This window comes from Scyliorhinus torazame, chromosome 5 (genome assembly GCF_047496885.1).
Source record: "Scyliorhinus torazame isolate Kashiwa2021f chromosome 5, sScyTor2.1, whole genome shotgun sequence".
Lineage (NCBI taxonomy): Eukaryota > Metazoa > Chordata > Chondrichthyes > Carcharhiniformes > Scyliorhinidae > Scyliorhinus > Scyliorhinus torazame.
The window spans coordinates 12,917,499-12,982,765 of NC_092711.1; the positions used below are offsets into that span (position 1 = coordinate 12,917,499).

The window sequence follows — 65,267 nt, forward strand, 5'->3', positions numbered from 1 at the left end:
CGTTTCTGTGGTCCAAAACGGGACTCCCGAATGGTATGTTGCCTCCCGGGTGCACGGGTCAGGGATGTCTCAGATCGGCTGCAGGACATACTGAAGGGGGAGGGTGAACAGCCAGTTGTCGTGGTGCATATAGGCACCAACGATACAGGTAAAAAACGGGATGAGGTCCTACAATCAGAATTTAGGTAGTTAGGCGATAAGTTAAAAGGTAGGACCTCAAAGGTAGTAATCTCAGGATTGCTACCAGTGCCACGAGACAGTCAGAGTAGAAATTCAAGAACAGTCAGAATGAATACGTGGCTTGAGAGATGGTGCAGGAGGGAGGGGTTCAGATTTTTGGGACATTGGAACCGGTTCTGGGGGCGGTGGGACCATTACAAATCGGATGGTCTACACCTGGGCAGGACTGGAACCAATGTCCTAGGGGGTGCTTTTGCTAACACTGTTGGGATAGGTTTTAAACTAATGTGGCAGGGGGATGGGAACCAGATTAGGAAGTTAGAGGTCAGTAAAGAGGCAGCAACTAAAGTAAGGCAGCAACTCAATGTGACTAAGGGGAAGAGTAGACAGGGAAGAGATGAAGAACGCAAAGGGACAGGTGGTCTGAGGTGCATATGTTTCAATGCGAGAAGTGTAGCAGGTAAGGCAGATGAATTTAGGGCTTGGATTAGTAACTGGGAATATGATGTTATTGGTATTACGGAGACTTGGTTGAGGGAAGGGCAAGACTGGCAACTAAATATCCCAGGGTATAGATGCTTCAGGAGGGATAGAGAGGGAGGTAAAAGGGGTGGAGGAGTTGCATCACTGGTCAGAGATGATATCACAGCTATGATTAAGGATTCGAGCACTGAGGCAATATGGGTAGAGCTAAGAAATAGGAAGGGTGCACTAACATTGTTGGGACTTTACTACAGGCCTCCCAAAAGCGAGCATGAAGTAGAGGTACAAATACGTAGACAGATTATAGAAAAATGTAGGAGCAATAGTGTGGTCGTGACGAGAGATTTTAACTTCCCCAACATTGAATGGGACTCATGTAGTGTTGGAGGCGTAGATGGAGCAGAATTTGTAAGGAGCATCCAGGAGAGTTTTTTAGAGCAGTATGCAAATAGTCCAACTCGGGAAGGGGTCATACTGGACCTGGTATTGGGGAATGATCCCGGCCAGGTGGTTGAGGTTTCAGTCGGTGATTACTTTGGGAATAGCGATCGCAATTTCGTAAGTTTTAGAATACTCATGGACAAAGACGAGAGTGGTCCTAAAGGAAGAGTGCTAAATTGGGGAAAGGCCAATTATAACAAAATTCGGCAGGAGCTAGGGAATGTGGATTGGGAGCAGCTCTTTAAGGGTAAATCCACATTTGAAATGTGGGAGTCTTTTAAGGAAAGGTTGATTAGAGTGCAGGACAGACATGTCCCTGTGAAAATGAGGGATAGAAATGGCAAGATTAGGGAACCATGGATGACGGGTGGAATTGTGAGACTAGCTAAGAGGAAAAAGGAAGCATACATAAGATCTAGGCGACTTAAATCTGATGAAGCTTTGGAGGAATATCGGGAAAGTAGGACAAATCTCAAACGCGCAATAAAGAGGGCTAAAAGGGTTCTGAAATATCTTTGGCTAACAGGGTTAAGGAAAATCCCAAAGCCTTTTATTCGTATATAAGGAGCAAGAGGGTAACTAGAGAAAGGATTGGCCCACTCAAAGACAAAAGAGGGAATTTATGCATGGAGTCAGAGGAAATGGGTGAGATTCTTAATGAGCACTTTGCATCGGTATTCACCAAGGAGAGGGACATGACGGATGTTGAGGCTACGGATGGATGTTTGAATACTCTAGGTCAAGTTGGCATAAGGAAGGGGGAAGTTTTGGGTATTCTAAAAGGCATTAAGGTGGACAAGTCCCCAGGTCCGGATGGGATCTATCCCAGGTTTCTGAGGGAAGCGAGGGCCGAAATAGCTGGGGCCTTAACAGATAACTTTGCAGCATCCTTGAGCACGGGTGAGGTCCCGGAGGACTGGAGAATTGCTAATGTTGTCCCTTTGTTTAAGAAGGGTAGCAGGGATAATCCAGGGAATTATAGACCTGTGAGCTTGACGTCAGTGGTAGGCAAACTGCTGGAGAAGATACTGAGGGATAGGATCTATTCACATTTGGAAGAAAATAGACTTATCAGTGATAGGCAGCATGGTTTTGTGCAGGGAAGGTCATGTCTTACAAACCTCATAGAATTCTTTGAGGAAGTGACAAAGTTAATTGATGAGGGAAGGGCTGTAGATGTCATATACATGGACTTCAGTAAGGCGTTTGATAAAGTTTCCCATGGCAGGTTGATGGAAAAAGTGAAGTTGTATAGGGTTCAGGGTGTACTAGCTAAATGGATAAGGAACTGGCTGGGCAACAGGAGACAGAGAGTAGTGGTGGAAGGGAGTGTCTCAAAATGGAGAAAGGTGACTAGTGGTGTTCCACAGGGATCCGTGCTGGGACCACTGTTGTTTGTGATATACAGGAATGATCTGGAGGAAGGCATAGGTGGTCTGATTAGCAAGTTTGCAGATGATACTAAGATTGGTGGAGTTGCAGATAGTGAGGAGGACTGTCAGAGAATACAGCAAAATATAGATAGATTGGAGAGCTGGACAGAGAAATGGCAGATGGAGTTCAATCCAGGCAAATGCGAGGTGATGCATTTTGGAAGATCTAATTCAAGAGCGGACTCTACGGTCAATGGAAGAGTCCTGAGGAAAATTGATGTACAGAGAAATCTGGGAGTTCAGGTCCATTGTACCCTGAAGGTGGCAACGCAGGTCGATAGAGTGGTCAAGAAGGCATACAGCATGCTTGCCTTCATCAGACGGGGTATTGAGTACAAGAGTCGGCAGGTCATGTTACAGTTGTATAGGACTTTAGTTAGGCCACATTTGGAATACTGCGTGCAGTTCTGGTCGCCACATTACCAGAAGGATGTGGATGCTTTAGAGAGGATGCAGAGGAGGTTCACCAGGGTGTTGCCTGGTATGGAGGGCGCTAGCTATGAAGAAAGGTTGAGTAGATTAGGATTGTTTTCATTTGAAAGACGGAGGTTGAGGGAGGGACCTGATTGAGGTCTACAAAATTATGAGAGGTATGGACAGGATGGATAGCAACAAGCTTTTTCCAAGAGTGGGGGTGTCAATTACAAGGGGGTCACAATTTCAAGGTGAGAGGGGGAAAGTTTAAGGGAGATGTGCGTGGAAAGTTTTTTACGCAGAGGGTGGTGGGTGCCTGGAACGCTTTGCCAGCGGAGGTGGTAGAGGCGGGCACAGTAGCATCATTTGAGATGCATCTAGGCAGATATATGAACGGGCGGGGAACAGAGGGAAGTAGATCCTTGGTAAATAGGCGACATGTTTAGATAAAGGATCTGGATCGGCGCAGGCTGGGAGGGCCGAAGGGCCTGTTCCTGGGCTGTAACTTTTTTTGTTCTTTGTATAGAACCTTAGTTAGGCCACACTTGGAGTATAGTGTTCAATTCTGGTCGCCACACTACCAGAAGGATGTGGAGGCTTTAGAGAGGGTGCAGAGGAGATTTGCCAGGATGTTGCCTGGTGTGGAGGGCATTAGCTATGAGGAGCAGTTGAATAAACTCGGTTTGTTCTCACTGGAACGACGGAGGTTGAGGGGCGACCTGATAGAGGTCTACAAAATTATGAGGGGCTTAGACAGAGTGGATAGTCAGAGGCTTTTCCCCGGGGTAGAGGGGTCAATTACTAGGGGGCATAGGTTTAAGGTGCGAGGGGCAAGGTTTAGAGGAGATGTACGAGGCAAGTTTTGTACACAGAGGGTAGTAAGATGTACGAGGCAAGTTTTGTACACAGAGGGTAGTGGGTGCCTGGAACTCGCTACCGGAGGAGGTGGTGGAAGCAGGGACGATAGGGACGTTTAAGGGGCATCTTGACAAATACATGAATAGGATGGGAATAGAGGGATATGGACCCAGGAAGTGTGGAAGATTGTACTTTAGTCGGGCAGCATGGTCGGCACGGGCTTGGAGGGCCGAAGGGCCTGTTCCTGTGCTGTACATTTCTTTGTTCTTTGTTCAGACCATCAAGTCCTGGTCGCATCCTCGTAAATCTCGTCTGCATTCTTTCTAGTTTAACAATATTCAGAAAGTTAGGGGGCATGGGATACAGGGAAACCTGGCTGCCTGGATACAGAATTGGCTGGCCGAAAGAAGACAGCGAGTGGAAAGTATTCCGCCTGGAGGTCGGTGACCAGTGGTGTCCCGCAGGGATATGTTCTGGGACCTCTGCTCTTTGTGGTTTTTATAAATGACTTGGATGAGGAAGTGGAAGGGTGGGTTAGTAAGTTTCCCGATGACACAAAGGTTGGGGGAGTTGTAGATAGTGTTGAGGGTTGTCGCAGGTTACAGGATGTGTGGAGTCTGCACATCCTCCCCGTATGTGCGTGGGTTTCCTCCGGGCACTCCGGTTTCCTCCCACAGTCCAAGACCGAGTTAGGGAACTGGAGCTGGAGTTGGAAGAACTTCGGATCATTCGGGAGGCAGAGGGGGTCATAGATAGCAGCTTCAGGGAATTAGTTACACCAAAGATTGGAGATAGATGGGTAACTGTAAGAGGGACTGGGAAGAAGCAGTCAGTGCAGGGATCCCCTGCGGTCGTTCCCCTGAGAAACAAGTATACCGCTTTGGATACTTGTGGGGGGGGGGACTTCCCAGGGGTAAGCCATGGGGTACGGGCCTCTGGCACGGAGTCTGTCCCTGTTGCTCAGAAGGGAAGGGGGGAGAGGAGCAGAGCATTAGTAATTGGGGACTCTATAGTCAGGGGCACAGATAGGAGATTTTGTGGGAGCGAGAGAGACTCACGTTTGGTATGTTGCCCCCCAGGTGCAAGGGTACGTGATGTCTCGGATCGTGTTTTCCGGGTCCTTAGGGGGAGGGGGAGCAGCCCCAAGTCGTGGTCCACATTGGCACTAATGACATAGGTAGGAAAGGGGATAAGGATGTCAGGCAGGCTTTCAGGGAGCTAGGATGGAAGCTCAGAACGAGAACAAACAGAGTTGTTATCTCTGGGTTGTTGCCCGTGCCACGTGATAATGAGATGAGGAATAGGGAGAGAGAGCAATTAAACACGTGGCTACAGGGATGGTGCAGACGGGAGGGATTCAGATTTCTGGATAACTGGGGCTCTTTCTGGGGAAGGTGGGACCTCTACAGACAGGATGGTCTACATCTGAACCTGAGGGGCACAAATATCCTGGGGGGGAGATTTGTTAGTGCTCTTTGGGGGGGTTTAAACTAATACAGCAGGGGCATGGGAAACTGGATTGTAGTTTTAGGGTACGAGAGATTGAGAGTATAGAGGTCAGGAGCACAGAATTGACTTCGCAGGAGGGGGCCAGTGTTCAGGTAGGTGGTTTGAAGTGTGTCTACTTCAATGCCAGGAGTATACAAAATAAGGTAGGGGAACTGGCAGCATGGGTTGGTACCTGGGACTTCGATGTTGTGGCCATTTCGGAGACATGGATAGAGCAGGGACAGGAATGGTTGTTGCAGGTTCCGGGGTTTAGGTGTTTTAGTAAGCTCAGAGAAGGAGGCAAAAGAGGGGGAGGTGTGGCGCTGCTAGTCAAAAACAGTATTACGGTGGCGGAGAGGATGCTAGATGGGGACTCTTCTTCCGAGGTAGTATGGGCTGAGGTTAGAAACAGGAAAGAAGAGGTCACCCTGTTGGGAGTTTTCTATAGGCCTCCAAATAGTTCTAGGGATGTAGAGGAAAGGATGGCGAGGATGATCCTGGATAAGAGCGAAAGTAACAGGGTAGTTATTATGGGAGACTTTAACTTTCCAAATATTGACTGGAAAAGATATAGTTCGAGTACATTAGATGGGTCTTTTTTGTACAATGTGTGCAGGAGGGTTTCCTGACACAATATATGTTGACAGGACAAGAGGCGAGGCCACGTTGGATTTGGTTTTGGGTAATGAACCTGGCCAGGTGTAAGATTTGGAGGTAGGAGAGCACTTTGGGGACAGTGACCACAATTCGGTGACGTTTACGTTAGTGATGGAAAGGGATAAGTATACCCCGCAGGGCAAGAGTTATAGCTGGGGGAAGGGCAATTATGATGCCATTAGACATGACTTGGGGGGGATAGGTTGGAGAAGTAGGCTGCAAGTGTTGGGCACACTGGGTATGTGGAGCTTGTTTAAGGAACAGCTACTGCGTGTTCTTGATAAGTACGTACCGGTCAGGCAGGGAGGAAGGCGTCGAACGAGGGAACCGTGGTTTACCAAAGAAGTGGACTCTCTTGTTAAGAGGAAGAAGGAGGCCTATGTGAAGATGAGGTGTGAAGTTTCGGTTGGGGCGATGGATAGTTACAAGGTAGCGAGGAAGGATCTAAAGAGAGAGCTAAGACGAGCAACGAGGGGACATGAGAAGTATTTGGCAGGTAGGATCAAGGAAAACCCAAAAGCTTTCTATAGGTATGTCAGGGATAAAAGAATGACTAGGGTAAGAGTAGGACCAGTCAAGGACAGGGATGGGAAGTTGTGTGTGGAGTCTGAAGAGATAGGCGAGATACTAAATGAATATTTTTCGTCAGTATTCACTCAGGAAAAAGAGAATGTTGTGGAGGAGAATGCTGAGACCCAGGCTATTAGAATAGATGGCATTGAGGTACGTAGGGAAGAGGTGTTGGCAATTCTGGACAGGCTGAAAATAGATAAGTCCCCAGGACCTGATGGGATTTATCCTAGGATTCTCTGGGAAGCCAGGGAAGAGATTGCTGGGCCTTTGGCTTTGATTTTTATGTCATCATTGGCTACAGGAATAGTGCCAGAGGACTGGAGGATAGCAAATGTGGTCCCTTTGTTCAAGAAGGGGAGTAGAGATAACCCCGGCAACTATAGACCAGTGAGCCTCACGTCTGTTGTGGGTAAAGTCTTGGAGGGGATTATAAGAGACAAGATTTATAATCATCTAGATAGGAATAATATGATTAGGGATAGTCAGCATGGCTTTGTGAAGGGTAGGTCAGGCCTCACAAACCTTATCGAGTTCTTTGAGAAGGTGACTGAGCAGGAAGACGAGGGTAGAGCAGTTGATGTGGTGTATATAGATTTCAGTAAAGCGTTTGATAAGGTTCCCCACGGTAGGCTATTGCAGAAAATACGGAGGCTGGGGATTGAGGGTGATTTAGAGATGTGGATCAGAAATTGGCTAGCTGAAAGAAGACAGAGGGTGGTGGTTGATGGGAAATGTTCAGAATGGAGTTCAGTTACAAGTGGAGTACCACAAGGATCTGTTCTGGGGTCGTTGCTGTTTGTCATTTTTATCAATGACCTAGAGGAGGGCGCAGAAGGGTGGGTGAGTAAATTTGCAGACGATACTAAAGTCGGTGGTGTTGTCGATAGTGTGGAAGGATGTAGCAGGTTACAGAGGGACATAGATAAGCTGCAGAGCTGGGCTGAGAGGTGGCAAATGGAGTTTAATGTAGAGAAGTGTGAGGTGATTCACTTTGGAAGGAATAACAGGAATGCGGAATATTTGGCTAATGGTAAAGTTCTTGGAAGTGTGGATGAGCAGAGGGATCTAGGTGTCCATGTACATAGACCCCTGAAAGTTGCCACCCAGGTTGATAGGGTGGTGAAGAAGGCCTATGGAGTGTTGGCCTTTATTGGTAGAGGGATTGAGTTCCGGAGTCATGAGGTCATGTTGCAGCTGTACAAAACTCTGGTACGGCCGCATTTGGAGTATTGCGTACAGTTCTGGTCACCGCATTATAGGAAGGACGTGGAAGCTTTGGAGCGGGTGCAGAGGAGATTTACCAGGATGTTGCCTGGTATGGAGGGAAAATCTTATGAGGAAAGGCTGATGGACTTGAGGTTGTTTTCGTTAGAGAGAAGAGGGTTAAGAGGAGACTTAATAGAGGCATACAAAATGATCAGGGGGTTGGATAGGGTGGACAGTGAGAGCCTTCTCCCGCGGATGGAAATGGCTGGCACGAGGGGACATAGCCTTAAACTGAGGGGTAATAGATATAGGACAGAGGTCAGGGGTAGGTTCTTTACGCAAAGAGTAGTTAGGCCGTGGAATGCCCTACCTGCTACAGTAGTGAACTCGCCAACATTGAGGGCATTTAAAAGTTTATTGGATAAGCATATGGATGATAATGGCATAGTGTAGGTTAGATGGCTTTTGTTTTTTGACTTCCCATGTCGGTGCAACATCGTGGGCCGAAGGGCCTGTACTGCGCTGTATCGTTCTAGGTTCTATGTTCTATATGCAGGTTAGGTGGATTGGCCATGATAAACTGCCCTTAGTGTCCAAAATTGCCCTTGGTGTTGGGTGGGGTTACTGGGTTATGGGGATAGGGTGGAGGTGTTGACCTTGGGTAGGGTGCTCTTTCCAAGAGCCGGTGCAGACTCGATGGGTCGAATGGCCTCCTTCTGCACTGTAAATTCTATGATAATCTATGACAACAGGACATTGACAGGATGCAGAGCTGGGCTGAGAAGTGGCGGATGGAGTTCAACCTGGATAAATGTGAAGCGATTCATTTTGGAAGGTCGAATTTGAACGCTGAATACAGGGTTAAAGGCAGGATTCTGGGACGTGTGGGGGAACAGAGGGATCTTGGGGTCCCCGTATATAGATCCCTCAAAGTTGCCACCCAGGTTGATAGGGTTGTGAAGAAGGCGTATGGTGTGTTGCCTTTCATTAACAGGGGGATTGAGTTTAAGAGCCGCGAGGTTTTGCTGCAGCTTTATAAAACCCTAGTTAGACCACACTTGGGATAGTGTGTCCAGTTGTGGTCGCCTCATTCTAGGAAGGATGTGGATGCTTTGGAGAGGGTACAGAGGAGATTTACCAGGATGCTGCCTGGACTGGAGGGCATGTCTTCTGAAGAAAGGTTGAGGGAGCTAGGGCTTTTCTCACTGGAGCGAAGAAGGCAGAGAGGTGACTTGGTAGAGGTGTACAAGGTGATGAGAAGCATGGACAGAGTGGATAGCCAGAGACTTTTCCCCAACTCCCTACCATTAACTCAGGAGGTCCTGCCCTGATTTGATCTACCGAAATGTATCACCTCACATTTATCCAAATTCCACTCCATCTGCCATCCCATTGGCCCACTGGTCCAATTGGTCAAGGTGCCGTTGCAAGCTTATATAACCTTCTTCACTATCCACGATGCCACCAATCCTGGTGTCATCTGCAAACTTACTAACCGTGCCTCCTACATTCACATCCAAGTCATTAATATATATCACAAATAACAGTGGACCCAGCACCGATCCCGGAGGCACACCACTGGTCCCAGGCCTCCAGTTTGGAAATCAACCTTCGACAACCACCCTTTGTCTTCTGTCGCCAAGCCAATTTTGTACCCAAGAATCCTTCCAATGCAGAAGGAGGCCATTCGGGCCATCGAGTGCTGACCGACCCTCTGAAAGAGCACCCTACCTAGGCTCACTTCCCCGCCCTATAACCGTAACCCCAGTTAAGCTGCACATCTTTGGACACTAAGGGACAATTGATCTTGGTCAACCCACCGAACCTTAATAACAATCTTTACAATTGTCGCAGGTTGGCTTACATTAACGCTGCAATGAGGTTACTGTGAAAAGCCCCTGGTGGCCCACTCCGACGCCTGCTCCGGTACATGGAGGGAGGGTTCGGTCTGTCCGATTCACCTGATGAGCACGTCTTTCGGGACTTGTGGGAGGAAACGGGAGCACCCGGAGGAAACCCGCTCAGAGAGAACGTGCAGACTCCGCGCAGACAGTGACCCCAAGCCGGGAATCGAAGCGGGTGCTAACCACTGTGTGTAGGGGTTTCTTTCTCTTTACTCCACTTACAGGCCGGTGTTTGGGGGTCTGCCGATAGCTGCGAGTGTCTCTCTCCTACAAGCCTCGGAATTTTGAAGGCCGGGGAATGCCGCACTGGGACAACCCCGCAGGAGAGAGAGCGCTGAACCACGCTCACCGTTTGTATCTAACCGGTACCCTGATACTTATATCACACAGCTATCCCAGAACCACCACCAATGCCTGGGTGATTCTCTCACTTGCCCCACCCAACTAGAAACCCCGCCCCTCCTCTAGAGACCCCGCCCCCTCTCTACAGGCCCTGCCCCCTCTCTAGAGACCCCACCCCCTCTCTACAGGACCTATCTCTTATCTAGAGGCTCCACCCACTCCCCAGAGGCCCCGCCCCTTCTCTAGAGGCCCCACCTCCTCTCTAGAGGCACCACCCCTTCTCTGGAGGCCCTGTCCCCCTCGAGAGACCCCGCCCCATCTCTAGAGGCCCCGCCCCTCTAGGAACAGTGCCCCTCCTCTAGAGACCACACCCCTTCTTTAGAGACCCTGCCCCCTCTAGAGACCCCGCCGCCTCTCCAGAGCCCACCCACCTCGTCAGACACCACGCCCCTTCTCTAGAGACCCCGCCTCTTCTCTAGGGTCCCCGCCTCTTCTCTAGGGTCCCCGCCCCTCTCTAGAGGCCCCACCCCCTCCACAGACATCGTGCCCCATCTCTGGAGTCCCTGCCCCTTCCTAGTGACCCCTCCCCTTCTTGAGGCTCTGCCCCTTTTCTAGAGACCCCACCCCCTCGCTACAGGCCCCGCCCCCTCTCTAGAGACCCCACCCCTTCCCTAGAGACCCTGCCCCCTCTACAGAGGCCCCACCCCTTCTCTAGACACCCCGCCCCCTTACCAGAGACCCGCCCCTCTCTAGAGACCACACCCAACTCTCGAGACCCCGCCCCTCTGCAGAGGCCCCGCTCCTTCTCTTGAGGCCCCGCCCCCTCTCTGGAGACCTCACCTCTTATCTAGAGGCTCTGCCCCCTCCTCCCTGACCACGCCCCTAAACCTAGACCCCGCCCACTCACAAGAGACCACGCCCCTAAATAGACCCCACCCGCTCTTTGGAGACCACGCTCCTAAAGAGACCCCACCTCCTCTCTGGAGGCCACGGCACCTCCCTAGAGGCCCCGCCCACTCTACATCAGCCCCGCCCCCTTCTCTGCGACCATGCCCCTACCCTAAAACTCCGCCCCCTCTCTGCAGGCCCCGCCCCTTCTCTAGAACCCCGCCCCTTTCCAGAGACTGCGCCCCCTCTCCTTGACCGTGCCCCTGTAGAGACCCCACCCACTCTTTACAGTCCACGCCCCCTCTGCCCTGGCACCGGCCCAATTGCCGAAACCCCGCCCCAAATCTTAAACCCCGCCTCCTGGCGAGACAACGCCCCTTTCAAGAGACCATGCCCACTCCTCCGAGACCAGGTCGCTACGCTTAAGCCCCGCCCACTCTCAAGAGACCCCGTCCCATCTTTGGAGACAACGCCCCTCCTCTGAGACCACACCCCTATTACTAGACCACGTCCCCTGACAAAACCACGCCCCTAGCAAGAGGCCACACCCCCTCTCAAGAAACCACACCCCCTCTGAGACTACGCCCATACTCCTAAACCCCGCCCACTCAAGAGACCACACCCCCAAAGAGACACCGCCCCATCATTGGAGACCACGCCCCCTCCTTCGAGACCACGCGCCCATTCCTAAACCCGCACCCTGGCGAGACCACGCCCCTAGCAAGAGACTACGCCCACTCTCTGGAGAACCCGCCCCCTCTACTATGCCACACCCCTGTCCCTAGACCACACCCCTTAGCGAGACCACGCCCCTTTCAAGAAACCACGCCCCTCCTCCGAGACAACATACCTAACCCTAAACACCGCCCACTCAACAGACCATGCCCCTAAAGAGACCCCGTCCACTCCTCCGAGACCACGTCACTACCACTAAGCCATGCCCCTTCGCTAGAGACCACGCCCCCTCTCCTTGGCCACGCCCGTATAAAGACCCCATCCTCTCTTTTGAGGCCCCTCCCCCTCTCTAGAGGCCTGCCCCCTCGTTGGAGATCACGCCCCTACCACTAAACCCTGCCCACTCCCGAGACCACGCCTCCAGAGACCCCGCCTCCTCTTTAGAACCCACGCCCCCTCCTCCGAGAGCACGCCCTTATCCCTAAGCCCCACCCACCCCCAACAGACCACGCCACTAAAGAGACCCCGCCCTCTCTTTGGAGACCACGCCCCTTCCCCGGGATCACGCCTCTAACCCTAGACCCCGCCCCCTGGAGAGACCGCACTCCTTTTAAGAGACCACGCCCCCTCCTCCGAGACCCAGCCCATTCCTAGATCTCGCCCCTAATGCTAGATCCCGCCCCATGCTGAGACCCCGCCCCCTATGACAAAAACACACCCTCTCCCCTTGACCACGCCCCTATAGACCCCGCCTCCTCTCCTAGACCCCGTCCCTGCCCCTGGACCCCGCCCCCTGGCCCCTCCACCGAGACCACGCGCCAAATCCTAAACCCCGCCACTGCCTCTGAACCCCACCCCCTGGAGAGACCACGCCCACTTAAGAAACCCCGCCTCCTCCGCCGAGACCACGCCCCTCTCAGGAGTCCACGCCCCCTCTGCCGAGACCACGCCCCTCTCAGGAGTCCACTCCCCCTCCGCCGGGACCACGCCCCTACCGCGAAACCCCGCCCTCCCTTCTCTAGACCCCGCCCCTTCTCTAGACCCCGCCCCCTTCTAGAGACCATGCCCCTGTAGAGACCCCGCCCACTCTTTACAGTCCCCGCCCCCTCTGCCCTGGCCCTGCCCCAAATCCTAAACCCCGCCTCCTGGCGAGACCACGCTCCTTTCATGAGACCACGCCCACTCCGAGACCTGGCCCCTACAATTAAGCCCCGCCCACTCAATAGACCCCGCCCCGAATGAGACCCTGCCCCATCATTGGAGACCGCGACCCCTCCTCCGAAACCACGCCCCCGCTCCTGGAGCCCGCCCCCTGGCTAGACCACGCCCCATCTCTGAAGACCACGCCCCCTCCTCTGTGACCCCCCTCCTAGACTACACCCCTTAGCGAGACCACGCCCCCTCCTCCGAGACCACACCCCCTCCTCCGAGACCACGCCCCTACCCCTAAACCTCGGCCACTCAAGAGACCACGCCCCATCATTGGAGACCATGCCCCCTCCTCCGAGACCAAGCACATTCCTAGACCCCGCCCCCACCCCTCCGTGACTCTGCCCCTGCCCCTAGACCCCGCCCCTGCCTCTAGACCCTGCCCCTGCCCCTAAACCCCGCCCCTTAGCGAGACCACGCCCCTACTGTGACCCAGCCCAGTCCTCCGGGACCACGTCCCTACCACTAAGCCCCGCCCCTCCGCTAGAAACCACGCCTCCTCTCCTTTGCCCCGCCCGTATAGAGACCCCGCCCGCTCTTTAGACTCCCCGCTCCCCTCTCCTAGACCCCGCCCTCTCTCTCCTGGCCCCGCCCCTTCTGCAAAACCCCGCCGTCTGTCCGGAGACCACGCCCACCCTCAAGAGACCACGCCCTACCTCAGAGACCACGCCCCTAAAGAGACCACGCCCCATCCTCGGAGACCACGCCCCTAAAGAGACCATGCCCCATCCTCAGAGACCACGCCCCTAAAGAGACCATGCCCCATCCTCAGAGACCACACCCCTAAAGAGACCATGACCCCATCCTCGGAGACCACACCCCGAAAGAGACCACGCCCTACTTTGGAGACCACACCCCCAAAGAGACCACGCCCTACCTCGGAGACCACACCCCGAAAGAGACCACGCCCTACTTCGGAGACCACACCCCCAAAGAGACCACGCCCTACCTCGGAGACCACACCCCCAAAGAGACCATGCCCTACCTCGGAGACCACACCCCTAAAGAGACCACGCCCTACATCGGAGACCACGCCCCCAAAGAGACCACGCCCTACCTCGGAGACCACACCCCCAAAGAGACCACACCCTACCTCGGAGACCACACCCCCAAAGAGACCACGCCCTACCTCGGAGACCACACCCCTAAAGAGACCACGTCCTACCTCAGAGACCACACCCCCAAAGAGACCACGCCCTACCTCGGAGACCACACCCCCAAAGAGACCACGCCCTACCTCGGATACCACATCCCCAAAGAGACCACGCCCCACCTCGGATCCACACCCCCAAAGAGACCACGCCCTACCTCGGAGACCACACCCCCAAAGAGACCACGCCCTACCTCAGAGACCACACCCCCAAAGAGACCACGCCCTACCTCGGAGACCACACCCCTAAAGAGACCACGCCCTACCTCGGAGACCACACCCCCAAAGAGACCACGCCCTACCTCGGAGACCACACCCCCAAAGAGACCACACCCTACCTCGGAGACCACACCCCCAAAGAGACCACGCCCTACCTCGGAGACCACACCCCCAAAGAGACCACGCCCTACCTCGGAGACCACACCCCCAAAGAGACCACGCCCTACCTCGGAGACCACACCCCCAGAGACCACGCCCTACCTCGGAGACCACACCCCTAAAGAGACCACGCCCTACATCGGAGACCACGCCCCCAAAGAGACCACACCCTACCTCGGAGACCACACCCCCAAAGAGACCACACCCTACCTCGGAGACCACACCCCCAAAGAGACCACGCCCTACCTCGGAGACCACACCCCTAAAGAGACCACGCCCTACCTCAGAGACCACACCCCCAAAGAGACCACGCCCTACCTCCGAGACCACACCCCTAAAGAGACCACGCCCTACATCGGAGACCACGCCCCCAAAGAGACCACACCCTACCTCGGAGACCACACCCCCAAAGAGACCACACCCTACCTCGGAGACCACACCCCCAAAGAGACCACGCCCTACCTCGGAGACCACACCCCCAAAGAGACCACGCCCTACCTCAGAGACCACACCCCCAAAGAGACCACGCCCTACCTCCGAGACCACACCCCCAAAGAGACCACGCCCTACCTCGGAGACCACACCCCCAAAGAGACCACGCCCTACCTCGGAGACCACACCCCCAAAGAGACCACGCCCTACCTCGGAGACCACACCCCTAAAGAGACCACGCCCTACCTCGGAGACCACACCCCCAAAGAGACCACGCCCTACCTCGGAGACCACACCCATAAAGATACCACGCCCTACCTCGGAGACCACACCCCAAAAGAGACCACGCCCTACCTCGGAGACCACACCCCCAAAGAGACCACGCCCTACCTCGGAGACCACACCCCAAAAGAGACCACACCCTACCTCGGAGACCACACCCCCAAAGAGACCACGCCCTACCTCGGAGACCACACCCCCAAAGAGACCACGCCCTACCTCGGAGACCACACCCCCAAAGAGACCATGCCCTACCTCGGAGACCACACCCCCAGAGACCACGCCCTACCTCGGAGACCACACCCCCAAAGAGACCACGCCCTACCTCCGAGACCACACCCCCAAAGAGACCACGCCCTACCTCGGAGACCACACCCCCAAAGAGACCACGCCCTACCTCGGAGACCACACCCCCAAAGAGACCACGCCCTACCTCGGAGACCACACCCCTAAAGAGATCACGCCCTACCTCGGAGACCACACCCCCAAAGAGACCACGCCCTACCTCGGAGACCACACCCATAAAGAGACCACGCCCTACCTCGGAGACCACACCCCAAAAGAGACCACGCCCTACCTCGGAGACCACACCCCCAAAGAGACCACGCCCTACCTCGGAGACCACACCCCAAAAGAGACCACGCCCTACCTCGGAGACCACACCCCCAAAGAGACCACGCCCTACCTCGGAGACCACACCCCCAAAGAGACCACGCCCTACCTCGGAGACCACACCCCCAAAGAGACCATGCCCTACCTCGGAGACCACACCCCCAGAGACCACGCCCTACCTCGGAGACCACACCCCCAAAGAGACCACGCCCTACCTCGGAGACCACACCCCCAAAGAGACCACGCCCTACCTCGGAGACCACACCCCCAAAGAGACCACGCCCTACCTCGGAGACCACACCCCTAAAGAGACCACGCCCTACCTCGGAGACCACACCCCTAAAGAGACCACGCCCTACCTCGGAGACCACACCCCCAAAGAGACCACGCCCTACCTCGGAGACCACACCCCTAAAGAGACCACGTCCTACCTCAGAGACCACACCCCCAAAGAGACCACGCCCTACCTCGGAGACCACACCCCCAAAGAGACCACGCCCTACCTCGGAGACCACACCCCCAAAGAGACCACGCCCTACCTCGGAGACCACACCCCCAAAGAGACCACGCCCTACCTCGGAGACCACACCCCTAAAGAGACCACGCCCTACCTCGGAGACCACACCCCCAAAGAGACCACGCCCTACCTCGGAGACCACACCCCTAAAGAGACCACGCCCTACCTCGGAGACCACACCCCTAAAGAGACCACGCCCTACCTCAGACCACGCCCCTAAAGAGACCACACCCCATCCTCGGAGACCACGCCCCTAAAGAGACCACGCCCCCAAAGAGACCACGCCCCCATCCTCGGAGACCACGCCCCTAAAGAGACCACGCCCTACCTCAGAGACCACGCCCCCATCCTCGGAGACCACGCCCCCTCCTCGGAGACCACGCCCCCTCCTCGGCCACTCCCCCTAGCCCCAAGCCCCGCCCGCTCTCCGGAGACCACGCCCCTAAAGAGACCCCGCCTCCTCCCTGAAACCCCGCCCCCTCTCCAGAGACTCCGCCCACCACCGGCGACGGGGACCGAGTTGCTGTCCCACCCCATCCAGGAAGCTCCCAGAGGCGGCCTGCCTGTCAGATCGGCCCGGGGGGCGGATATTAAGCCCGCCCACACTCATTCTAGCCCAGCGCAGCCGCCAAGTGCGAGTGACAAGTCATGAACCAGTTTGAAAGTGCGACTGGTTAATGACTTGCCGCGCTCACAGCGCCACTGGTTCATGACTTGCCACTGCCGCTGCGGCGCGTGTGTGCTGTTCCCTGCTCTGCCTGTCTGCCTGTCCTTGTGTCTCTCGCGAGGGGGGGCGTGGTCTCTTGAGAGGGCGTGGTCTCGAGGGGGGCATGGTTTCTTGAGGGGGCGTGGTCTCTTGAGGGGGGCGTGGACTCTTGAGGGGGCGTGGTCTCTTGGGGGGCATGGTTTCTTGAGGGGGCGTGGTCTCTTGAGGGGGCGTCGTCTCTTGGGGGGCGTGGTCTCTTGGGGGGCGTGGTCTCTTGGGGGCGTGGTTTCTTGAGGGGGCGTGGTCTCTTGAGAGGGCGTGGTCTCTTGAGGGGGGGTGGTCTCTTTAGAGGACGTGGTCTCTTGAGGGGGACGTGGTCTCTTGAGGGGGCGTGGTCTCTTGAGGGGGGCGTGGTCTCTTGAGGGGGGCGTGGTCTCTTTAGAGGACGTGGTCTCTTGAGGGGGCGTGGTCTCTTGAGGGGGATGTGGTCTCTTGAGGGGGCGTGGTCTCTTGAGGGGGTGTGGTCTCATGAGGGGGGCGTGGTCTCTTGAGAGGGCGTGGTCTTTTGAGGGGGCGTGGTCTCTTGAGGGGGGTGTGGTCTCTTGAGGGGGACGTGGTCTCTTGAGGGGGCGTGGTCTCTTGGGGGACGTGGCCTCTTGAGGGGGCGTGGCCTCTTGAGGGGGCGTGGTCTCTTGAGGGGGGCGTGGTCTCTTTAGAGGACGTGGTCTCTTGAGGGGGCGTGATCTCTTGAGGGGGGCGTGGCCTCTTGAGGGGGCGTGGTCTCTTGAGGGGGCGTGGTCTCTTGAGGGGGATGTGGTCTCTTGAGAGGGCGTGGTCTCTTGAGGGGGGCGTGGTCTCTTTAGAGGACGTGGTCTCTTGAGGGGGCGTGGTCTCTTGAGGGGGGCGTGGTCTCTTGAGGGGGGCGTGGTCTCTTTAGAGGACGTGGTCTCTTGAGGGGGCGTGGTCTCTTGAGGGGGATGTGGTCTCTTGAGGGGGCGTGGTCTCTTGAGGGGGTGTGGTCTCATGTGGGGGGCGTGGTCTCTTGAGAGGGCATGGTCTTTTGAGGGGGCGTGGTCTCTTGAGGGGGCGTGGTCTCTTGAGGGGGACGTGGTTTCTTGAGGGGGCGTGGTCTCTTGAGAGGGGCCCTGTGGTCCCTTGAGGGGGGCCCTGTGGTCCCTTGAGGGGGGCCTGTGGTCCCTTGAGGGGGGCCCTGTGGTCCCTTGAGGGGGGGTTCCTGTGGTCCCTTGAGGGGGGGCCCTGTGGTCCCTTGAGGGGGGTTCCTGTGGTCCCTTGAGGGGGGGCCCTGTGGTCCCTTGAGGGGGGTTCCTGTGGTCCCTTGAGGGGGGGTTCCTGTGGTCCCTTGAGGGGGGGTTCCTGTGGTCCCTTGAGGGGGGGCCCTGTGGTCCCTTGAGGGGGGTTCCTGTGGTCCCTTGAGGGGGGGTTCCTGTGGTCCCTTGAGGGGGGTTCCTGTGGTCCCTTGAGGGGGGTTCCTGTGGTCCCTTGAGGGGGGTTCCTGTGGTCCCTTGAGGGGGGGCCTGTGGTCCCTTGGGGGGGGGGGCCCTGTGGTCCCTTGAGGGGGGCCCTGTGGTCCCTTGAGGGGGGTTCCTGTGGTCCCTTGAGGGGGGGTTCCTGTGGTCCCTTGAGGGGGGGCCCTGTGGTCCCTTGAGGGGGGTTCCTGTGGTCCCTTGAGGGGGGGTTCCTGTGGTCCCTTGAGGGGGGGCCCTGTGGTCCCTTGAGGGGGGTTCCTGTGGTCCCTTGAGGGGGGTTCCTGTGGTCCCTTGAGGGGGGGCCTGTGGTCCCTTGGGGGGGGGGCCCTGTGGTCCCTTGAGGGGGGCCCTGTGGTCCCTTGAGGGGGGTTCCTGTGGTCCCTTGAGGGGGGGCCCTGTGGTCCCTTGAGGGGGGTTCCTGTGGTCCCTTGAGGGGGGGTTCCTGTGGTCCCTTGAGGGGGGGCCCTGTGGTCCCTTGAGGGGGGTTCCTGTGGTCCCTTGAGGGGGGTTCCTGTGGTCCCTTGAGGGGGGGCCTGTGGTCCCTTGGGGGGGGGGGCCCTGTGGTCCCTTGAGGGGGGCCCTGTGGTCCCTTGAGGGGGGGCCCTGTGGTCCCTTGAGGGGGGCCCTGTGGTCCCTTGAGGGGGGGCCTGTGGTCCCTTGAGGGGGGGCCTGTGGTCCCTTGAGGGGGGGCCTGTGGTCCCTTGAGGGGGGGCCTGTGGTCCCTTGAGGGGGGGCCCTGTGGTCCCTTGAGGGGGGCCTGTGGTCCCTTGAGGGGGGGCCCTGTGGTCCCTTGAGGGGGGGCCTGTGGCCCCTTGAGGGGGGGCCTGTGGTCCCTTGAGGGGGGCCTGTGGTCCCTTGAGGGGGGGCCTGTGGTCCCTTGAGGGGGGGCCCTGTGGTCCCTTGAGGGGGGCCTGTGGTCCCTTGAGGGGGGGTTCCTGTGGTCCCTTGAGGGGGGCGTGGTCTCTTGAGGGGGGCGGTGGTCTCTTGAGGGGGCCTGTGGTCCCTTGAAGGATCCTGTGGTCTCTTCAGGGGGCCTGTGGTCTCTTCAGGGGGCCTGTGGTCTCTTCAGGGGGGCTGTGGTCCCTTGAGGGGGGCGTGTTCTCTTGAGGGGGGGCATGGTCTCCTAAGGGGGTGTGTGGTCTCCCGAGGGGGGCGGTCTCCCGAGGGGGGCGGTCTCCCGAGGGGGGGGTCTCCTGAGGGGGCGTGGTCTCTAGAGGGGGGGCTCTCCAAGGGGGGGGTGGTCTCCAAGGGGGGGGTGTGGTCGCCAAGGGGGGGCGTGGTCTCCAAGGGGGGGTGATCTCCAAGGGGGGAGGTGGTCTCCAGGGGGGGGTTCTCCTAGGGGGGGGAGGTGGTCTCCAAGGGGGGGTGGTCTCCAAGGGGGGTGGCGAGAGTGGGTAGGGCTTAGGGGTAGAGGCATGGTCTCGGAGGAGGGGGCGGGATTTCTTGGGCGGGGCGTGGTCTCGCTAAGGGGCAGGGTCAAGGGGCAGGGACGTGGTCTAGGAGAGGGGGGTGTCACAGACGAGGTGGCAGGTCTCCAGAGAGTGGGCATGGTCCCTTGCTAGGGGCGTGGTCTCAACAGGGGGCGGGGTCTAGGAATGGACGTGGTCTCGGAGGAGGGTGTGTGGTCTCCAATGATGGGGCGGCGTCTCTTTAGCGGCGTGGTCGTTTGAGTGGGTGGGGTTTAGGGGTAGGGGCATGGTCTCAGAGGAGGGGATGTGGTTTCTGGAGGGGGCGTGGTGTCACTAAGGGGTGTGGTCTAGTAGAGGGGGCGTGGTCTCCAGAGAGGGGCATGGTCACGCCAGGAGGTGGTGTCTAGGATTAGGGGCGTGGTCTAGGAGGAGGGGGCATGGTCTTATTGGAGGGGGCGTCGCCTCCAAAGATGGGGCAGGGTCTGTTGAGAGTGGGCAGGGCTTAAGCGTAGGGGCATGGTCCCGGAGTGGGCATGGTCTCTTGAAAGGGGCGTGGTCTCAGCAGAGGGGGCGGGCTCCTCAGGGGACTGGTCTCTCGAGAGTGGGCAGTGTTTAGTGGTAGGGGTGTGGTCTCCGAGGAGGGGGCCTGGTCTCCAATGAGTGGGCGGGGCCTCTTTAGGGGCGTGGTCTCCAGAGTGTGCGGGGCTTAGGGCTAGGGGTGTTGTCTTGGAGGAATGGGTGTGGTTTCCAGAGGGGCGGGGCCTCTAGAGAGGGGGGTGGGGTCTCCAGAGAGGTGGTGGGGTCTCTTTTGGGGTGTGGTCTCTAGCGAGTGGGTGGAGCTTAAACAGAGGGGTGGGGCCTCTAGAGTGGATGGGGTCTCTGGGCCCAACTACAACAACAACTGGGGCAACTACAACAATGACTGGGGCAACTACAACAACAGCTGGATCAACAACATAGGGAGGGATGGGATTTGAACACCCGCGCTCCCCTGCACCACTCTCCCTCGCCCCCTCCCTCCCTTCCTCTCTCTCTCTTTAACCTCCCTCCCTCCCTGTCTCTTTAACCTCCTCCAGTCCCCTACAATTCTCATCCTCCTCTTCAAATCCCTCCCTCCCTATCTCTGTAACCTCCTACAACCCTCCCAGATCTCTGCTCTCCTCCGATTCCGGCCTCTCGGGCATCCCCCGAACTGATTGGCGCGGTTCTCTAACCTCGGGAATCCCCTCTCTAAATGTCATCACCTCTATTTCTTTCTGTCTCTCTCCCCCCACCCGTATGTCGCTCTCTCTCTCGCCCCCCACCCGTGTGTCCCTCTCTCCCCCACGTGTGTCTGTCTCTCTCCCCGTCTCTCTCACTCTTTCCCCCCCTCCACAACAATCGATCCGTTTGAATGGGACCCATTTTCTGCCCAGACTTGGCCCCGAGTCTCCGTCCCTTTCCGACGGGTTCCAACTCCCCTTTTCCAAATCCCCAGCGGGCCCTGCCCGTCGTTAAAGTCAAAATGCACAACTCTAAATGGAAAGTGTCCCATTTTATCGGGCCTAAAATTCAGGCTCCTGTCCATTTTGCAGCATTCAGGATTTGCCTGCCTTTGGCAAACAAGCAGGCAGGAGGCATATGAAACAAAAGTGTGTGTGGCAGGCACTGTTTCCAATGCTGCCAGCAGGTATCTTCAAGCTCATTAAAGCCACGCTTTCACTCTCAAATCGTCTTCTGTCATTATTGATGGTACATCAATCCCTCCATCTCCCCGTGTCTCTCTCTCTCCCCCCCCCCTCTTGTGTCTGTCGCTCTCCCCGTCTTTCTCTCCCTGTCTCTCTCTGTCTCTCTCTCCCTGTGTCTCTCTGTCTCTCTCTCTCCCTGTGTCTCTCTCTCCCTGTCTCTGTCTGTCTCTCTCTCTCCCTGTGTCTCTCCCTCTCACTCTCTGTTTCTCTCTCTCCCTGTGTCTCCCTCTCCCTGTCTCTCTCTGTCTCTCTCTCTCCCTGTGTCTCTCTCTCCCTGTCTCTCTCTGTCTCTCTCTCTCCCTGTGTCTCTCTCTCCCTGTCTCTCTCTCTCCCTGTGGCTCTCTCCCTGTTTTTCTCTACCTGTCTCTCTCTCTCCCTGTGTCTCTCTCTCTCCCTGTCTCTCTCTCCCTGTCTCTCTCTCTCCCTGTCTCCCTCTCCCTCTCTCCCTGTGTCTCTGTCTCCCTGTCTCTCTCTCTCCCTGTCTCTCTCTCTCTCCCTCTCCCTCTCTCCCTGTGTCTCTCTCTCCCTGTCTCTCTCTCTCTCCCTGTCTCTCTCTCTCCCTCTCCCTCTCTCCCTGTGTCTCTCTCTCCCTGTCTCTCTCTCTCCCTGTCTCACTCTCTTCCTGTCTCTCTCTCCCTCTCCCTGTCACTCTCTCTCTCCCTCCCTGTCTCTCTCTCCCTCTCCCTGTCTCTCTCTCTCTCCCGCTCCCTGTCTCTCTCTCCCTCTCCCTGTCTCTCTCTCCCTCCCTGTCTGTGTCTGTCTCTCTCTCCCTCCCTGTCTGTGTCTGTCTCTCTCTCCCTGTCTCTCTCTCTCTCTCCCTTACTCTCTCTCCCTCTGCCTGTCTCTCTCTCCCTGTCTCTCTCTCCCTCCCTGTCTGTCTGTCTCTCTCTCCCTGTCTCTCTCTCTCCATGTCTCTCTCCCTGTCTCTCTCTCTCCCTCCCTGTCTGTGTCTGTCTCTCTCTCCCTGTCTGTGTCTGTCTCTCTCTCCCTGTCTGTCTCTGTCTCTCTCCCTGTCTGTGTCTGTCTCTCTCTCCTTGTCTGTGTCTGTCTCTCTCCCTGTCTGTGTCTGTCTCTCTCTCCCTGTCTGTGTCTGTCTCTCTCTCCCTGTCTGTGTCTGTCTCTGTCTCCCTGTCTGTGTCTGTCTCTCTCTCCCTGTCTGTGTCTGTCTCTCTCTCCCTGTCTGTGTCTGTCTCTCTCCCTGTCTCTGTGTCTCTCTCTATCCCTGTCTGTGTCTCTCTCTCTCCCAGCCTGTGTCTGTCTCTCTGTCCCTGTCTGTGTCTGTCTCTCTCTCCCTGTCTGTCTCTCTCCCTGTCTGTGTCTCTCTCTCTCTCCCTGTCTGTGTCTGTCTCTCTCTCCCTGTCTGTGTCTGTCTCTCTCCCTGTCTGTGTCTGTCTCTCTCCCTGTCTGTGTCTCTCTCTCTCTCCCTGTTTGTGTCTGTCTCTCTCTCTGTCTGTGTCTGTCTCTCTCTCCCTGTCTGTGTCTGTCTCTCTCTCCCTGTCTGTGTCTGTCTCTCTCTCCCTGTCTGTGTCTGTCTCTCTCCCTGTCTGTGTCTGTCTCTCTCTCCCTGTCTGTGTCTGTCTCTCTCTCTGTCTGTGTCTGTCTCTTTCTCCCTGTCTGTGTCTGTCTCTCTCTCCCTGTCTGTGTCTGTCTCTCTCTCCCTGTCTGTGTCTGTCTCTCTCTCCCTGTCTGTCTCTCTCTCCCTGTCTGTGTCTCTCTCTCCCTGTCTCTGTGTCTCTCTCTATCCCTGTCTGTGTCTCTCTCTCTCCCTGCCTGTGTCTGTCTCTCTGTCCCTGTCTGTGTCTGTCTCTCTCTCCCTGTCTGTCTCTCTCCCTGTCTGTGTCTCTCTCTCTCTCCCTGTCTGTGTCTGTCTCTCTCTCCCTGTCTGTGTCTGTCTCTCTCCCTGTCTGTGTCTGTCTCTCTCCCTGTCTGTGTCTCTCACTCTCTCCCTGTCTGTGTCTGTCTCTCTCTCTGTCTGTGTCTGTCTCTCTCTCTGTCTGTGTCTCTCTCTCTCCCTGTCTGTGTCTGTCTCTCTCTCCCTGTCTGTGTCTGTCTCTCTCTCCCTGTCTGTGTCTGTCTCTCTCCCTGTCTGTGTCTGTCTCTCTCCCTGTCTGTCTCTGTCTCTCTCTCCCTGTCTGTGTCTGTCTCTCTCTCCCTGTCTGTGTCTGTCTCTCTCTCTCCCTGTCTGTGTCTGTCTCTCTCTCTGTCTGTGTCTCTCTCTCTCCCTGTCTGTGTCTGTCACTCTCTCCCTGTCTGTGTCTGTCTCTCTCTCTCCCTGTCTGTGTCTGTCTCTCTCCCTGTCTCTGTGTCTCTCTCTATCCCTGTCTGTGTCTCTCTCTCTCCCTGCCTGTGTCTGTCTCTCTGTCCCTGTCTGTGTCTGTCTCTCTCTCCCTGTCTGTCTCTCTCCCTGTCTGTGTCTCTCACTCTCTCCCTGTCTGTGTCTGTCTCTCTCTCTGTCTGTGTCTGTCTCTCTCTCTGTCTGTGTCTCTCTCTCTCCCTGTCTGTGTCTGTCTCTCTCTCCCTGTCTGTGTCTGTCTCTCTCTCCCTGTCTGTGTCTGTCTCTCTCCCTGTCTGTGTCTGTCTCTCTCCCTGTCTGTCTCTGTCTCTCTCTCCCTGTCTGTGTCTGTCTCTCTCCCTGTCTGTCTCTCTCTCCCTGTCTGTGTCTGTCTCTCTCTCCCTGTCTGTGTCTGTCTCTCTCTCCCTGTCTGTGTCTGTCTCTCTCTCCCTGTCTGTGTCTGTCTCTCTCTCCCTGTCTGTCTCTCTCTCCCTGTCTGTGTCTCTCTCTCCCTGTCTCTGTGTCTCTCTCTATCCCTGTCTGTGTCTCTCTCTCTCCCTGCCTGTGTCTGTCTCTCTGTCCCTGTCTGTGTCTGTCTCTCTCTCCCTGTCTGTCTCTCTCCCTGTCTGTGTCTCTCTCTCTCTCCCTGTCTGTGTCTGTCTCTCTCTCCCTGTCTGTGTCTGTCTCTCTCCCTGTCTGTGTCTGTCTCTCTCCCTGTCTGTGTCTCTCTCTCTCTGTCTGTGTCTCTCTCTCTCCCTGTCTGTGTCTGTCTCTCTCTCCCTGTCTGTGTCTGTCTCTCTCCCTGTCTGTGTCTCTCTCTCTCTGTCTGTGTCTCTCTCTCTCCCTGTCTGTGTCTGTCTCTCTCTCCCTGTCTGTGTCTGTCTCTCTCTCCCTGTCTGTGTCTCTCTCTCTCTCCCTGTCTGTGTCTGTCTCTCTCTCCCTGTCTGTGTCTGTCTCTCTCCCTGTCTGTGTCTGTCTCTCTCTCCCTGTCTGTGTCTGTCTCTCTCTCCCTGTCTGTGTCTGTCTCTCTCCCTGTCTGTGTCTGTCTCTCTCCCTGTCTGTGTCTCTCTCTCTCTCCCTGTCTGTGTCTGTCTCTCTCTCCCTGTCTGTGTCTGTCTCTCTCCCTGTCTGTGTCTGTCTCTCTCTCCCTGTCTGTGTCTCTCTCTCTCTCCCTGTCTGTGTCTGTCTCTCTCTCCCTGTCTGTGTCTCTCTCTCTCCCTGTCTGTGTCTGTCTCTCTCCCTGTCTGTGTCTCTCTCTCTCTCCCTGTCTGTGTCTCTCTCTCTCCCTGTCTGTGTCTGTCTCTCTCCCTGTCTGTGTCTGTCTCTCTCCCTGTCTGTGTCTCTCTCTCCCTGTCTGTGTCTCTCTCTATCCCTGCCTGTGTGTCTCTCTCCCTGTCTGTGTCTGTCTCTCTCCCTGTCTGTCTCTGTCTCTCTCTCCCTGTCTGTGTCTGTCTCTCTCTCCCTGTCTGTGTCTGTCTCTCTCTCTGTCTGTGTCTCTCTCTCTCCCTGTCTGTGTCTGTCTCTCTCTCCCTGTCTGTGTCTGTCTCTCTCTCCCTGTCTGTGTCTGTCTCTCTCCCTGTCTGTGTCTCTCTCTCTCCCTGTCTGTGTCTGTCTCTCTCTCCCTGTCTGTGTCTCTCTCTCCCTGTCTGTGTCTGTCTCTCTCCCTGTCTGTGTCTGTCTCTCTCTCCCTGTCTGTGTCTGTCTCTCTCTCCCTGTCTGTGTCTGTCTCTCTCTCTGTCTGTGTCTGTCTCTCTCTCTGTCTGTGTCTCTCTCTCTCCCTGTCTGTGTCTGTCTCTCTCTCCCTGTCTGTGTCTGTCTCTCTCTCCCTGTCTGTGTCTGTCTCTCTCCCTGTCTGTGTCTGTCTCTCTCCCTGTCTGTGTCTGTCTCTCTCTCCCTGTCTGTCTCTCTCTCCCTGTCTGTGTCTGTCTCTCTCCCTGTCTGTGTCTGTCTCTCTCTCCCTGTCTGTGTCTGTGTCTCTCTCCCTGTCTGTGTCTGTCTCTCTCTCCCTGTCTGTGTCTCTCTCCCTGTCTGTGTCTCTCTCTCCCTGTCTGTGTCTGTCTCTCTCTCCCTGTCTGTGTCTGTCTCTCTCTCCCTGTCTGTGTCTTTCTCTCTCTCCCTGTCTGTGTCTTTCTCTCTCTCCCTGTCTGTGTCTCTCTCTCCCTGTCTGTGTCTCTCTCTCCCTGTCTGTGTCTGTCTCTCTCTCCCTGTCTGTGTCTGTCTCTCTCCCTGTCTGTGTCTCTCTCTCCCTGTCTGTGTCTGTCTCTCTCTCCCTGTCTGTGTCTCTCTCTCTCCCTGTCTGTGTCTCTCTCTCTCCCTGTCTGTGTCTGTCTCTCTCTCCCTGTCTGTGTCTCTCTCTCCCTGTCTGTGTCTGTCTCTCTCTCCCTGTCTGTGTCTGTCTCTCTCCCTGTCTGTGTCTGTCTCTCTCCCTGTCTGTGTCTGTCTCTCTCCCTGTCTGTGTCTCTCTCTCTCCCTGTCTGTGTCTCTCTCTCTCCCTGTCTGTGTCTGTCTCTCTCTCCCTGTCTGTGTCTCTCTCTCCCTGTCTGTGTCTGTCTCTCTCTCCCTGTCTGTGTCTGTCTCTCTCTCCCTGTCTGTGTCTGTCTCTCTCTCCCTGTCTGTGTCTGTCTCTCTCCCTGTCTGTGTCTGTCTCTCTCTCCCTGTCTGTGTCTGTCTCTCTCTCCCTGTCTGTGTCTCTCTCTCCCTGTCTGTGTCTCTCTCTCCCTGTCTGTGTCTCTCTCTCCCTGTCTGTGTCTGTCTCTCTCTCCCTGTCTGTGTCTGTCTCTCTCTCCCTGTCTGTGTCTCTCTCTCCCTGTCTGTGTCTCTCTCTCTCTCCCTGTCTGTGTCTGTCTCTCTCCCTGTCTGTGTCTGTCTCTCTCTCCCTGTCTGTGTCTGTCTCTCTCTCTCCCTGTCTGTGTCTGTCGCTCTCTCCCTGTCTGTGTCTCTCTCTCCCTGTCTGTGTCTGTCTCTCTCTCCCTGTCTGTGTCTGTCTCTCTCCCTGTCTGTGTCTGTCTCTCTCTCCCTGTCTGTGTCTGTCTCTCTCTCTCCCTGTCTGTGTCTCTCTCTCTCCCTGTCTGTGTCTGTCTCTCTCTCCCTGTCTGTGTCTCTCTCTCCCTGTCTGTGTCTGTCTCTCTCTCCCTGTCTGTGTCTGTCTCTCTCTCTCCCTGTCTGTGTCTGTCTCTCTCCCTGTCTGTGTCTGTCTCTCTCCCTGTCTGTGTCTGTCTCTCTCTCCCTGTCTGTGTCTCTCTCTCCCTGTCTGTGTCTGTCTCTCTCTCCCTGTCTGTGTCTCTCTCTCCCTGTCTGTGTCTGTGTCTCTCTCCCTGTCTGTGTCTGTCTCTCTCTCCATGTCTGTGTCTGTGTGTCTCTCTCCCTGTCTGTGTCTGTGTCTCTCTCCCTGTCTGTGTCTCTCTCTCCCTGTCTGTGTCTGTCTCTCTCTCCCTGTCTGTGTCTGTCTCTCTCTCTCCCTGTCTGTGTCTCTCTCTCCCTGTCTGTGTCTGTGTCTCTCTCTCCCTGTCTGTGTCTGTCTCTCTCTCCCTGTCTGTGTCTGTCTCTCCCTGTCTGTGTCTGTCTCTCTCTCTCCCTGTCTGTGTCTGTCTCTCTCTCCCTGTCTGTGTCTCTCTCTCCCTGTCTGTGTCTGTCTCTCTCTCCCTGTCTGTGTCTCTCTCTCCCTGTCTGTGTCTGTCTCTCTCTCCCTGTCTGTGTCTCTCTCTCCCTGTCTGTGTCTGTCTCTCTCCCTGTCTGTGTCTGTCTCTCTCTCCCTGTCTGTGTCTGTGTCTGTCTCTCCCTGTCTGTGTCTGTCTCTCTCCCTGTCTGTGTCTGTCTCTCTCTGTCTGTGTCTGTCTCTCTCTCTCCCTGTCTGTGTCTGTCTCTCTCCCTGTCTGTGTCTGTCTCTCTCTCCCTTTCTGTGTCTCTCTCCCTGTCTGTGTCTCTCTCTCCCTGTCTGTGTCTGTCTCTCTCTCTCCCTGTCTGTGTCTGTGTCTCTCTCCCTGTCTGTGTCTGTCTCTCTCTCCCTGTCTGTGTCTGTCTCTCTCTCCCTGTCTGTGTCTGTGTCTGTCTCTCCCTGTCTGTGTCTGTCTCTCTCCCTGTCTGTGTCTGTCTCTCTCTCCCTGTCTGTGTCTGTCTCTCCCTGTCTGTGTCTGTCTCTCCCTGTCTGTGTCTGTCTCTCTCCCTGTCTGTGTCTGTCTCTCTCTCCCTGTCTGTGTCTGTCTCTCCCTGTCGGTGTCTGTCTCTCTCCCTGTCTGTGTCTCTCTCTCCCTGTCTGTGTCTGTGTCTCTCTCCCTGTCTGTGTCTGTCTCTCCCTGTCTGTGTCTGTCTCTCTCCCTGTCTGTGTCTGTCTCTCTCTCCCTGTCTGTGTCTGTCTCTGTCTCCCTGTCTGTGTCTGTCTCTCTCTCTCTCCCTGTCTGTGTCTCTCTCTCTCCCTGTCTGTGTCTGTCTCTCTCTCCCTGTCTGTGTCTGTCTCTCTCTCCCTGTCTGTGTCTGTCTCTCTCCCTGTCTGTGTCTCTCTCTCCCTGTCTGTGTCTGTCTCTCTCCCTGTCTGTGTCTGTCTCTCCCTGTCTGTGTCTGTCTCTCTCTCTCCCTGTCTGTGTCTCTCTCTCCCTGTCTGTGTCTGTCTCTCTCCCTGTCTGTGTCTGTCTCTCTCCCTGTCTGTGTCTGTCTCTCTCTCCCTGTCTGTGTCTGTCTCTCTCTCCCTGTCTGTGTCTGTCTCTCTCTCCCTGTCTCTGTCTCTCTCTCCCTGTCTGTGTCTGTCTCTCTCCCTGTCTGTGTCTGTCTCTCTCCCTGTCTGTGTCTCTCTCTCCCTGTCTGTGTCTGTGTCTCTCTCCCTGTCTGTGTGTCTCTCTCCCTGTCTGTGTCTGTCTCTCTCCCTGTCTGTGTCTGTCTCTCTCTCCCTGTCTGTGTCTGTCTCTGTCTCCCTGTCTGTGTCTGTCTCTCTCTCCCTGTCTGTGTCTGTCTCTCTCTCCCTGTCTGTGTCTGTCTCTCTCCCTGTCTGTGTCTGTCTCTCTCCCTGTCCGTGTCTGTCTCTCTCTCCCTGTCTGTGTCTCTCTCTCCCTGTCTGTGTCTGTCTCTCTCCCTGTCTGTGTCTGTCTCTCCCTGTCTGTGTCTGTCTCTCTCTCTCCCTGTCTGTGTCTCTCTCTCCCTGTCTGTGTCTGTCTCTCTCTCCCTGTCTGTGTCTGTCTCTCTCTCCCTGTCTGTGTCTGTCTCTCTCCCTGTCTGTGTCTGTCTCTCTCTCCCTGTCTGTGTCTGTCTCTCTCTCCCTGTCTGTGTCTGTCTCTCTCCCTGTCTGTGTCTGTCTCTCTCCCTGTCTGTGTCTGTCTCTCTCCCTGTCTGTGTCTCTCTCTCTCTCCCTGTCTGTGTGTCTCTCTCCCTGTCTGTGTCTGTCTCTCTCTCCCTGTCTGTGTCTCTCTCTCTCTCCCTGTCTGTGTGTCTCTCTCCCTGTCTGTGTCTGTCTCTCTCTCCCTGTCTGTGTCTGTCTCTCTCCCTGTCTGTGTCTGTCTCTCTCTCCCTGTCTGTGTCTGTCTCTCTCTCCCTGTCTGTGTCTGTCTCTCTCCCTGTCTGTGTCTGTCTCTCTCCCTGTCTGTGTCTGTCTCTCTCCCTGTCTGTGTCTCTCTCTCTCTCCCTGTCTGTGTGTCTCTCTCCCTGTCTCTGTCTGTCTCTCTCTCCCTGTCTGTGTCTGTCTCTCTCTCCCTGTCTGTGTCTGTCCCTGTCTGTGTCTCTCTCTCCCTGTCTGTGTCTCTCTCTCTCCCTGTCTGTGTCTGTCTCCCTCTCCCTGTCTGTGTCTGTCTCTCTCCCTGTCTGTGTCTCTCTCTCTCCCTGTCTGTGTCTGTCTCTCTCTCCCTGTCTGTGTCTGTCTCTCTCCCTGTCTGTGTCTGTCTCTCTCTCCCTGTCTGTGTCTCTCTCTCTCCCTGTCTGTGTCTCTCTCTCCCTGTCTGTGTCTGTCTCTCTCTCCCTGTCTGTGTCTGTCTCTCTCCCTGTCTGTGTCTCTCTCCCTGTCTGTGTCTGTCTCTCTCCCTGTCTGTGTCTCTCTCTCCCTGTCTGTGTCTCTCTCTCCCTGTCTGTGTCTCTCTCTCCCTGTCTGTGTCTGTCTCTCTCCCTGTCTGTGTCTGTCTCTCTCTCCCTGTCTGTGTCTCTCTCTCTCCCTGTCTGTGTCTCTCTCTCCCTGTCTGTGTCTCTCTCCCCCTGTCTGTGTCTGTCTCTCTCTCCCTGTCTGTGTCTGTCTCTCTCTCCCTGTCTGTGTCTGTCTCTCTCTCCCTGTCTGTGTCTGTCTCTCTCTCCCTGTCTGTGTCTGTCTCTCTCTCCCTGTCTGTGTCTTTCTCTCTCTCCCTGTCTGTGTCTCTCTCTCCCTGTCTGTGTCTCTCTCTCCCTGTCTGTGTCTGTCTCACTCTCCCTGTCTATGTCTGTCTCTCTCCCTGTCTGTGTCTCTCTGTCTCCCCCTGTCTGTGTCTGTCTCTCTCTCCCTGTCTGTGTCTGTCTCTCTCTCCCTGTCTGTGTCTCTCTCTCCCTGTCTGTGTCTCTCTCTCCCTGTCTGTGTCTGTCTCTCTCTCCCTGTCTATGTCTGTCTCTCTCTCCCTGTCTGTGTCTCTCTCTCCCTGTCTATGTCTGTCTCTCTCTCCCTGTCTGTGTCTCTCTCTCTCCCTGTCTGTGTCTGTCTCTCTCTCCCTGTCTGTGTCTGTCTCTATCCCTGTCTGTGTCTGTCTCTCTCCCCCTGTCTGTGTCTGTCTCTCTCTCCCTGTCTGTGTCTGTCTCTCTCTCCCTGTCTGTGTCTCTCTCTCCCTGTCTGTGTCTCTCTCCCCCTGTCTGTGTCTGTCTCTCTCTCCCTGTCTGTGTCTCTCTCTCCCTGTCTGTGTCTCTCTCTCCCTGTCTGTGTCTGTCTCTCTCTCCCTGTCTATGTCTGTCTCTCTCTCCCTGTCTGTGTCTCTCTCTCCCTGTCTGTGTCTGTCTCTCTCTCCCTGTCTGTGTCTCTCTCTCTCCCTGTCTGTGTCTCTCTCTCTCTCTGTCTGTGTCTGTCTCTCCCTGTCTGTGTCTGTCTCTCTCTCCCTGTCTGTGTCTCTCTCCCTGTCTGTGTCTGTCTCTCTCCCTGTCTGTGTCTGTCTCTCTCTCCCTGTCTGTGTCTGTCTCTCTCTCCCTGTCTGTGTCTCTCTCTCTCTCCCTGTCTGTGTCTGTCTCTCTCTCCCTGTCTGTGTCTCTCTCTCTCCCTGTCTGTGTCTGTCTCTCTCTCCCTGTCTGTGTCTGTCTCTCTCTCCCTGTCTGTGTCTCTCTCTCTCCCTGTCTGTGTCTGTTTCTCTCTCCCTGTCTGTGTCTGTCTCTCTCTCCCTGTCTGTGTCTGTCTCTCTCTCCCTGTCTGTGTCTCTCTCTCTCTCCCTGTCTGTGTCTGTCTCTCTCTCCCTGTCTGTGTCTCTCTCTCTCCCTGTCTGTGTCTGTCTCTCTCTCCCTGTCTGTGTCTCTCTCTCTCCCTGTCTGTGTCTGTCTCTCTCCCTGTCTGTGTCTCTCTCTCTCTCCCTGTCTGTGTCTCTCTCCCTCCCTGTCTGTGTCTCTCTCTCTCTCCCTGTCTGTGTCTGTCTCTCTCTCCCTGTCTGTGTCTGTCTCTCTCTCCCTGTCTGTGTCTGTCTCTCTCCCTGTCTGTGTCTCTCTCTCTCCCTGTCTGTGTCTGTCTCTCTCTCCCTGTCTGTGTCTCTCTCTCCCTGTCTGTGTCTGTCTCTCTCTCCCTGTCTGTGTCTCTCTCTCCCTGTCTGTGTCTGTCTCTCTCCCTGTCTGTGTCTGTCTCTCTCTCCCTGTCTGTGTCTCTCTCTCCCTGTCTGTGTCTGTCTCTCTCTCCCTGTCTGTGTCTCTCTCTCCCTGTCTGTGTCTCTCTCTCTCCCTGTCTGTGTCTCTCTCTCTCTCCCTGTCTGTGTCTGTCTCTCTCTCCCTGTCTGTGTCTCTCTCTCTCCCTGTCTGTGTCTGTCTCTCTCTCCCTGTCTGTGTCTCTCTCTCTCCCTGTCTGTGTCTGTCTCTCTCCCTGTCTGTGTCTCTCTCTCTCTCCCTGTCTGTGTCTCTCTCCCTCCCTGTCTGTGTCTGTCTCTCTCTCCCTGTCTGTGTCTCTCTCTCTCTCCCTGTCTGTGTCTGTCTCTCTCTCCCTGTCTGTGTCTGTCTCTCTCCCTGTCTGTGTCTCTCTCTCTCCCTGTCTGTGTCTGTCTCTCTCTCCCTGTCTGTGTCTCTCTCTCCCTGTCTGTGTCTGTCTCTCTCTCCCTGTCTGTGTCTCTCTCTCTCTCCCTGTCTGTGTCTGTCTCTCTCTCCCTGTCTGTGTCTGTCTCTCTCCCTGTCTGTGTCTCTCTCTCTCCCTGTCTGTGTCTGTCTCTCTCTCCCTGTCTGTGTCTCTCTCTCCCTGTCTGTATCTGTCTCTCTCTCCCTGTCTGTGTCTGTCTCTCTCTCCCTGTCTGTGTCTGTCTCTCTCCCTGTCTGTGTCTCTCTCTCTCCCTGTCTGTGTCTCTCTCTCTCCCTGTCTGTGTCTCTCTCTTCCTGTCTGTGTCTGTCTCTCTCTCCCTGTCTGTGTCTGTCTCTCTCTCCCTGTCTGTGTCTGTCTCTCTCTCCCTGTCTGTGTCTGTCTCTCTCCCTGTCTGTGTCTGTCTCTCTCTCCCTGTCTGTGTCTGTCTCTCTCTCTCCCTGTCTGTGTCTGTCTCTCTCCCTGTCTGTGTCTGTCTCTCTCTCCCTGTCTGTGTCTCTCTCTCTCTCCCTGTCTGTGTCTGTCTCTCTCCCTGTCTGTGTCTCTCTCTCCCTGTCTGTGTCTGTCTCTCTCTCCCTGTCTGTGTCTGTCTCTCTCCCTGTCTGTGTCTCTCTCTCTCCCTGTCTGTGTCTGTCTCTCTCCCTGTCTGTGTCTCTCTCTCCCTGTCTGTGTCTGTCTCTCTCTCCCTGTCTGTGTCTCTCTCTCTCCCTGTCTGTGTCTGTCTCTCTCCCTGTCTGTGTCTGTCTCTCTCCCTGTCTGTGTCTGTCTCTCTCTCCCTGTCTGTGTCTCTCTCTCTCTCCCTGTCTGTGTCTGTCTCTCCCTGTCTGTGTCTGTCTCTCTCCCTGTCTGTGTCTCTCTCTCCCTGTCTGTCTGTCTCTCTCTCCCTGTCTGTGTCTGTCTCTCTCTCCCTGTCTGTGTCTCTCTCTCCCTGTCTGTGTCTGTCTCTCTCTCCCTGTCTGTGTCTGTCTCTCTCCCTGTCTGTGTCTGTCTCTCTCTCCCTGTCTGTGTCTCTCTCTCCCTGTCTGTGTCTGTCTCTCTCCCTGTCTGTCTGTCTCTCTCTCCCTGTCTGTGTCTGTCTCTCACTCCCTGTCTGTGTCTCTCTCTCTCCCTGTCTGTGTCTGTCTCTCTCTCCCTGTCTGTGTCTCTCTCTCTCCCTGTCTGTGTCTCTCTCTTCCTGTCTGTGTCTGTCTCTCTCTCCCTGTCTATGTCTGGCTCTCTCTCACTGTCTGTGTCTCTCTGTCTCCCTGTCTGTGTCTGTCTCTCTCTCCCTGTCTGTGTCTGTCTCTCTCTCCCTGTCTGTGTCTGTCTCTTTGTCCCTGTCTGTGTCTCTCTCTCCCTGTCTGTGTCTGTCTCTCTCCCTGTCTGTGTCTGTCTCTCTCCCTGTCTGTGTCTCTCTCGCTCCCTGTCTGTGTCTGTCTCTCTCTCCCTGTCTGTGTCTGTGTCTCTCTCTCCCTGTCTGTGTCTGTCTCTCTCCCTGTCTGTGTCTGTCTCTCTCTCCCTGTCTGTGTCTGTCTCTCTCTCCCTGTCTGTGTCTGTCTCTCTCTCCCTGTCTGTGTCTCTCTCTCCCTGTCTGTGTCTGTCTCTCTCTCCCTGTCTGTGTCTCTCTCTCCCTGTCTGTGTCTCTCTCTCTCCCTGTCTGTGTCTGTCTCTCTCTCCCTGTCTGTGTCTCTCTCTCCCTGTCTGTGTCTGTCTCTCTCTCCCTGTCTGTGTCTCTCTCGCTCCCTGTCTGTGTCTGTCTCTCTCTCCCTGTCTGTGTCTGTGTCTCTCTCTCCCTGTCTGTGTCTGTCTCTCTCTCCATGTCTGTGTCTGTCTCTCTCTCCCTGTCTGTGTCTGTCTCTTTGTCCCTGTCTGTGTCTCTCTCTCCCTGTCTGTGTCTGTCTCTCTCCCTGTCTGTGTCTGTCTCTCTCTCCCTGTCTGTGTCTCTCTCGCTCCCTGTCTGTGTCTGTCTCTCTCTCCCTGTCTGTGTCTGTGTCTCTCTCTCCCTGTCTGTGTCTGTCTCTCTCTCCCTGTCTGTGTCTCTCTCTCCCTGTCTGTGTCTGTCTCTCTCTCCCTGTCTGTGTCTCTCTCTCCCTGTCTGTGTCTGTCTCTCTCTCCCTGTCTGTGTCTGTCTCTCTCTCCCTGTCTGTGTCTGTCTCTCTCCCTGTCTGTGTCTGTCTCTCTCTCCCTGTCTGTGTCTGTCTCTCTCTCCCTGTCTGTGTCTGTCTCTCTCCCTGTCTGTGTCTGTCTCTCTCTCCCTGTCTGTGTCTGTCTCTCTCTCCCTGTCTGTGTCTGTCTCTCTCCCTGTCTGTGTCTGTCTCTCTCTCTCCCTGTCTGTGTCTCTCTCGCTCCCTGTCTGTGTCTGTCTCTCTCTCCCTGTCTGTGTCTGTGTCTCTCTCTCCCTGTCTGTGTCTGTCTCTCTCCCTGTCTGTGTCTGTCTCTCTCTCCCTGTCTGTGTCTGTCTCTCTCTCCCTGTCTGTGTCTCTCTCTCCCTGTCTGTGTCTCTCTCTCCCTGTCTGTGTCTGTCTCTCTCTCCCTGTCTGTGTCTCTCTCTCCCTGTCTGTCTGTCTCTCTCTCCCTGTCTGTGTCTGTCTCTCACTCCCTGTCTGTGTCTCTCTCTTCCTGTCTGTGTCTGTCTCTCTCTCCCTGTCTGTGTCTCTCTCTCTCCCTGTCTGTGTCTCTCTCCCTGTCTGTGTCTCTCTCTCTCCCTGTCTGTGTCTGTCTCTCTCTCCCTGTCTGTGTCTCTCTCTCTCTCCCTGTCTGTCTCTCTCTCTCCCTGTCTGTGTCTCTCTCTCTCCCTGTCTGTGTCTCTCTCTCTCCCTGTCTGTGTCTGTCTCTCTCCCTGTCTGTCTCTCTCTCTCCCTGTCTGTGTCTCTCTCTCCCTGTCTGTGTCTGTCTCTCTCCCTGTCTGTGTCTCTCTCTCTCTCCCTGTCTGTGTCTGTCTCTCTCTCCCTGTCTGTGTCTCTCTCTCCCTGTCTGTGTCTGTCTCTCTCTCCCTGTCTGTGTCTGTCTCTCTCTCCCTGTCTGTGTCTCTCTCTCTCCCTGTCTGTGTCTGTCTCTCTCTCCCTGTCTGTGTCTCTCTCTCTCTCCCTGTCTGTCTCTCTCTCTCCCTGTCTGTGTCTCTCTCTCTCCCTGTCTGTGTCTCTCTCTCTCCCTGTCTGTGTCTGTCTCTCTCTCCCTGTCTGTGTCTCTCTCTCCCTGTCTGTGTCTGTCTCTCTCTCCCTGTCTGTGTGTCTCTCTCTCTCCCTGTCTGTCTCTCTCTCTCCCTGTCTGTGTCTCTCTCTCCCTGTCTGTCTCTCTCTCCCTGTCTGTGTCTGTCTCTCTCTCTGTCTGTGTCTGTCTCTCTCTCCCTGTCTGTGTCTCTCTCTCTCCCTGTCTGTGTCTGTCTCTCTCTCCCTGTCTGTGTCTGTCTCTCTCTCCCTGTCTGTGTCTGTCTCTCTCTCCCTGTCTGTGTCTGTCTCTCTCTCCCTGTCTGTGTCTCTCTCTCCCTGTCTGTGTCTGTCTCTCTCTCCCTGTCTGTGTCTGTCTCTCTCTCCCTGTCTGTCTCTCTCTCTCCCTGTCTGTGTCTGTCTCTCTCTCCCTGTCTGTGTCTGTCTCTCTCTCTCCCTGTCTGTGTCTGTGTCTCTCTCCCTGTCTGTGTCTGTCTCTCTCTCCCTGTCTGTGTCTCTCTCTCCCTGTCTGTGTCTGTCTCTCTCTCCCTGTCTGTGTCTCTCTCTCCCTGTCTGTGTCTGTCTCTCTCCCTGTCTGTGTCTGTCTCTCTCTCTCCCTGTCTGTGTCTGTCTCTCTCTCCCTGTCTGTGTCTCTCTCTCCCTGTCTGTGTCTGTCTCTCTCCCTGTCTGTGTCTGTCTCTCTCTCTCCCTGTCTGTGTCTGTCTCTCTCCCTGTCTGTGTCTCTCTCTCTCCCTGTCTGTGTCTGTCTCTCTCTCCCTGTCTGTGTCTGTCTCTCTCTCCCTGTCTGTGTCTCTCTCTCCCTGTCTGTGTCTGTCTCTCTCCCTGTCTGTGTCTGTCTCTCTCTCCCTGTCTGTGTCTGTCGCTCTCTCCCTGTCTGTGTCTCTCTCTCCCTGTCTGTGTCTGTCTCTGTCTCCCTGTCTGTGTCTGTCTCTCTCTCCCTGTCTGTGTCTGTCTCTCTCTCCCTGTCTGTGTCTCTCTCTCTCTCCCTGTCTGTGTCTGTCTCTCTCTCCCTGTCTGTGTCTGTCTCTCTCTCCCTGTCTGTGTCTGTCTCTCTCTCTCCCTGTCTGTGTCTGTCGCTCTCTCCCTGTCTGTGTCTCTCTCTCCCTGTCTGTGTCTGTCTCTCTCCCTGTCTGTGTCTGTCTCCCTCTCCCTGTCTGTGTCTGTCTCTCTCCCTGTCTGTGTCTGTCTCTCTCTCCCTGTCTGTGTCTGTCTCTCTCCCTGTCTGTGTCTGTCTCTCTCTCCCTGTCTGTGTCTCTCTCTCTCCCTGTCTGTGTCTGTCTCCCTCTCCCTGTCTGTGTCTGTCTCTCTCCCTGTCTGTGTCTGTCTCTCTCTCCCTGTCTGTGTCTGTCTCTCTCCCTGTCTGTGTCTGTCTCTCTCTCCCTGTCTGTGTCTCTCTCTCTCCCTGTCTGTGTCTGTCTCTCTCCCTGTCTGTGTCTCTCTCTCCCTGTCTGTGTCTGTCTCTCTCTCCCTGTCTGTCTCTGTGTCTCTCTCCCTGTCTGTGTCTGTCTCTCTCCCTGTCTGTGTCTCTCTCTCCCTGTCTGTGTCTGTCTCTCTCTCCCTGTCTGTGTCTGTCTCTCTCCCTGTCTGTGTCTGTCTCTCTCTCCCTGTCTGTGTCTGTCTCTCTCCCTGTCTGTGTCTGTCTCTCTCTCCCTGTCTGTGTCTGTCTCTCTCCCTGTCTGTGTCTGTCTCTCTCTCTCCCTGTCTGTGTCTGTCTCTCTCTCCCTGTCTGTGTCTGTCTCTCTCTCCCTGTCTGTGTCTGTCTCTCTCCCTGTCTGTGTCTGTGTCTCTCTCTCCCTGTCTGTCTCTGTCTCTCTCCCTGTCTGTGTCTGTCTCTCTCTCCCTGTCTGTGTCTGTCTCTCTCTCCCTGTCTGTGTGTCTCTCTCTCCCTGTCTGTATCTGTCTCTCTCTCCCTGTCTGTGTCTGTCTCTCTCCCTGTCTGTGTCTGTCTCTCTCTCCCTGTCTGTGTGTCTCTCTCTCCCTGTCTGTGTCTCTCTCTCTCTCCCTGTCTGTCTCTGTCTCTCTCCCTGTCTGTGTCTGTCTCTCTCTCCCTGTCTGTGTCTGTCTCTCTCTCCCTGTCTGTGTCTGTCTCTCTCTCCCTGTCTGTGTCTCTCTCTCCCTGTCTGTGTGTCTCTCTCTCCCTGTCTGTATCTGTCTCTCTCTCCCTGTCTGTGTCTGTCTCTCTCCCTGTCTGTCTCTGTCTCTCTCCCTGTCTGTGTCTGTCTCTCTCTCCCTGTCTGTGTCTCTCTCTCTCCCTGTCTGTGTCTGTCTCTCTCTCCCTGTCTGTGTCTGTCTCTCTCTCCCTGTCTGTGTCTGTCTCTCTCCCTGTCTGTGTCTGTCTCTCTCTCCCTGTCTGTGTCTGTCTCTCTCTCCCTGTCTGTGTCTGTCTCTCTCCCTGTCTGTGTCTGTCTCTCTCTCCCTGTCTGTGTCTGTCTCTCTCTCCCTGTCTGTGTCTGTCTCTCTCCCTGTCTGTGTCTCTCTCTCTCTCTCTGTATCTGTCTCTCTCTCCCTGTCTGTGTCTGTCTCTCTCTCCCTGTCTGTGTCTCTCTCTCCCTGTCTGTGTCTCTCTCTCCCTGTCTGTGTCTGTCTCTCTCCCTGTCTGTGTCTGTCTCTCTCCCTGTCTGTGTCTGTCTCTCTCTCCCTGTCTGTGTCTGTCTCTCTCTCCCTGTCTGTGTCTGTCTCTCTCTCCCTGTCTGTGTCTCTCTCTCCCTGTCTGTGTCTGTCTCTCTCCCTGTCTGTGTCTGTCTCTCTCCCTGTCTGTGTCTGTCTCTCTCTCCCTGTCTGTGTCTCTCTCTCCCTGTCTGTGTCTGTCTCTCTCTCCCTGTCTGTGTCTGTCTCTCTCTCCCTGTCTGTGTCTGTCTCTCTCCCTGTCTGTGTCTGTCTCTCTCTCCCTGTCTGTGTCTGTCTCTCTCTCCCTGTCTGTGTCTGTCTCTCTCCCTGTCTGTGTCTGTCTCTCTCTCCCTGTCTGTGTCTCTCTCTCCCTGTCTGTGTCTGTCTCTCTCTCCCTGTCTGTGTCTGTCTCTCTCTCCCTGTCTGTGTCTGTCTCTCTCTCCCTGTCTGTGTGTCTCTCTCTCCCTGTCTGTGTCTGTCTCTCTCTCCCTGTCTGTGTCTCTCTCTCCCTGTCTGTGTGTCACTCTCTCCCTGTCTGTGTCTGTCTCTCTCTCCCTGTCTGTGTGTCTCTCTCTCTCCCTGTCTGTGTCTGTCTCTCTCCCTGTCTGTGTCTGTCTCTCTCTCCCTGTCTGTGTCTGTCTCTCTCTCCCTGTCTGTCTCTCTCTCTCTCCCTGTCTGTGTCTCTCTCTCTCCCTGTCTGTGTCTGTCTCTCTCTCCCTGTCTGTGTCTGTCTCTCTCTCCCTGTCTGTGTGTCTCTCTCTCTCCCTGTCTGTGTCTGTCTCTCTCTCCCTGTCTGTGTCTGTCTCTCTCTCCCTGTCTGTGTCTCTCTCTCTCTCCCTGTCTGTGTCTGTCTCTCTCTCCCTGTCTGTGTCTGTCTCTCTCCCTGTCTGTGTCTGTCTCTCTCCCTGTCTGTGTCTCTCTCTCCCTGTCTGTGTCTCTCTCTCTCCCTGTCTGTGTCTCTCTCTCCCTGTCTGTGTCTCTCTCTCTCCCTGTCTGTGTCTGTCTCTCTCCCTGTCTGTGTCTGTCTCTCTCTCCCTGTCTGTGTCTGTCTCTCTCCCTGTCTGTGTCTCTCTCTCTCTCCCTGTCTGTGTCTGTCTCTCTCTCCCTGTCTGTGTCTGTCTCTCTCTCCCTGTCTGTGTCTCTCTCTCCCTGTCTGTGTCTGTCTCTCTCTCCCTGTCTGTGTCTGTCTCTCTCCCCCTGTCTGTGTCTCTCTCTCTCCCTGTCTGTGTGTCTCTCTCTCCCTGTCTGTGTCTGTCTCTCTCCCTGTCTGTGTCTGTCTCTCTCTCCCTGTCTGTGTCTGTCTCTCTCTCCCTGTCTGTGTCTGTCTCTCTCTCCCTGTCTGTGTCTGTCTCTCTCTCCCTGTCTGTGTCTGTCTCTCTCTCCCTGTCTGTGTGTCTCTCTCTCCCTGTCTGTGTCTGTCTCTCTCTCCCTGTCTGTGTCTGTCTCTCTCCCTGTCTGTGTCTCTCTCTCCCTGTCTGTGTCTGTCTCTCTCCCTGTCTGTGTCTGTCTCTCTCCCTGTCTGTGTCTGTCTCTCTCTCCCTGTCTGTGTCTGTCTCTCTCTCCCTGTCTGTGTCTGTCTCTCTCTCCCTGTCTGTGTCTGTCTCTCTCTCCCTGTCTGTGTCTGTCTCTCTCCCTGTCGGTGTCTGTCTCTCTCTCCCTGTCTGTCTCTCTCTCCCTGTCTGTGTCTGTCTCTCTCTCCCTGTCTGTGTCTGTCTCTCTCCCTGTCGGTGTCTGTCTCTCTCTCCCTGTCTGTCTCTCTCTCCCTGTCTGTGTCTGTCTCTCTCTCCCTGTCTGTGTCTGTCGCTCTCTCCCTGTCTGTGTCTCTCTCTCTCCCTGTCTGTGTCTCTCTCTCTCCCTGTCTGTGTCTGTCTCTCTCCCTGTCTGTGTCTGTCTCTCTCCCTGTCTGTGTCTGTCTCTCTCCCTGTCTGTGTCTCTCTCTCTCTCCCTGTCTGTGTCTGTCTCTCTCTCCCTGTCTGTGTCTCTCTCTCCCTGTCTGTGTCTGTCTCTCTCTTCCTGTCTGTGTCTGTCCCTGTCTGTGTCTGTCTCTCTCTCCCTGTCTGTGTCTGTGTCTCTCTCTCCCTGTCTGTGTCTCTCTCTCCCTGTCTGTGTCTGTCCCTGTCTGTGTCTCTCTCTCCCTGTCTGTGTCTGTCTCTCTCCCTGTCTGTGTCTGTCTCTCTCTCCCTGTCTGTGTCTCTCTCTCCCTGTCTGTGTCTGTCGCTCTCTCCCTGTCTGTGTCTCTCTCTCTCCCTGTCTGTGTCTGTCTCTCTCTCCCTGTCTGTGTCTCTCTCTCCCTGTCTGTGTCTGTCCCTGTCTGTGTCTCTCTCTCCCTGTCGGTGTCTGTCTCTCTCCCTGTCTGTGTCTGTCTCTCTCCCCCTGTCTGTGTCTCTCTCTCCCTGTCTGTGTCTGTCTCTCTCTCCCTGTCTGTGTCTCTCTCTCCCTGTCTGTGTCTGTCCCTGTCTGTGTCTCTCTCTCCCTGTCGGTGTCTGTCTCTCTCCCTGTCTGTGTCTGTCTCTCTCCCCCTGTCTGTGTCTCTCTCTCCCTGTCTGTGTCTGTCCCTGTCTGTGTCTCTCTCTCCCTGTCGGTGTCTGTCTCTCTCCCTGTCTGTGTCTGTCTCTCTCTCCCTGTCTGTGTCTCTCTCTCCCTGTCTGTGTCTGTCTCTCTCTCCCTGTCTGTGTCTCTCTCTCCCTGTCTGTGTCTGTCTCTCTCTCCCTGTCTGTGTCTCTCTCTCCCTGTCTGTGTCTGTCCCTGTCTGTGTCTCTCTCTCCCTGTCGGTGTCTGTCTCTCTCCCTGTCTGTGTCTGTCTCTCTCCCCCTGTCTGTGTCTCTCTCTCTCCCTGTCTGTGTCTGTCTCTCTCCCTGTCTGTGTCTCTCTCTCCCTGTCTGTGTCTGTCTCTCTCCCTGTCTGTGTCTGTCTCTCCCTGTCTGTGTCTGTCTCTCCCTGTCTGTGTCTGTCTCTCTCCCCCTGTCTGTGTCTCTCTCTCTCCCTGTCTGTGTCTCTCTCTCTCCCTGTCTGTGTCTGTCTCTCTCTCCCTGTCTGTGTCTGTCTCTCTCTCCCTGTCTGTGTCTGTCGCTCTCTCCCTGTCTGTGTCTCTCTCTCTCCCTGTCTGTGTCTGTCTCTCTCTCCCTGTCTGTGTCTCTCTCTCCCTGTCTGTGTCTGTCCCTGTCTGTGTCTGTCTCTCTCCCTGTCTGTGTCTGTCTCTCCCTGTCTGTGTCTGTCTCTCCCTGTCTGTGTCTGTCTCTCTCCCCCTGTCTGTGTCTCTCTCTCTCCCTGTCTGTGTCTCTCTCTCTCCCTGTCTGTGTCTGTCTCTCTCTCCCTGTCTGTCTGTGTCTCTCTCTCTCCCTGTCTGTGTCTGTCTCTCTCTCCCTGTCTGTGTCTGTCTCTCTCCCTGTCTGTGTCTGTCTCTCTCCCCCTGTCTGTGTCTCTCTCTCCCTGTCTGTGTCTGTCTCTCTCTCCCTGTCTGTGTCTCTCTCTCCCTGTCTGTGTCTGTCTCTCTCTCCCTGTCTGTGTCTCTCTCCCCCTGTCTGTGTCTGTCTCTCTCTCCCTGTCTGTGTCTGTCTCTCCCCCTGTCTGTGTCTGTCTTTCCCCCTGTCTGTGTCTGTCTCTCTCTCCCTGTCTGTGTCTCTCTCTCCCTGTCTGTGTCTGTCTCTCTCTCCATGTCTGTGTCTGTCTCTCTCTCCCTGTCTGTGTCTCTCTCTCCCTGTCTGTGTCTCTCTCTCCATGTCTGTGTCTGTCTCTCTCTCCCTGTCTGTGTCTCTCTCCCCCTGTCTGTGTCTGTCTCTCTCTCCCTGTCTGTGTCTCTCTCTCCCTGTCTGTGTCTGTCTCTCTCTCCCTGTCTGTGTCTCTCTCTCCCTGTCTATGTCTGTCTCTCTCTCCCTGTCTGTGTCTCTCTCTCCCTGTCTGTGTCTGTCTCTCTCTCCCTGTCTGTGTCTCTCTCTCTCCCTGTCTGTGTCTCTCTCTCTCTCTGTCTGTGTCTGTCTCTCCCTGTCTGTGTCTGTCTCTCTCTCCCTGTCTGTGTCTGTCTCTCTCTCCCTGTCTGTGTCTCTCTCTCTCCCTGTCTGTGTCTCTCTCTCTCTCTGTCTGTGTCTGTCTCTCTCTCCCTGTCTGTGTCTGTCTCTCTCTCCCTGTCTGTGTCTGTCTCTCTCCCTGTCTGTGTCTGTCTCTCTCCCTGTCTGTGTCTGTCTCTCCCTGTCTGTGTCTCTCTCTCTCCCTGTCTGTGTCTCTCTCTCTCCCTGTCTGTGTCTGTCTCTCTCCCTGTCTGTGTCTGTCTCTCTCTCCCTGTCTGTGTCTCTCTCTCTCTCCCTGTCTGTGTCTGTCTCTCTCTCCCTGTCTGTGTCTGTCTCTCTCTCCCTGTCTGTGTCTGTCTCTCTCTCCCTGTCTGTGTCTCTCTCTCTCCCTGTCTGTGTCTCTCTCTCTCCCTGTCTGTGTCTGTCTCTCTCTCCCTGTCTGTGTCTGTCTCTCTCTCCCTGTCTGTGTCTGTCTCCCTCCCCCTGTCTGTGTCTGTCTCTCTCTCCCTGTCTGTGTCTGTCTCTCTCTCCCTGTCTGTGTCTGTCTCTCTCCCTGTCTGTGTGTGTCTCTCTCTCCCTGTCTGTGTCTGTCTCTCTCCCTGTCTGTGTCTGTCTCTCTCTCCCTGTCTGTGTCTCTCTCTCTCTCCCTGTCTGTGTCTGTCTCTCTCTCCCTGTCTGTGTCTGTCTCTCTCTCCCTGTCTGTGTCTGTCTCTCTCTCCCTGTCTGTGTCTCTCTCTCTCCCTGTCTGTGTCTCTCTCTCTCCCTGTCTGTGTCTGTCTCTCTCTCCCTGTCTGTGTCTGTCTCTCTCTCCCTGTCTGTGTCTGTCTCTCTCTCCCTGTCTGTGTCTGTCTCTCTCTCCCTGTCTGTGTCTCTCTCTCTCTCCCTGTCTGTGTCTCTCTCTCTCCCTGTCTGTGTCTGTCTCTCTCCCTGTCTGTGTCTGTCTCTCTCTCCCTGTCTGTGTCTCTCTCTCTCTCCCTGTCTGTGTCTCTCTCTCTCCCTGTCTGTGTCTGTCTCTCTCCCTGTCTGTGTCTGTCTCTCTCTCCCTGTCTGTGTCTCTCTCTCTCCCTGTCTGTGTCTCTCTCTCCCTGTCTGTGTCTCTCTCTCCCTGTCTGTGTCTCTCTCTCTCTCCCTGTCTGTGTCTCTCTCTCTCCCTGTCTGTGTCTCTCTCTCCCTGTCTGTGTCTGTCTCTCTCTCTCCCTGTCTGTGTCTGTCTCTCTCTCTCCCTGTCTGTGTCTTTCCCTCTCTCCCTGTCTGTGTCTGTCTCTCTCTCTCCCTGTCTGTGTCTCTCTCTCTCCCTGTCTGTGTCTCTCTCTCTCCCTGTCTGTGTCTGTCTCTCTCTCTCCCTGTCTGTGTCTGTCTCTCTCTCTCCCTGTCTGTGTCTTTCCCTCTCTCCCTGTCTGTGTCTGTCTCTCTCTCCCTGTCTGTGTCTGTCTCTCTCTCTCCCTGTCTGTGTCTTTCCCTCTCTCCCTGTCTGTGTCTGTCTCTCTCTCCCTGTCTGTGTCTGTCTCTCTCTCTCCCTGTCTGTGTCTGTCTCTCTCTCCCTGTCTGTGTCTGTCTCTCTCTCTCCCTGTCTGTGTCTGTCTCTCTCTCTGTCTGTGTCTCTCTCTCTCCCTGTCTGTGTCTGTCTCTCTCTCCCTGTCTGTGTCTCTCTCTTCCTGTCTGTGTCTGTCTCTCTCTCCCTGTCTATGTCTGGCTCTCTCTCACTGTCTGTGTCTCTCTGTCTCCCTGTCTGTGTCTGTCTCTCTCTCCCTGTCTGTGTCTGTCTCTCTCTCCCTGTCTGTGTCTGTCTCTTTGTCCCTGTCTGTGTCTGTGTCTCTCTCTCCCTGTCTGTGTCTGTCTCTCTCTCCCTGTCTGTGTCTCTCTCGCTCCCTGTCTGTCTCTGTCTCTTTGTCCCTGTCTGTGTCTGTGTCTCTCTCTCCCTGTCTGTGTCTGTCTCTCTCTCCCTGTCTGTGTCTGTCTCTTTGTCCCTGTCTGTGTCTGTGTCTCTCTCTCCCTGTCTGTGTCTGTCTCTCTCCCTGTCTGTGTCTCTCTCTCTCTCCCTGTCTGTGTCTCTCTCTCCCTGTCTGTGTCTGTCTCTCTCTCCCTGTCTGTGTCTGTCTCTTTGTCCCTGTCTGTGTCTGTGTCTCTCTCTCCCTGTCTGTGTCTGTCTCTCTCTCCCTGTCTGTGTCTCTCTCTCTCCCTGTCTGTGTCTGTCTCTTTGTCCCTGTCTGTGTCTGTGTCTCTCTCTCCCTGTCTGTGTCTGTCTCTCTCTCCCTGTCTGTGTCTGTCTCTTTGTCCCTGTCTGTGTCTGTGTCTCTCTCTCCCTGTCTGTGTCTGTCTCTCTCCCTGTCTGTGTCTCTCTCTCTCTCCCTGTCTGTGTCTCTCTCTCCCTGTCTGTGTCTGTCTCTCTCTCCCTGTCTGTGTCTGTCTCTCTCCCTGTCTGTGTCTGTCTCTCTCTCCCTGTCTGTGTCTGTCTCTCTCTCCCTGTCTGTGTCTGTCTCTCTCTCCCTGTCTGTGTCTCTCTCTCCCTGTCTGTGTCTGTCTCTCTCTCCCTGTCTGTGTCTGTCTCTCTCTCCCTGTCTGTGTCTCTCTCTCTCTCCCTGTCTGTGTCTGTCTCTCTCTCCCTGTCTGTGTCTGTCTCTCTCTCCCTGTCTGTGTCTGTCTCTCTCTCTCCCTGTCTGTGTCTCTCTCTCCCTGTCTGTGTCTGTGTCTCTCTCTCCCTGTCTGTGTCTGTCTCTCTCTCCCTGTCTGTGTCTGTCTCTCTCTCCCTGTCTGTGTCTGTCTCTCTCTCTCCCTGTCTGTGTCTCTCTCTCCCTGTCTGTGTCTGTCTCTCTGTCCCTGTCTGTGTCTGTCTCTCTCCCTGTCTGTGTCTGTCTCTCTCTCCCTGTCTGTGTCTGTCTCTCTCTCCCTGTCTGTGTCTGTCTCTCCCTGTCTGTGTCTCTCTCTCCCTGTCTGTGTCTGTCTCTCTCTCCCTGTCTGTGTCTGTCTCTCTCCCTGTCTGTGTCTGTCTCTCTCTCCCTGTCTGTGTCTGTCTCTCTCTCCCTGTCTGTGTCTGTCTCTCTCCCTGTCTGTGTCTCTCTCTCCCTGTCTGTGTCTGTCTCTCTCTCCCTGTCTGTGTCTGTCTCTCTCTCCCTGTCTGTGTCTGTCTCTCTCTCTCCCTGTCTGTGTCTCTCTCTCCCTGTCTGTGTCTGTCTCTCTCTCCCTGTCTGTGTCTGTCTCTCTCTCCCTGTCTGTGTCTCTCTCTCCCTGTCTGTGTCTGTCTCTCTCTCCCTGTCTGTGTCTCTCTCTCTCCCTGTCTGTGTCTCTCTCTCTCCCTGTCTGTGTGTCTCTCTCTCCCTGTCTGTGTCTGTCTCTCTCCCTGTCTGTCTCTGTCTCTCTCCCTGTCTGTGTCTGTCTCTCTCTCCCTGTCTGTGTCTCTCTCTCTCTCCCTGTCTGTGTCTGTCGCTCTCTCCCTGTCTGTGTCTCTCTCTCCCTGTCTGTGTCTCTCTCTCTCTCCCTGTCTGTGTGTCTCTCTCTCCCTGTCTGTGTCTCTCTCTCTCTCTGTCTGTGTCTCTCTCTCCCTGTCTGTGTCTGTCTCTCTGTCCCTGTCTGTGTCTGTCTCTCTCTCCCTGTCTGTCTCTGTCTCTCTCTCTGTCTGTCTCTCTCTCTCTCTCCCTGTCTGTCTCTGTCTCTCTCTCTGTCTGTCTCTCTCTCTCTCTCCCTGTCTGTGTCTCTCTCACTCCCTGTCTGTGTCTGTCTCTCTCTCCCTGTCTGTGTCTGTCTCTCTCTCCCTGTCTGTGTCTCTCTCTCTCCCTGACTGTGTCTGTCTCTCTCTCCCTGTCTGTCTGTCTCTCTCTCCCTGTCTGTGTCTGTCTCTCTCTCCCTGTCTGTGTCTGTCTCTCACTCCCTGTCTGTGTCTCTCTCTTCCTGTCTGTGTCTCTCTCTCCCTGTCTGTGTCTGTCTCTCTCTCCCTGTCTGTGTCTGTCGCTCTCTCCCTGTCTGTGTCTGTCTCTCTCCCTGTCTGTGTCTGTCTCTCTCTCCCTGTCTGTGTCTCTCTCTCTCTCCCTGTCTGTCTCTCTCTCCCTGTCTGTGTCTCTCTCTCCCTGTCTCTGTGTCTCTCTCTATCCCTGTCTGTGTCTGTCTCTCTCTCCCTGTCTGTGTCTGTCTCTCTCTCTCCCTGTCTGTGTCTCTCTCTCTCTCCCTGTCTGTGTCTCTCTCTCTCTCCCTGTCTGTGTCTCTCTCTCTCCCTGTCTGTGTCTCTCTCTCTCCCTGTCTGTGTCTGTCTCTCTCTCCCTGTCTGTGTCTCTCTCTCTCTCCCTGTCTGTGTCTCTCTCTCCCTGTCTGTGTCTCTCTCTCCCTGTCTGTGTCTGTCTCTCTCTCCCTGTCTGTGTCTGTCTCTCTCTCCCTGTCTGTGTCTGTCTCTCTCTCCCTGTCTGTGTCTGTCTCTCTCCCTGTCTGTGTCTGTCTCTCTCTCCCTGTCTGTGTCTGTCTCTCTCTCTGTCTGTGTCTGTCTCTCTCTCCCTGTCTGTGTCTCTCTCTCTCCCTGTCTGTGTCTGTCTCTCTCTCCCTGTCTGTGTCTGTCTCTCTCCCTGTCTGTGTCTGTCTCTCTCTCCCTGTCTGTGTCTGTCTCTCTCTCCCTGTCTGTGTCTCTCTCTCCCTGTCTGTGTCTCTCTCTCCCTGTCTGTGTCTGTCTCTCTCTCCCTGTCTGTGTCTGTCTCTCTCTCCCTGTCTGTGTCTGTCGCTCTCTCCCTGTCTGTGTCTCTCTCTCTCCCTGTCTGTGTCTGTCTCCCTCTCCCTGTCTGTGTCTGTCTCTCTCCCTGTCTGTGTCTGTCTCTCTCTCCCTGTCTGTGTCTGTCTCTCTCTCCCTGTCTGTGTCTGTCTCTCTCTCCCTGTCTGTGTCTGTCTCTCTCTCTGTCTGTGTCTGTCTCTCTCTCCCTGTCTGTGTCTGTCTCTCTCTCCCTGTCTGTGTCTCTCTCTCTCCCTGTCTGTGTCTGTCTCTCTCTCCCTGTCTGTGTCTGTCTCTCTCTCCCTGTCTGTGTCTCTCTCTCTCCCTGTCTGTGTCTCTCTCTCTCCCTGTCTGTGTCTGTCTCTCTCTCCCTGTCTGTGTCTGTCTCTCTCTCTCTGTCTGTGTCTGTCTCTCTCTCCCTGTCTGTGTCTGTCTCTCTCTCCCTGTCTGTGTCTGTCTCTCTCCCTGTCTGTGTCTGTCTCTCTCCCTGTCTGTGTCTGTCTCTCTCTCTCCCTGTCTGTGTCTGTCTCTCTCCCTGTCTGTGTCTGTCTCTCTCTCCCTGTCTGTGTCTGTCTCTCTCCCTGTCTGTGTCTGTCTCTCTCCCTGTCTGTGTCTGTCTCTCTCTCTCCCTGTCTGTGTCTGTCTCTCTCTCCCTGTCTGTGTCTGTCTCTCTCTCCCTGTCTGTGTCTGTCTCTCTCCCTGTCTGTGTCTGTGTCTCTCTCTCCCTGTCTGTCTCTGTCTCTCTCTCCCTGTCTGTATCTGTCTCTCTCTCCCTGTCTGTGTCTGTCTCTCTCCCTGTCTGTGTCTGTCTCTCTCTCCCTGTCTGTGTCTGTCTCTCTCCCTGTCTGTGTCTGTCTCTCTCTCCCTGTCTGTGTCTCTCTCTCTCCCTGTCTGTGTCTCTCTCTCTCTCCCTGTCTGTGTGTCTCTCTCCCTGTCTGTGTCTCTCTCTCTCCCTGTCTGTGTCTGTCTCTCTCTCCCTGTCTGTGTCTCTCTCTCCCTGTCTGTGTCTCTCTCTCTCCCTGTCTGTGTCTCTCTCTCCCTGTCTGTGTCTGTCTCTCTCTCCCTGTCTGTGTCTGTCTCTCTCTCCCTGTCTGTGTCTGTCTCTCTCTCCCTGTCTGTGTCTCTCTCTCCCTGTCTGTGTCTGTCTCTCTCTCCCTGTCTGTGTCTCTCTCTCCCTGTCTGTGTCTGTCTCTCTCTTCCTGTCTGTGTCTGTCTCTCCCTGTCTGTGTCTGTCTCTCTCTCCCTGTCTGTGTCTCTCTCTCCCTGTCTGTGTCTGTCTCTCTCTCTGTCTGTGTGTCTCTCTCTCTCCCTGTCTGTGTCTGTCTCTCTCTCCCTGTCGGTGTCTCTCTCTCCCTGTCTGTGTCTGTCTCTCTCTCCCTGTCTGTGTCTGTCTCTCTCCCTGTCTGTGTCTGTCTCTCTCTCCCTGTCTGTGTCTGTCTCTCTCTCCCTGTCTGTGTCTGTCTCTCTCTCCCTGTCTGTGTGTCTCTCTCTCTCCCTGTCTGTGTCTGTCTCTCTCTCCCTGTCTGTGTCTCTCTCTCCCTGTCTGTGTCTGTCTCTCTCTCCCTGTCTGTGTCTCTCTCTCTCCCTGTCTGTGTCTGTCTCTCTCCCTGTCTGTGTCTGTCTCTCTCTCCCTGTCTGTGTCTGTCTCTCTCTCCCTGTCTGTGTCTGTCTCTCTCCCTGTCTGTGTCTGTCTCTCTCTCCCTGTCTGTGTCTCTCTCTCCCTGTCTGTGTCTGTCTCTCTCTCCCTGTCTGTGTCTCTCTCTCTCCCTGTCTGTGTCTGTCTCTCTCCCTGTCTGTGTCTGTCTCTCTCTCCCTGTCTGTGTCTGTCTCTCTCCCTGTCTGTGTCTGTCGCTCTCTCCCTGTCTGTGTCTGTCTCTCTCTCCCTGTCTGTGTCTCTCTCTCTCTCCCTGTCTGTGTCTGTCTCTCTCTCCCTGTCTGTGTCTCTCTCTCCCTGTCTGTGTCTGTCTCTCTCCCTGTCTGTGTCTGTCTCTCTCTCCCTGTCTGTGTCTCTCTCTCTCCCTGTCTGTGTCTCTCTCTCTCTCCCTGTCTGTCTGTCTCTCTCCCTGTCTGTGTCTGTCTCTCTCTCCCTGTCTGTGTCTGTCTCTCTCTCCCTGTCTGTGTCTGTCTCTCTCCCTGTCGGTGTCTGTCTCTCTCTCCCTGTCTGTCTCTCTCTCCCTGTCTGTGTCTGTCTCTCTCTCCCTGTCTGTGTCTCTCTCTCCCTGTCTGTGTCTGTCTCTCTCTCCCTGTCTGTGTCTGTCTCTCCCTGTCTGTGTCTGTCTCTCTCTCCCTGTCTGTGTCTGTCTCTCTCTCCCTGTCTGTGTCTGTCTCTCTCCCTGTCTGTGTCTGTCTCTCTCTCCCTGTCTGTGTCTGTCTCTCTCCCTGTCTGTGTCTGTCTCTCTCCCTGTCTGTGTCTGTCTCTCTCTCCCTGTCTGTGTCTGTCTCTCTCCCTGTCTGTGTCTGTCTCTCTCTCCCTGTCTGTGTCTGTCTCTCTCTCCCTGTCTGTGTCTGTCTCTCTCCCTGTCGGTGTCTGTCTCTCTCTCCCTGTCTGTCTCTCTCTCCCTGTCTGTGTCTGTCTCTCTCTCCCTGTCTGTGTCTGTCTCTCTCTCCCTGTCTGTGTCTGTCTCTCCCTGTCTGTGTCTGTCTCTCTCTCCCTGTCTGTCTCTGTCTCTCTCTCCCTGTCTGTGTCTGTCTCTCTCTCCCTGTCTGTGTCTGTCTGTCTCTCCCTGTCTGTGTCTGTCTCTCTCTCCCTGTCTGTGTCTCTCTCTCTCCCTGTCTGTGTCTGTCTCTCTCTCCCTGTCTGTGTCTCTCTCTCTCCCTGTCTGTGTCTGTCTCCCTCTCCCTGTCTGTGTCTCTCTCTCTCCCTGTCTGTCTCTCTCTCCCTGTCTGTGTCTGTCTGTCTCTCCCTGTCTGTGTCTGTCTCTCTCTCCCTGTCTGTGTCTCTCTCTCTCCCTGTCTGTGTCTGTCTCTCTCTCCCTGTCTGTGTCTCTCTCTCTCCCTGTCTGTGTCTGTCTCTCTCTCCCTGTCTGTGTCTCTCTCTCTCCCTGTCTGTGTCTGTCTCCCTCTCCCTGTCTGTGTCTCTCTCTCTCCCTGTCTGTCTCTCTCTCCCTGTCTGTGTCTGTCTGTCTCTCCCTGTCTGTGTCTGTCTCTCTCTCCCTGTCTGTGTCTCTCTCTCTCCCTGTCTGTGTCTGTCTCTCTCTCCCTGTCTGTCTCTGTCTCTCTCCCTGTCTGTGTCTGTCTCTCTCTCCCTGTCTGTGTCTGTCTGTCTCTCCCTGTCTGTCTCTCTCTCCCTGTCTGTGTCTGTCTCTCTCCCTGCCTGTGTCTCTCTCTCCCTGTCTGTGTCTCTCTCTCTCCCTGTCTGTGTCTCTCTCTCTCCCTGTCTGTGTCTGTCTCTCTCCCTGTCTGTGTCTGTCTCTCTCTCCCTGTCTGTGTCTGTCTCTCTCTCCCTGTCTGTGTCTGTCTCTCTCTCCCTGTCTGTGTCTGTCTCTCTCCCTGTCTGTGTCTGTCTCTCTCTCCCTGTCTGTGTCTGTCTCTCTCTCCCTGTCTGTGTCTCTCTCTCTCCCTGTCTCTCTCTGTGTCTCTCTCTGTCTGTCTTTCTCGCTCTCTCTCTCAATCTCTCGCTCTCACACTCTTGTCTGTCTGTTGCTTTCTCTCTCTCTCTCTGTCTCGGTCTCTCTCGAGTTCTCCATCTCTCAATCTCTGTCTCTCTGAGGTGAATTGGACATTCTGAATTCTCCCTCTGTGTACCCGAACAGGCGCCGGAGTGCGGAGACTAGGGGCTCTTCGCAGTAACGGCCCGTGCAGTGTTGACGTCCGCCGACTTGTGACACCAATAAAGATGATCATCTTCGTCCTGGGGCCAGAGTTCCTCCGTGCCTCTGAGAAAATGCCCTTGCTTTTATGAAATCTCCCACTTCCAGCTTCTCGAGTCGATTAATTACGCAGACACGTTCATCGCCATGGTGAAAGTCAGCCAGTCGCTGCTCGAGTGCTCCTGCTCATTGCTGTGGACGGTATGTTTGTGGTGGGGGCCGGGGGGGGGGGGGGGGAAGGGGAGGGTTAAGGAGAGCAGGGAGGGGGGGGGGGCGGGTGTGGAAGGTGGTGGTCGGCGGAATGGGGGGTGCAGGCATGTGGTATCTAGAAGAGGACTTTGCAACTGGTTCGGCCCAGCATTTATCGCCCATCCCGAGTTGCCCCTGTTCCTGTGTAAAAGACTCGAGCAGGGGACTGAATGGGCCTCCTCCTGTTCCTGTGTAACAGACTCGACCAGGGGGCTGAATGGGCCTCCTCCTGTTCCTGTGTAACAGACTCGAGGGGCTGAATGGGCCTCCTCCTGTTCCTGTGTAACAGGCTCGAGCAGGGGGCTGAATGGGCCTCCTCCTGTTCCTGTGTAACAGACTCGAGGGGCTGAATGGGCCTCCTCCTGTTCCTGTGTAACAGGCTCGAGCAGGGGGCTGAATGGGCCTCCTCCTGTTCCTGTGTAACAGGCTCGAGGGGCTGAATGGGCCTCCTCCTGTTCCTGTGTAACAGACTCGAGCAGGGGGCTGAATGGGCCTCCTCCTGTTCCTGTGTAACAGGCTCGAGGAAGGGGGACTGAATGGGCCTCCTCCTGTTCCTGTGTAACAGACTCGAGGAGGGGGGCTGAATGGGCCTCCTCCTGTTCCTGTGTAACAGACTCGAGCAGGGGGCTGAATGGGCCTCCTCCTGATCCTGTGGAACAGGCTCGAGGAAGAGGGGCTGAATGTGCCTCCTCCTGTTCCTGTGTAACAGGCTCGAGGAGAGGGGGCTGAATGGGCCTCCTCCTGCTCCTGTGTAACTGACTCGAGGAAGGGGCTGAATGTGCCTCCTCCTGTTCCTGTGTAACAGACTCGAGGAGGGGAGACTGAATGGGCATCCTCCTGTCCCTGTGTAACAGGCTCGAGCAGGGGGCTGAATGGGCCTCCTCCTGTCCCTGTGTAACAGGCTCGAGGGGCTGAATGGGCCTCCTCCTGTTCCTGTGTAACAGGCTCGAGCAGGGGGCTGAAAGGGCCTCCTCCTGTTCCTGTGTAACAGACTCAAGGAAGGGGGGCTGAATGGGCCTCCTCCTGTTCCTGTGTAACAGGCTCGAGGAAGGGGTACTGAATGGGCCTCCTCCTGTTCCTGTGTAACAGGCTCGAGGAAGCGGGACTGAATGAGCCTCCTCCTGTTCCTGTGTAACAGGCTCGAGGAAGGGGGACTGAATGAGCCTCCTCCTGTTCCTGTGTAACAGGCTCGAGGAAGGGGGACTGAATGGGCCTCCTCCTGTTCCTGTGTAACAGACTCGAGGGGCTGAATGGGCCTTCTCCTGTTCCTGTGTAACAGGCTCGAGGAAGGGGTACTGAATGAGCCTCCTCCTGTTCCTGTGTAACAGGCTCGAGGAAGGGGGACTGAATGGGCCTCCTCCTGTTCCTGTGTAACAGGCTCGAGGAAGCGGGACTGAATGAGCCTCCTCCTGTTCCTGTGTAACAGGCTCGAGGAAGGGGGACTGAATGGGCCTCCTCCTGTTCCTGTGTAACAGACTCGAGGAAGGGGGACTGAATGGGCCTCCTCCTGTTCCTGTGTAACAGACTCGAGGAAGGGGGGCTGAATGGGCCTCCTCCTGTTCCTGTGTAAAAGGCTCGAGGAAGGGGGGCTGAATGGGCCTCCTCCTGTTCCTGTGCAACAGACACGAGCAGGGGGCTGAATGGGCCTCCTCCTGTTCCTGTGTAACAGGCTCGAACAGGGGGCAAAATGGGCCTCCTCCTGTTCCTGTGTAACAGACTCGAGCAGGGGGCTGAATGGGCCTCCTCCTGTCCCTGTGCAACAGACTCGAGCAGGGGGCTGAATGGGCCTCCTGTTCCTGTGTAACAGGCTCGAGCAGGGGGCTGAATGGGCCTCCTCCTGTTCCTGTGTAACAGGCTCGAGGAAGGGGGGGCTGAATGTGCCTCCTCCTGTTCCTGTGTAACAGGCTCAAGGAAGGGGGACTGAATGGGCCTCCTCCTGTCCCTGTGTAACAGACTCGAGCAGGGGGCTGAATGGGCCTCCTCCTGTTCCTGTGTAACAGGCTCGAGGAGGGGGGGACTGAATGGGCCTCCTCCTGTTCCTGTGTAACAGCCTCGAGCAGGGGGCTGAATGGGCCTCCTCCTGTCCCTATGCAACAGACTCGAGCAGGGGGCTGAATGGGCCTCCTGTTCCTGTGTAACAGGCTCGAGCAGGGGGCTGAATGGGCCTCATCCTGTTCCTGTGTAACAGGCTCGAGGAGGGGGGGACTGAATGTGCCTCCTCCTGTTCCTGTGTAACAGCCTCGAGCAGGGGGCTGAATGGGCCTCCTCCTGTTCCTGTGTAACAGCCTCGAGGAGGGGGCTGAATGGGCCTCCTCCCGTTCCTGTGTAACAGGCTTGAGGGGCTGAGTGGGCCTGTTTCTTGGTGACGTATAGAGGGGGAAGTGAGAGGAGATGGGACAGCGCAATCTCGGGCGGGGAACCACTACCCACCTCGATAAAGAACATCACACCCAACCTTTCTGACAAAGTTCGCTCCTGTGGAGAAAAATATTTATTGGAACGACCTTCAAACATAACTAATCGACCCTAAAATTTACACCAAAGAGTGACATTGAGCCAATGGTGACCCAAAGGCAGCGGTTTGAAGAGGCGGTGAGCGAGGGAGCGAGGCGGAGTTCTGGCAGCCGGGTAGTTGAAGGCACGGCCGGTCGTGGCGAGGTGGGAGGCGAGGGAGGGTACGAGGGCAAGTTCCCCGCTCCCCCTCGCTCAGTAGATCAGAGCCTTCGATTCGCCCCTCGGGAGTTTGATTTTTGCAAAGTTCTTGGTGATTATGTCGTAGAGGATGGCCTGCGAGAGAGAGAGGGAGAGAGAGAGAGAGGGTCATTTAACGGTGATCATCGTCCCCGAACACGAGCATTCGTTCTCGATCAGTGCTTACCCCCTTCCCTATCCCTAATTGCCCCTCGAATTAGCGGCGCACAGATGGATGAAGGCCAACAATACATTGGCCTCTGTCGAAGCCAGGTATTTCGAATACAACTAGTATAGGTTAAAGATAGCTGTTTAAGCATAAATATTAAGCCCCAGTTTTAAATACCCATTTAAAAATGAGAATTTCAGCACCCATAGATTCAGGTCTTCAATAGATACATGAAACAGCATAAAATTCCATCATAGATTAAAACAGCACAGTTGCAAGACAACTTGACACTGCTCGTACTATTGTCAAGGACAAGGGCCGAATTCCATGGCAACGAGATGGCAGGAGTCCAGTGCAGTTCGTAAGAGCATTGAATCAAATATATATTTTACTCAATCTTTCTCGATATGCAGTCTCCATTGTTACATTAGCCAAGCTATCTTAAAACCAGTTTATTGCTGGTAAAGATTAGCAGAATATCACATTCCATAACATGCAGACATGAAACAATTAAAAGTTAATGTTGCACATTGAAGATGGACGGCTTGCCATCGAATCAGATGTGTTTGAGTCTGGCCCAAACCAATTCGGATTATATTGGGGTGTAATTAGATGACTTAAGACAGATATGAAAGTGTATAACTGAAAAGTTTCTCCCCGCCATTTTAGTTATTTTTTGGGGTGTTAGTCTGTGTCAGTGATGTAGTCTGTCAGAGTGTTAGTCTGTCTGTTAGTCAGTCTGTCCTTAATAGTTTTGTTGTCTTTTGGGGGTTGTTCTGTCTTTGATTCTCTGAGTCTGTCAGTCTGTTTAGTACTTTGAGTTTGAGTTTAGCTGAAGATTAGCTCTCTCTCTCTCTTCATGTTTCATTTCCAGACTTTGACCTTTTACAAGTTACTTTCGAGCTGTCTGCCGAAGCAAAAAAGATAATGGGCGAAATTCTCCGGAAACGGCGCGATGTCCGCCGACTGGCGCCCAAAACTGCGCCAATCAGACGGGCATCGCACCGCCCCAAAGGGGCGGAATGCTCCGCATCTTTGGGGGCCGAGCCCCAACCTTGAGGGGCTAGGCCGGCGCCGGACGAATTTCCGCCCCGCCAGCTGGCGGGAAAGGCCTTTGTTGCCCCGCCAGCTGGCGCGGAAATGACATCTCCGGGCGGCGCATGCGCGGGAGCGTCAGCGGCCGCTGACAGTTTCCCACGCATGTGCAGTGGAGGGAGTCTCCGCCGCCTCCGCCATGGTGGAGACCGTGGCGGAGGCGGAAGGGAAAGAGTGCCGCCACGGCACAGGCCCGCCCGCGGATCGGTGGGCCCCGATCGCGGGCCAGGCCACCGTGGGGGCACCCCCCGGGGCCAGATCACCCCCCCCCCCACCCCCCAGGACCTCGGAGCCCGCCCACGCCGCCTTGTCCCGCCGGTAAGGCAGGTGGTTCAATTTACGCTGGCGGGACAGGCATTTTAGCGGCGGGACTTCGGCCCATCCGGGCTGGAGAATCGAGCGGGGGGCCCGCCAACCGGCGCGGCGCGATTCCCGCCCCCGCCAAATATCCGGCGCCGGAGACTTCGCCAACCGGCGGGGGCGGGATTCACGCCAGCCCCCGGCGATTCTCCGACCCGGCGGGGGGTTGGAGAATCTCGCCCCAGGTCTTTGATTCTCTGAAAGCTTCAAATTGTCTACGAATTGCCTTTTAAATGACTTTCAAATTGTAATCAATAGAAGACAAATAAAACAATTCCTATTGGCACCCGAGAAGTTTTAGCTGCAAATTTCTGCTGAGTCCCAGTATTCGCAAAGTGCTACTGGTAACCGAATAGTGGAATTGATATAAATTCCTTCAACTTTACACAGTCGAATAATACAAGGAATCGAACAACTTGGCATAGTCCAGAAATATTACAAATCTTACAACTTGTCGTATTGCGCCAGGACTTTGATTCATCAACTAAGCTTCCCCCAAACTTGGCGTAGTTCGGCAGGTTAAGATCCCTTCAAATTAAAGATGATAACAGCCTCCTCGATTACCTGCTGCAGCTGCGTACTAACTTTCTACCATTCGTGCACCGGAGATCTCTCCGCACCGAAGCATTTTGAAGTAAGGTGCCTATTTATTCTGGGGTTGAGGGGACTGGAGGGTGTCACTGAGCTGTTGGGGGGGGGGGGGGGGGGGGGGGGGGGGGGGGGGGGGGGGGGGGGGGGGGGGGGGCGAGGGTGGTAGAGGCGGGTTGCCTCACGTCCTTTAAAAAGTACCCATGATGAGCGCTTGGCAACGTCTTAACATTCGAGGCGATGGGCCTCGTGCTGGCCAATGGGATTAGGTGGGGAGGTCAGGGGTTATCATACTTGGGTGCAGACTGGAGGAGGTCACAGAGAGAGGGGTTTGCTCGGATTTACTCCCAACCAGATACTTACATACTGATGTCTGATCTCCATCACCGTGGCCCTCAGCTCGCAGTACTGCGCCTCGTCAATCTCGTGCACCAGCTTCCGATAATCGTCCTACAACCAGGAGAATGGGAGAGGTCAGCCGGGAGAGGTCAGCCGGGAGAGGTCAACGGGGTCAAGGGAGAGGTCGACGGAGAGAAAGGGAGAGGTCACCGGAGAGATAGGAGAGGTCAGCGGAGAGAAAGGGAGAGGTCAGCGGAGAGAAAGGGAGAGGTCAGCGGAGAGAAAGGGAGAGGTCAGCGGAGAGAATGGAGAGGTCAACGGAGAGAAAGGGAGAGGTCACCGGAGAGAAAGGGAGAGGTCAACGGAGAGAAAGGAGAGGTCAACGGAGAGAAAGGAGAGGTCAACGGAGAGAAAGGAGAGGTCACCGGAGAGAAAGGGAGAGGTCACCGGAGAGAAAGGAGAGGTCAACGGAGAGAAAGGGAGAGGTCAACGGAGAGAAAGGAGAGGTCAACGGAGAGAAAGGAGAGGTCAACGGAGAGAAAGGAGAGGTCAACGGAGAGAAAGGAGAGGTCAACGGAGAGAAAGGAGAGGTCAACGGAGAGAAAGGAGAGGTCAACGGAGAGAAAGGGAGAGGTCAACGGAGAGAAAGGGAGATGTCACCGGAGAGAAAGGAGAGGTCAACGGAGAGAAAGGAGAGGTCAACGGAGAGAAAGGGAGAGGTCAACGGAGAGAAAGGAGAGGTCAACGGAGAGAAAGGAGAGGTCACCGGAGAGAAAGGGAGAGGTCAACGGAGAGAAAGGGAGAGGTCAACGGAGAGAAAGGAGAGGTCAGCGGAGAGAAAGGGAGAGGTCAACGGAGAGAAAGGGAGAGGTCAACGGAGAGAAAGGAGAGGTCAGCGGAGAGAAAGGAGAGGTCAGCGGAGAGAAAGGGAGAGGTCAACGGAGAGAAAGGGAGAGGTCAACGGAGAGAAAGGGAGAGGTCAACGGAGAGAAAGGGAGAGGTCAACGGAGAGAAAGGGAGAGGTCAGCGGAGCGAAAGTTGAGGTCAACGGAGAGAAAGGAGAGGTCAACGGAGAGAAAGGAGAGGTCACCGGAGACAAAGGGAGAGGTCACCGGAGAGAAAGGGAGAGGTCAACGGAGAGAAAGGGAGAGGTCAACAGAGAGAAAGGGAGAGGTCAACAGAGAGAAAGGGAGAGGTCAACAGAGAGAAAGGAGAGGTCAACGGAGAGAAAGGGAGAGGTCACCGGAGAGAAAGGGAGAGGTCACCGGAGAGAAAGGAGAGGTCAACGGAGAGAAAGGGAGAGGTCAACGGAGAGAAAGGGAGAGGTCAACGGAGAGAAAGGGAGAGGTCAACGGAGAGAAAGGGAGAGGTCAACGGAGAGAAAGGGAGAGGTCAACGGAGAGAAAGGGAGAGGTCACCGGAGAGAAAGGGAGAGGTCAGCGGAGAGAAAGGGAGAGGTCAGCGGAGAGAAAGGGAGAGGTCAACGGAGAGAAAGGGAGAGGTCAGCGGAGAGAAAGGGAGAGGTCACCGGAGATAAAGGGAGAGGTCAGCGGAGAGAAAGGGAGAGGTCAGCGGAGAGAAAGGGAGAGGTCAACGGAGAGAAAGGAGAGGTCACCGGAGAGAAAGGGAGAGGTCAGCGGAGAGAAAGGGAGAGGTCAACGGAGAGAAAGGGGAGAGGTCACCGGAGAGAAAGGAGAGGTCAACGGAGAGAAAGGGAGAGGTCAACGGAGAGAAAGGGAGAGGACACCGGAGAGAAAGGGAGAGGTCAACGGAGAGAAAGGGAGAGGTCAGCGGAGAGAAAGGAGAGGTCAACGGAGAGAAAGGGAGAGGTCACCGGAGAGAAAGGGAGAGGTCAGCGGAGAGAAAGGGAGAGGTCAACGGAGAGAAAGGGAGAGGTCACCGGAGAGAAAGGAGAGGTCAACGGAGAGAAAGGGAGAGGTCAACGGAGAGAAAGGGAGAGGTCACCGGAGAGAAAGGGAGAGGTCAGCGGAGAGAAAGGGAGAGGTCAACGGAGAGAAAGGGAGAGGTCACCGGAGAGAAAGGAGAGGTCAACGGAGAGAAAGGAGAGGTCACCGGAGAGAAAGGGAGAGGTCACCGGAGAGAAAGGGAGAGGTCAGCGGAGAGAAAGGGAGAGGTCAACGGAGAGAAAGGGAGAGGTCAACGGAGAGAAAGGGAGAGGTCACCGGAGAGAAAGGAGGTCAACGGAGAGAAAGGAGAGATCAACGGAGAGAAAGGGAGAGGTCAGCGGAGAGAAAGGGAGAGGTCAACGGAGAGAAAGGAGAGGTCAACGGAGAGAAAGGGAGAGGTCAACGGAGAGAAAGGAGAGGTCGCCGGAGAGAAAGGAGAGGTCAACGGAGAGAAAGGGAGAGGTCAACGGAGAGAAAGGAGAGGTCACCGGAGAGAAAGGGAGAGGTCACCGGAGAGAAAGGAGAGGTCAACGGAGAGAAAGGAGAGGTCAACGGAGAGAAAGGGAGAGGTCAACGGAGAGAAAGGAGAGGTCAGCGGAGAGAAAGGGAGAGGTCAACGGAGAGAAAGGAGAGGTCAACGGAGAGAAAGGAGAGGTCAACGGAGAGAAAGGAGAGGTCAACGGAGAGAAAGGGAGAGGTCAACGGAGAGAAAGGAGAGGTCGCCGGAGAGAAAGGAAGAGGTCAACGGAGAGAAAGGGAGAGGTCAACGGAGAGAAAGGAGAGGTCACCGGAGAGAAAGGGAGAGGTCACCGGAGAGAAAGGAGAGGTCAACGGAGAGAAAGGAGAGGTCAACGGAGAGAAAGGGAGAGGTCAACGGAGAGAAAGGAGAGGTCAGCGGAGAGAAAGGGAGAGGTCAACGGAGAGAAAGGAGAGGTCAACGGAGAGAAGTCTTACAACACCAGGATAAAGTCCAACAGGTTTGTTTCGATGTCACTAGCTTTCGGAGCGCTGCTCCTTCCTCAGGTGAATGCAGAGGTATGTTCCAGAAACACATATATAGACAAATTCAAAGATGCCAAACAATGCTAGGAATGCGAGCATTAGCAGGTGATTAAATCTTTACAGATCCAGAGATGGGGTAACCCCAGGTTAAAGAGGTGTGAATTGTCTCAAGCCAGGACAGTTGGTAGGATTTTGCAGGCCAGATGGTGGGGGATGAATGTAATGCGACATGAATCCCAGGTCCCGGTCGAGGCCGCACTCATGTGTGCGGAACTTGGCTGTAAGTTTCTGCTCGGCGATTCTGCGTTGTCGCGGGTCCTGAAGGCCGCCTTGGAGAACGCTTACCCGGAGATCAGAGGCTGAATGCCCTTGACTGCTGAAGTGTTCCCCGACTGGAAGGGAACATTCCTGCCTGGAGATGGTCGCGCGATGTCCGTTCATTCGTTGTCGCAGCGTACCTCATACGCTGCAGGAAAGGATGTCCCGAAGCGTGGTACATTGGCGAGACCATGCAGACGCTGCGACAATCACCAGGCAGGAATGTTCCCTTCCAGTCGGGGAACACTTCAGCAGTTAAGGGCATTCAGCCTCTGATCTCCGGGTAAGCGTTCTCCAAGGCGGCCTTCAGGACCCGCGACAACGCAGAATCGCCGAGCAGAAACTTATAGCCAAGTTCCGCACACATGAGTGCGGCCTCGACCGGGACCTGGATTCATGTCGCATTACATTCATCCCCCACCATCTGGCCTACGAAATCCTACCAACTGTCCTGGCTTGATACAATTCACACCTCTTTAACCTGGGGTTACCCCATCTCTGGATCTGTAAAGATTTAATCACCTGCTAATGCTCGCATTCCAAGCATTTTTTGGCATCTTTGAATTTGTCTATATATGTGTTTCTGGAACAGACCTCTTCATTCACCTGAGGAAGGAGCAGCGCTCCGAAAGCTAGTGACATCGAAACAAACCTGTTGGACTTTAACCTGGTGTTGTAAGACTTCTTACTGTGCTCACCCCAGTCCAATGCCGGCATCTCCATAACGGGGAGAAAGGGAGAGGTCAGCGGAGAGAAAGGAGAGGTCAACGGGAACAACGGAGAGAATGGAGAGGTCAACGGGGGGGAATGGGAGAGGTGACCAAAAAACGAGGGAGGGTTCAGGGAGCTTCTTAGGAGTACAGAGAGAGAGACACAGAGAGACAGAGAGAGAGACACAGGGAGAGAGACACACTGAGAGAGAGAGAGACAGAGAGAGAGAGAGAGAGAGAGACAGACAGACAGAGAGAGACACTGAGAGAGAGAGACAGAGAGAGAGACAGAGAGAGAGGCACAGAGAGAGAGAGGGGGAGAGACAGACAGACAGAGACACAGAGAGAGAGAGAGAGAGAGACAGAGAGAGAGAGAGACAGAGAGAGACAGAGAGAGAGACAGAGAGAGAGAGAGAAAGACAGACAGAGAGAGACACAGAGAGACAGAAAGAGAGAGACAGAGAGAGACAGAGAGAGAGAGAGACAGAGAGAGAGAGAGACACACAGAGAGAGAGAGAGAGAGAGAGAGAGACAGAGAGAGAGAGACACAGAGAGAGAGAGAGAGAGAGAGTCAGAGACTGGGAGAGAGAGAGGTGGAGGACAAACAAAGATATCGAGACAGACACAGATACAGAATGGGTGGGACACAGCGAGCGAGAGGGAGGTGAACAGTTGAAGAAGTTTAGGGAGCGAGCGATGGGAAGCGGAGGGTTCTCAAGCGGTCAGAATCTGAGGCACGGAGGTTTGCTGGAGGAGGTTACAGAGATAGGGAGGATTGTAGGGACTGGAGGAGGTTACAGAGATAGGGAGGGGTGTAGGGGCTGGAGGAGGTTACAGAGATAGGAAGGGGTGTAGGGGCTGGTGGAGGCGACAGAGCTCACTCCCAAATGCTAGCAGGTTGAAGATGGGCTGATGGACTCACCACGTGCTGCTGTTTCGCTGCCTTGGCCACAGCGTCACCTCGATCCAGGAAATACCTGCGGAAGAAAGATAGATAGAGAGTGAGTGTGTGTGTGAGAGAGTGAGTGTGTGTGTGAGAGTGAGGGTGAGTGTGAGAGAGTGAGGGTGTGTGAGAGAGAGAGTGAGTGTGTGTGTGAGAGAGTGAGTGTGTGTGTGAGAGTGAGGGTGAGTGTGAGAGAGTGAGGGTGTGTGAGAGAGAGTGAGGGTGTGTGTGAGAGAGTGAGTGTGTGTGTGAGAGTGAGGGTGAGTGTGAGAGAGTGAGGGTGTGTGAGAGAGTGAGTGTGTGTGTGAGAGAGTGAGTGTGTGTGTGAGAGTGAGGGTGAGTGTGAGAGAGTGTGTGTGTGTGAGAGAGTGAGGGTGAGTGTGAGAGAGTGAGGGTGTGTGAGAGAGTGAGTGTGTGTGTGAGAGAGTGAGTGTGTGTGTGAGAGTGAGGGTGTGTGTGAGAGAGTGAGTGTGTGTGTGTGAGAGAGTGAGTGTGTGTGTGTGAGAGAGTGAGGGTGTGTGTGAGAGAGTGAGTGTGTGTGTGTGAGAGAGAGGGTGTGTGTGAGAGAGTGAGGGTGTGTGTGAGAGAGTGAGGGTGTGTGTGAGAGAGTGAGGGTGTGTGAGAGAGAGTGAGGGTGTGTGTGAGAGTGAGGGTGTGTGTGAGAGAGTGAGGGTGTGTGTGAGAGAGTGAGGGTGTGTGTGAGAGAGTGAGGGTGTGTGTGAGAGAGTGAGGGTGTGTGTGAGAGAGAGTGTGTGTGTGAGAGTGAGGGTGTGTGTGAGAGAGTGAGGGGTGTGTGTGAGAGAGTGAGGGTGTGTGTGAGAGAGTGAGGGTGTGTGAGAGAGAGTGAGGGTGTGTGTGAGAGTGAGGGTGTGTGTGAGAGAGTGAGGGTGTGTGTGAGAGAGTGAGGGTGTGTGTGAGAGAGTGAGGGTGTGTGTGAGAGAGAGTGTGTGTGTGAGAGTGAGGGTGTGTGTGAGAGAGTGAGGGTGTGTGAGAGAGTGAGGGTGTGTGTGGGAGTGAGGGTGTGTGTGAGAGAGAGAGGGTGTGTGAGAGAGAGTGAGGGTGTGTGTGAGAGAGTGAGGGTGTGTGAGAGAGTGAGGGTGTGTGAGAGAGTGAGGGTGTGTGAGAGAGAGTGAGGGTGTGTGAGAGAGAGTGAGGGTGTGTGAGAGAGTGAGGGTGTGTGAGAGAGTGAGGGTGTGTGTGAGAGAGTGAGGGTGTGTGAGAGAGAGTGAGGGTGTGTGTGAGAGAGAGAGGGTGTATGAGAGAGAGTGAGGGTGTGTGTGAGAGAGTGAGGGTGTGTGTGAGAGAGTGAGGGTGTGTGAGAGAGTGAGGGTGTGTGAGAGAGAGTGAGGTGTGTGAGAGAGAGTGAGGGTGTGAGAGAGTGAGGGTGTGTGAGAGAGTGAGGGTGTGTGTGAGAGAGTGAGGGTGTGTGAGAGAGAGTGAGGGTGTGTGAGAGAGTGAGGGTGTGTTGAGAGAGTGAGGGTGTGTGTGAGAGAGTGAGGGTGTGTGTGTGAGAGGTGAGGGTGTGTGTGAGAGAGTGAGGGTGTGTGAGAGAGAGTGAGGGTGTGTGTGAGAGAGTGAGGGTGTGTGTGAGAGAGTGAGGGTGTGTGTGAGAGAGTGAGGGTGTGTGTGAGAGAGAGGTGTGTGTGTGTGAGAGTGAGGGTGTGTCTGAGAGAGTGAGGGGTGTGTGAGAGAGTGAGGGTGTGTGTGAGAGAGTGGGGTGTGTGTGAGTGAGTGAGGGTGTGTGTGTGAGGTGAGGGTGGTGAGAGTGAGTGTGTGTGTGGTGAGTGAGTGTGTGTGTGAGAGTGAGGGTGTGTGAGAGAGGTGAGGTGTGTGTGAGAGGTGAGGGTGTGTGTGAGAGAGTGAGGGTGTGTGTGAGAGAGTGAGGGTGTGTGTGAGAGAGTGAGTGTGTGTGTGAGAGAGTGAGGGTGTGTGTGAGAGAGTGAGGGTGTGTGTGAGAGAGTGAGGGTGTGTGTGAGAGAGTGAGGGTGTGTGAGAGTGAGTGTGGTGTGTGGGAGAGTGAGGGTGTGTGTGAGAGAGAGGGTGTGTGAGAGAGAGTGAGGGTGTGTGTGAGAGAGTGAGGGTGTGTGGAGAGAGTGAGGGTGTGTGTGAGAGAGTGAGGGTGTGTGTGAGAGAGAGAGTGTGTGTGTGTGAGAGTGAGGGTGTGTCTGAGAGAGTGAGGGTGTGTGAGAGAGTGAGGGTATGTGTGAGAGAGTGAGGGTGTGTGAGAGAGAGAGAGTGTGTGTGTGAGAGAGTGAGGGTGTGTGTGAGAGAGTGAGGGTGTGTGAGAGAGTGTGTGAGAGAGAGAGTGAGGGTGTGTGTGAGAGAGTGAGGGTGTGTGTGAGAGAGTGAGGGTGTGTGTGAGAGAGTGAGGGTGTGTGTGAGTGAGTGAGGGTGTGTGTGAGAGAGTGAGGGTGTGTGAGAGAGTGAGGGTGTGTGTGAGAGTGAGGGCGTGTGTGAGAGAGTGAGGGTGTGAGAGAGAGTGAGGGTGTGTGTGAGAGAGTGAGAGTGTGTGAGAGAGTGAGGGTGTGTGTGTGAGAGAGTGAGGGTGTGTGAGAGAGTGAGGGTGTATGTGAGAGAGGGGTGTGTGTGAGAGAGAGAGTGTGTGTGAGAGAGTGAGGGTGTGTGTGAGAGAGAGTGAGGGTGTGTGAGAGAGAGTGAGGCTGTGTGAGAGAGAGTGAGGCTGTGTGTGAGAGAGTGTGTGTGTGTGTGAGAGAGTGTGTGTGTGAGAGAGTGTGTGTGTGAGAGAGTGAGGGTGTGTGTGAGAGAGTGAGGGTGTGTGTGAGAGAGTGAGGGTGTGTGAGAGAGAGTGAGGGTGTGTGAGAGAGAGTGAGGGTGTGTGAGAGAGAGTGAGGGTGTGTGAGAGAGAGTGAGGGTGTGTGAGAGAGAGTGAGGGTGTGTGAGAGAGTGAGGGTGTGTGAGAGAGTGAGGGTGTGTGAGAGAGTGAGGGTGTGTGTGAGAGAGTGAGGGTGCGTGTGAGAGAGTGAGGGTGTGTGAGAGAGAGTGAGGGTGTGTGAGAGAGAGTGAGGGGTGTGTGTGAGAGAGTGAGGGTGTGTGTGAGGGTGTGTGAGAGAGAGTGAGGGTGTGTGTGAGAGAGTGAGGGTGTGTGTGAGAGAGTGAGGGTGTGTGAGAGAGAGTGAGGGTGTGTGTGAGAGTGAGGGTGTGTGTGAGAGAGCGAGGGTGTGTGTGAGAGAGTGAGGGTGTGTGAGAGTGAGGGTGTGTGTGAGAGAGAGAGGGTGTGTGTGAGAGAGTGAGGGTGTGTGTGAGAGAGTGAGGGTGTGTGTGAGAGAGTGAGGGTGTGTGTGAGAGAGTGAGGGTGTGTGAGAGAGAGTGAGGTGTGTGTGAGAGAGAGAGGGTGTGTGTGAGAGAGTGAGGGTGTGTGTGAGTGAGAGGGTGTGTGTGTGAGAGAGTGAGGGTGTGTGTGAGAGAGTGAGGGTGTGTGAGAGAGAGGTGAGGGTGTGTGAGAGAGAGTGAGGGTGTGTGAGAGAGTGTGGGTGTGTGTGAGAGAGTGAGGGTGTGTGTGAGAGGTGAGGGTGTGTGTGAGAGGTGGGGTGTGTGTGAGAGAGTGAGGGTGTGTGAGAGAGAGTGAGGGTGTGTGTGAGAGAGAGTGAGGGTGTGTGTGAGAGAGTGAGGGTGTGTGGTGAGAGTGAGGGTGTGTGAGAGAGTGAGGGTGTGTGTGAGAGAGTGAGGGTGTGTGTGAGAGAGTGAGGGTGTGTGAGAGAGAGTGAGGGTGTGTGAGAGAGAGTGAGGGTGTGTGTGAGAGAGAGTGAGGGTGTGTGAGAGAGAGTGTGGGTGTGTGTGAGAGAGAGTGAGGGTGTGTGTGAGAGAGTGAGGGTGTGTGAGAGTGAGGGTGTGTGAGAGAGAGTGAGGGTGTGTGTGAGAGTGAGGGTGTGTGTGAGAGAGTGAGGGTGTGTGTGAGAGAGTGAGGGTGTGTGTGAGGGTGTGTGTGTGAGAGAGAGTGAGGGTGTGTGAGAGAGAGTGAGGGTGTGTGTGAGAGAGTGAGGGTGTGTGTGAGAGAGAGTGAGGGTGTGTGTGAGAGAGTGAGGGTGTGTGTGAGAGAGTGAGGGTGTGTGTGAGAGAGTGAGGGTGTGTGTGAGAGAGTGAGGGTGTGTGTGAGAGAGTGAGGTGTGTGTGAGAGAGTGAGGGTGTGTGTGAGAGAGTGAGGGTGTGTGTGAGAGAGTGAGGGTGTGAGAGAGAGGGTGTGTGTGAGAGAGTGAGTGTGTGTGTGAGAGTGAGGGTGAGTGTGAGAGAGTGAGGGTGTGTGAGAGAGAGAGTGAGTGTGTGTGTGAGAGAGTGAGTGTGTGTGTGAGAGTGAGGGTGAGTGTGAGAGAGTGAGGGTGTGTGAGAGAGAGTGAGGGTGTGTGTGAGAGAGTGAGTGTGTGTGTGAGAGTGAGGGTGAGTGTGAGAGAGTGAGGGTGTGTGAGAGAGTGAGTGTGTGTGTGAGAGAGTGAGTGTGTGTGTGAGAGTGAGGGTGAGTGTGAGAGAGTGTGTGTGTGTGAGAGAGTGAGGGTGAGTGTGAGAGAGTGAGGGTGTGTGAGAGAGTGAGTGTGTGTGTGAGAGAGTGAGTGTGTGTGTGAGAGAGTGAGTGTGTGTGTGAGAGTGAGGGTGTGTGTGAGAGAGTGAGTGTGTGTGTGTGAGAGAGTGAGTGTGTGTGTGTGAGAGAGTGAGGGTGTGTCTGAGAGAGTGAGTGTGTGTGTGTGAGAGAGAGGGTGTGTGAGAGAGAGTGAGGGTGTGTGTGAGA

The 65,267-nt window shown here is 55.2% G+C and overlaps 1 long non-coding RNA gene across 1 annotated transcript; it reads right to left on the reverse strand.

The window, feature by feature from the left end:
• Positions 1-52,863: 52,863 nt before the first annotated feature.
• Positions 52,864-60,630, reverse strand: LOC140422631 (uncharacterized). The gene is made up of 3 exons (XR_011947527.1): positions 60,509-60,630; positions 55,674-55,760; positions 52,864-53,194 (listed from the first exon to the last, which is right to left on the reverse strand). It is a non-coding gene; the product is annotated as an uncharacterized lncRNA (long non-coding RNA).
• Between the last annotated feature and the right edge of the window lie 4,637 nt (positions 60,631-65,267).